This window comes from Ambystoma mexicanum, chromosome 14 (genome assembly GCF_040938575.1).
Source record: "Ambystoma mexicanum isolate Mex_15411 chromosome 14, UKY_AmexF1_1, whole genome shotgun sequence".
Lineage (NCBI taxonomy): Eukaryota > Metazoa > Chordata > Amphibia > Caudata > Ambystomatidae > Ambystoma > Ambystoma mexicanum.
In genome coordinates this window covers 557165372-557237460 of record NC_090940.1, presented here as the reverse complement: position 1 = coordinate 557237460, position 72089 = coordinate 557165372, and positions in this window count along the sequence as shown.

Below are 72089 nucleotides of genomic sequence, written 5' to 3'. Positions count from 1 at the left end.
CCACCAGGCCCCCGCTCATGTCTCCCATCACCCCCACCCCCCAGCAGTGCAGGGGCAGCCTCCACCAGGCCCCCACTCATGTCTCCCATCACCCCCACCCCCCAGCCACCAGGGGCAGCCTCCACCAGGCCCCCACTCATGTCTCCCTGCACCCCCACCCCCCAGCAGTGCAGGGGCAGCCTCCACCAGGCCCCCACGCATGTCCCCTATTACCCCCACCCCCCAGCAGTGCAGGGGCAGCCTCCACCAGGCCCCCACTCATGTCTCCCACCACCACCACCCCCCAGCCACCAGGGGCAGCCTCCACCAGGTCCCCACTCATGTCTCCCATCACCCCCACCCCCAACAGTGCAGGGGCAGCCTCCACCAGGCCCCCACTCATGTCCAACTCATGTCTCCCATCACCCCCACCCCCAGCAGTGCAGGGGCAGCCTCCACCAGGCCCCCACTCATGTCTCCCATCACCCCCACCCCCCAGCCACCAGGGGCAGCCTCCACCAGGCCCCCACCCATGTCTACCACCACCCCCACCCCCCAGCAGCACAGGGGCAGCCTCCACCAGGCCCCCACTCATGTCTCCCTGCACCCCCACCCCCCAGCAGTGCAGGGGCAGCCTCCACCAGGCCCCCACTGATGTCTCCCATCACCCCCACCCCCCAGGCACCAGGGGCAGCCTCCACCAGGCCCCAACTCATATCTCCCTGCACCCCCACCCCCCAGCAGTGCAGGGGCAGCCTCCACCAGGCCCCCACTCATGTCTCCCATCACCCGACCCCCCAGCAGTGCAGGGGCAGCCTCCACCAGGCCCCCACCCATGTCTACCACCACCCCCACCCACCAGCAGTGCAGGGGCAGCCTCCACCAGGCCCCCACCCATGTCTACCACCACCCCCACCCCCCAGCAGCGCAGGGGCAGCCATCACCAGGCCCCCACAAATGTCTCCCTGCACCACCACCCCCCAGCAGTGCTGGGGCAGCCTCCACCAGGCCCCCACTCATGTCGTCCACCACCCCCACCCCCCAGCCACCAGGGTCATCCTCCACCAGGTCCCCACTCATGTCTCCCATCACCCCCACCCCCCAGCAGTGCAGGGGCAGCCTCCACCAGGCGCCCACCCATGTCTACCACCACCCCCACCCCCCAGCAGTGCAGGGGCAGCCTCCACCAGGCCCCCACTCATGTCTCCCTGCACCCCCACCCCCCAGCCACCAGGGGCAGCCTCCACCAGGCCCCCACTCATGTCTCCCTGCACCCCCACCCCCCAGCAGTGCAGGGGCAGCCTCCACCAGGCCCCCACTCATGTATCCCACCACCCCCACCCCCCAGCCACCAGGGGCAGCCTCCACCAGGCCCCCACCCATGTCTACCACCACCCCCACCCCCCAGCAGTGCAGGGGCAGCCTCCACCAGGCCCCCACTCATGTCTCCCATCACCCCCACCCCCCAGCCACCAGGGGCAGCCTCCACCAGGCCCCCACTCAGGTCTCCCTGCACCCCCACCCTCCAGCAGTGCAGGGGCAGCCTCCACCAGGCCCCTACTCATGTCTCCCACCATCCCCACCCCCCAGCCACCAGGGGCAGCCTCCACCAGGCCCCCACTCATGTCTCCCTGCACCTCCACCCCCCAGCAGTGCGGGGGCAGCCTCCACCAGGCCCCCACTCATGTCTACCACCACCCCCACCCCCCAGCCACCAGGGGCAGCCTCCACCAGGCCCCCACTCATGTCTCCCATCACCCCCACCACCCAGCAGTGCAGGGGCAGCCTCCACCAGGCCCCCACTCATGTCCAACTCATGTCTCCCACCACCCCCACCCCCCAGCCACCAGGGGCAGCCTCCACCAGGCCCCCACCCATGTCTACCACCACCCCCACCCCCCAGCAGCACAGGGGCAGCCTCCACCAGGCCCCCACTCATGTCTCCCATCACCCCCACCCCCCAGCCACCAGGGGCAGCCTCCACCAGGCCCCCACCCATGTCTACCACCACCCCCACCCCCCAGCAGCACAGGGGCAGCCTCCACCAGGCCCCCACTCATGTCTCCCTGCACCCCCACCCCCCAGCAGTGCAGGGGCAGCCTCCACCAGGCCCCCACTGATGTCTCCCATCACCCCCACCCCCCAGGCACCAGGGGCAGCCTCCACCAGGCCCCAACTCATATCTCCCTGCACCCCCACCCCCCAGCAGTGCAGGGGCAGCCTCCACCAGGCCCCCACTCATGTCTCCCATCACCCGACCCCCCAGCAGTGCAGGGGCAGCCTCCACCAGGCCCCCACCCATGTCTACCACCACCCCCACCCACCAGCAGTGCAGGGGCAGCCTCCACTAGGCCCCCACTCATGTCTCCCACCACCCCCACCCCCAGCCACCAGGGGCAGCCTCCACCAGGCCCCCGCTCATGTCTCCCATCACCCCCACCCCCCAGCAGTGCAGGGGCAGCCTCCACCAGGCCCCCACTCATGTCTCCCATCACCCCCACCCCCCAGCCACCAGGGGCAGCCTCCACCAGGCCCCCACTCATGTCTCCCTGCACCCCCACCCCCCAGCAGTGCAGGGGCAGCCTCCACCAGGCCCCCACGCATGTCCCCTATTACCCCCACCCCCCAGCAGTGCAGGGGCAGCCTCCACCAGGCCCCCACTCATGTCTCCCACCACCACCACCCCCCAGCCACCAGGGGCAGCCTCCACCAGGTCCCCACTCATGTCTCCCATCACCCCCACCCCCAACAGTGCAGGGGCAGCCTCCACCAGGCCCCCACTCATGTCCAACTCATGTCTCCCATCACCCCCACCCCCAGCAGTGCAGGGGCAGCCTCCACCAGGCCCCCACTCATGTCTCCCATCACCCCCAGCCCCCAGCCACCAGGGGCAGCCTCCACCAGGCCCCCACCCATGTCTACCACCACCCCCACCCCCCAGCAGCACAGGGGCAGCCTCCACCAGGCCCCCACTCATGTCTCCCTGCACCCCCACCCCCCAGCAGTGCAGGGGCAGCCTCCACCAGGCCCCCACTGATGTCTCCCATCACCCCCACCCCCCAGGCACCAGGGGCAGCCTCCACCAGGCCCCAACTCATATCTCCCTGCACCCCCACCCCCCAGCAGTGCAGGGGCAGCCTCCACCAGGCCCCCACTCATGTCTCCCATCACCCGACCCCCCAGCAGTGCAGGGGCAGCCTCCACCAGGCCCCCACCCATGTCTACCACCACCCCCACCCACCAGCAGTGCAGGGGCAGCCTCCACCAGGCCCCCACCCATGTCTACCACCACCCCCACCCCCCAGCAGCGCAGGGGCAGCCATCACCAGGCCCCCACAAATGTCTCCCTGCACCACCACCCCCCAGCAGTGCTGGGGCAGCCTCCACCAGGCCCCCACTCATGTCGTCCACCACCCCCACCCCCCAGCCACCAGGGTCATCCTCCACCAGGTCCCCACTCATGTCTCCCATCACCCCCACCCCCCAGCAGTGCAGGGGCAGCCTCCACCAGGCGCCCACCCATGTCTACCACCACCCCCACCCCCCAGCAGTGCAGGGGCAGCCTCCACCAGGCCCCCACTCATGTCTCCCTGCACCCCCACCCCCCAGCCACCAGGGGCAGCCTCCACCAGGCCCCCACTCATGTCTCCCTGCACCCCCACCCCCCAGCAGTGCAGGGGCAGCCTCCACCAGGCCCCCACTCATGTATCCCACCACCCCCACCCCCCAGCCACCAGGGGCAGCCTCCACCAGGCCCCCACCCATGTCTACCACCGCCCCCACCCCCCAGCAGTGCAGGGGCAGCCTCCACCAGGCCCCCACTCATGTCTCCCATCACCCCCACCCCCCAGCCACCAGGGGCAGCCTCCACCAGGCCCCCACTCAGGTCTCCCTGCACCCCCACCCTCCAGCAGTGCAGGGGCAGCCTCCACCAGGCCCCTACTCATGTCTCCCACCATCCCCACCCCCCAGCCACCAGGGGCAGCCTCCACCAGGCCCCCACTCATGTCTCCCTGCACCTCCACCCCCCAGCAGTGCGGGGGCAGCCTCCACCAGGCCCCCACTCATGTCTACCACCACCCCCACCCCCCAGCCACCAGGGGCAGCCTCCACCAGGCCCCCACTCATGTCTCCCATCACCCCCACCACCCAGCAGTGCAGGGGCAGCCTCCACCAGGCCCCCACTCATGTCCAACTCATGTCTCCCACCACCCCCACCCCCCAGCCACCAGGGGCAGCCTCCACCAGGTCCCCACTCATGTCTCCCATCACCACCACCCTCCAGCAGTGCAGGGGCAGCCTCCACCAGGCCCCCACTCATGTCTCCCATCACCCCCAACCCCCAGCAGTGCAGGGGCAGCCTCCACCAGGCCCCCACCCATGTCTACCACCACCTCCACCCCCAAGCAGTGCAGGGGCAGCCTCCACCAGGCCCCCACCCATGTCTACCACCACCCCCAGCCCCAGCAGTGCAGGGGCAGCCTCCACCAGGTCCCCACTCGTGTCTCCCATCATCCCCAACCCCCAGCAGTGCAGGGGCAGCCTCCACCAGGCCCCCACCCATGTCTTCCACCACCCCCACCCCCCAGCAGTGCAGGGGCAGCCTCCACCAGGCCCCCACTCATGTCTCCCATCACCCCCACCCCCCAGCCACCAGGGGCAGCCCCCACCAGCCCCCCACTCATGTCTCCCATCACCCCCACCCCCCAGCCACCAGGGGCAGCCTCCACCAGGCCCCCACTCAGGTCTCCCTGCACCCCCACCCTCCAGCAGTGCAGGGGCAGCCTCCACCAGGCCCCTACTCATGTCTCCCACCATCCCCACCCCCCAGCCACCAGGGGCAGCCTCCACCAGGCCCCCACTCATGTCTCCCTGCACCCCCACCCCCAGCAGTGCGGGGGCAGCCTCCACCAGGCCCCCACTCATGTCTACCACCACCCCCACCCCCCAGCCACCAGGGGCAGCCTCCACCAGGCCCCCACTCATGTCTCCCATCACCCCCACCACCCAGCAGTGCAGGGGCAGCCTCCACCAGGCCCCCACTCATGTCCAACTCATGTCTCCCACCACCCCCACCCCCCAGCCACTAGGGGCAGCCTCCACCAGGTCCCCACTCATGTCTCCCATCACCCCCACCCTCCAGCAGTGCAGGGGCAGCCTCCACCAGGCCCCCACTCATGTCTCCCATCACCCCCAACCCCCAGCAGTGCAGGGCAGCCTCCACCAGGCCCCCACCCATGTCTACCACCACCCCCACCCCCAAGCAGTGCAGGGGCAGCCTCCACCAGGCCCCCACCCATGTCTACCACCACCCCCACCCCCAGCAGTGCAGGGGCAGCCTCCACCAGGTCCCCACTCGTGTCTCCCATCATCCCCAACCCCCAGCAGTGCAGGGGGCAGCCTCCACCAGGCCCCCACCCATGTCTTCCACCACCCCCACCCCCCAGCAGTGCAGGGGCAGCCTCCACCAGGCCCCCACTCATGTCTCCCATCACCCCCACCCCCCAGCCACCAGGGGCAGCCCCCACCAGCCCCCCACTCATGTCTCCCTGCATCCCATCCCCCAGCATGGCAGGGGCAGCCTCCACTAGGCCCCCACTCATGTCTCCCACCACCCCCCACCCCCAGCCACCAGGGGCAGCATCCACCAGGCCCCCACTCATGTCTCCCATCACCCCCACCCCCCAGCAGTGCAGGGGCAGCCTCCACCAGGCCCCCACTCATGTCTCCCATCACCCCCACCCCCCAGCCACCAGGGGCAGCCTCCACCAGGCCCCCACTCATGTCTCCCTGCACCTCCACCCCCCAGCAGTGCAGGGGCAGCCTCCACCAGGCCCCCACGCATTTCCCCTATTACCCCCACCCCCCAGCAGTGCAGGGGCAGCCTCCACCAGGCCCCCACTCATGTCTCCCACCACCACCACCCCCCAGCCACCAGGGGCAGCCTCCACCAGGTCCCCACTCATGTCTCCCATCACCCCCACCCCCAACAGTGCAGGGGCAGCCTCCACCAGGCCCCCACTCATGTCAACTCATGTCTCCCATCACCCCCACCCCCAGCAGTGCAGGGGCAGCCTCCACCAGGCCCCCACTCATGTCTCCCATCACCCCCACCCCCCAGCCACCAGGGGCAGCCTCCACCAGGCCCCCACTCATGTCTCCCTGCACCCCCACCCCCCAGCAGTGCAGGGGCAGCCTCCCACCAGGCCCCCACTCATGTCTCCCACCACCCCCAACCCCCAGCCACCAGGGGCAGCCTCCACCAGGCCCCCCACCCATGTCTACCACCGCCCCCACCCCCAGCAGTGCAGGGACAGCCTCCACCAGGCCCCCACTCATGTCCCCTATTACCCCCACCCCCCAGCAGTGCAGGGGCAGCCTCCACCAGGCCCCCACTCGTGTCTCCCACCACCCCCACCCCCAGCCACCAGGGGCAGCCTCCACCAGGCACCCACCCATGTCTACCCCCACCCCCCAGCAGTGCAGGGCAGCCTCCACCAGGCCCCCACCCATGTCTACCACCACCCCCACCCCCCAGCAGTGCAGGGGCAGCCTCCACCAGGCTCCCACTCATGTCTCCCATCACCCCCAGCCACCAGGGGCAGCCTCCACCAGGCCCCCACTCATGTCTCCCTGCACCCCACCCCCAGCAGTGCAGGGGCAACCTCCACCAGGCCCCCACTCATGTCTCCCACCACCCCCAACCCCAGCCACCAGGGGCAGCCTCCACCAGGCCCCCACTCATGTCTCCCTGCACCCCACCCCCCAGCAGTCCAGGGGCCGCCTCCACCAGGCCCCCACTCATGTCTCCCACCACCACCACCCCCCAGCCACCAGGGGCAGCCTCCAGCAGGCCCCACTCATGTCTCCCATCACTCCCACCCCCCCAGCAGTGCAGGGGCAGCCTCCACCAGGCCCCACTCATGTCGAATCCATGTCTCCCACCACCCCCACCCCCAGCCACCAGGGGCAGCCTCCACCAGGTCCCCACTCATGTCTCCCCATCACCCCCACCCCCCAGCAGTGCAGGGGCAGCCTCCACCAGGCCCCCACTCATGTCTCCCATCACCCCCACACCCCAGCAGTGCAGGTGCAGCCTCCACCAGGCCCCCACCCATGTCTACCACCACCCCCACACCCTCCAGCAGTGCAGGGGCAGCCTCCACCAGGCCCCACTCATGTCTCCCATCACCCCCAACCCCCAGCAGTGCAGGGGCAGCCTCCACCAGGCCCCCACCCATGTCTACCACCACCCCCACCCCCAAGCAGTGCAGGGGCAGCCTCCACCAGGCCCCCACCCATGTCTACCACCACCCCCACCCCCCAGCAGTGCAAGGGCAGCCTCCACCAGGTCCCCACTCGTGTCTCCATCATCCCAACCCCCAGCAGTGCAGGGGCAGCCTCCACCAGGCCCCCACCCATGTCTTCCACCACCCCCACCCCCCAGCAGTGCAGGGGCAGCCTCCACCAGGCCCCCACTCATGTCTCCCATCACCCCCACCCCCCAGCCACCAGGGGCAGCCCCCACCAGCCCCCCACTCATGTCTCCCTGCATCCCCATCCCCCAGCATGGCAGGGGCAGCCTCCACTAGGCCCCCACTCATGTCTCCCACCACCCCCACCCCCAGCCACCAGGGGCAGCCTCCACCAGGCCCCCACTCATGTCTCCCATCACCCCCACCCCCCAGCAGTGCAGGGGCAGCCTCCACCAGGCCCCCACTCATGTCTCCCATCACCCCCACCCCCCAGCCACCAGGGGCAGCCTCCACCAGGCCCCCACTCATGTCTCCCTGCACCTCCACCCCCCAGCAGTGCAGGGGCAGCCTCCACCAGGCCCCCACGCATTTCCCCTATTACCCCCACCCCCCAGCAGTGCAGGGGCAGCCTCCACCAGGCCCCCACTCATGTCTCCCACCACCACCAACCCAGGCCACCAGGGGGCAGCCTCCACCAGGTCCCCACTCATGTCTCCCATCACCCCCACCCCCAACAGTGCAGGGCAGCCTCCACCAGGCCCCCACTCATGTCCAACTCATGTCTCCCATCACCCCCACCCCCAGCAGTGCAGGGGCAGCCTCCACAGGCCCCACTCATGTCTCCCATCACCCCCACCCCCCAGCCACCAGGGGCAGCCTCCACCAGGCCCCCACTCATGTCTCCCTGCACCCCCACCCCCCAGCAGTGCAGGGGCAGCCTCCACCAGGCCCCCACTCATGTCTACCACCACCCCCAACCCCCAGGCCACCAGGGGCAGCCTCCACCAGGCCCCCACCCATGTCTACCACCGCCCCCACCCCCCAGCAGTGCAGGGACAGCCTCCACCAGGCCCCCACTCATGTCCCCTATTACCCCCACCCCCCAGCAGTGCAGGGGGCAGCCTCCACCAGGCCCCCACTCGTGTCTCCCACCACCCCCACCCCCAGCCACCAGGGGCAGCCTCCACCAGGCACCCACCCATGTCTACCCCCACCCCCCAGCAGTGCAGGGGCAAGCCTCCACCAGGCCCCCACCCATGTCTACCACCACCCCCACCCCCCAGCAGTGCAGGGGCAGCCTCCACCAGGCTCCCACTCATGTCTCCCATCACCCCCAGCCACCAGGGGCAGCCTCCACCAGGCCCCCACTCATGTTTCCCTGCACCCCCACCCCCCAGCAGTGCAGGGGCAACCTCCACCAGGCCCCCACTCATGTCTCCCACCACCCCCAACCCCAGCCACCAGGGGCAGCCTCCACCAGGCCCCCACTCATGTCTCCCTGCACCCCACCCCCCAGCAGTCCAGGGGCCGCCTCCACCAGGCCCCCACTCATGTCTCCCACCACCACCACCCCCCAGCCACCAGGGGCAGCCTCCAGCAGGCCCCCACTCATGTCTCCCATCACTCCCACCCCCCAGCAGTGCAGGGGCAGCCCTCCACCAGGCCCCCACTCATGTCGAACTCATGTCTCCCACCACCCCCACCCCCAGCCACCAGGGCAGCCTCCACCAGGTCCCCACTCATGTCTCCCATCACCCCCACCCCCCAGCAGTGCAGGGGCAGCCTCCACCAGGCCCCACTCATGTCTCCCATCACCCCCACACCCCAGCAGTGCAGGTGCAGCCTCCACCAGGCCCCCACCCATGTCTACCACCACCCCCACCCCCCAGCAGTGCAGGGGCAGCCTCCACCAGGCCCCACCCAGGGTCTCCCTGCACCCCCACCCCCCAGCAGTGCAGGGGCAGCCTCCACCAGGCCCCCACTCATGTCTCCCACCACCCCCACCCCCAGCCACCAGGGGCAGCCTCTACCAGGCCCCCACTCATGTCTCCCTGCACCCCCCACCCCCAGCAGTGCAGGGGCAGCCTCCACCAGCCCCCCACTCATGTCTCCCACCACCCCCACCCCCCAGCAGCACAGGGGCAGCCTCCACCAGGCCCCCACTCATTTCTCCCTGCACCCCCACCCCCACGCAGCAGTGCAGGGCAGCCTCACCAGGCCCCCACTCATGTCTCCCATCACCCCCACCCCCCAGCCACCAGGGGCAGCCTCCACCAGGCCCCCACTCATGTCTCCCTGCACCCCCACCCCCCAGCCACCAGGGGCAGCCTCCACCAGGCCCCCACTCATGTCTACCACCACCCCCACCCCCCAGCAGTGCAGGGGCAGCTTCCACCATGCCCCCACTCATGTCTCCCATCACCCCCACCCCCCAGCCACCAGGGCAGCCTCCACCAGGCCCCCACTCATGTCTCCCTGCACCCCCACCCCCCAGCAGTGCAGGGGCAGCCTCCACCAGGCCCCCACTCATGTCTCCCACGACCCCCACCCCCCAGCCACCAGGGCAGCCTCCACCAGGTCCCCACTCATGTCTCCCATCACCCCCACCCCCCAGCAGTGCAGGGCAGCCTCCATCAGGCCCCCACTCATGTCCAACTCATGTCTCCCATCACCCCCACCCCCCAGCAGTGCAGGGGCAGCCTCCACCAGGCCCCCACTCGTGTCTCCCACCACCCCACCCCCAGCCACCAGGGGCAGCCTCCACCAGGCACCCACCCATGTCTACCCCCACCCCCCAGCAGTGCAGGGGCAGCCTCCACCAGGCCCCCACCCATGTCTACCACCACCCCCACCCCCCAGCAGTGCAGGGGCAGCCTCCACCAGGCTCCCACTCATGTCTCCCATCACCCCCAGCCACCAGGGGCAGCCTCCACCAGGCCCCCACTCATGTTTCCCTGCACCCCCACCCCCCAGCAGTGCAGGGGCAACCTCCACCAGGCCCCCACTCATGTCTCCCACCACCCCCAACCCCAGCCACCAGGGGCAGCTCCACCAGGCCCCCACTCATGTCTCCCTGCACCCCACCCCCCAGCAGTCCAGGGGCCGCCTCTACCAGGCCCCCACTCATGTCTCCCACCACCACCACCCCCCAGCCACCAGGGGCAGCCTCCAGCAGGCCCCCACTCATGTCTCCCATCACTCCCACCCCCCAGCAGTGCAGGGGCAGCCTCCACCAGGCCCCCACTCATGTCGAACTCATGCTCCCACCACCACCCCCACCCAGCCACCAGGGGCAGCCTCCACCAGGTCCCCACTCATGTCTCCCATCACCCCCACCCCCCAGCAGTGCAGGGCAGCCTCCACCAGGCCCCACTCATGTCTCCCATCACCCCCACACCCCAGCAGTGCAGGTGCAGCCTCCACCAGGCCCCCACCCATGTCTACCACCACCCCCACACCCTCCAGCAGTGCAGGGGCAGCCTCCACCAGGCCCCCACTCATGTCTCCCATCACCCCCAACCCCCAGCAGTGCAGGGGCAGCCTCCACCAGGCCCCCACCCATGTCTACCACCACCCCCACCCCCAAGCAGTGCAGGGGCAGCCTCCACCAGGCCCCCACCCATGTCTACCACCACCCCCACCCCCCAGCAGTGCAGGGGCAGCCTCCACCAGGTCCCCACTCGTGTCTCCCATCATCCCCAACCCCCAGCAGTGCAGGGGCAGCCTCCACCAGGCCCCCACCCATGTCTTCCACCACCCCCACCCCCCAGCAGTGCAGGGGCAGCCTCCACCAGGCCCCCACTCATGTCTCCCATCACCCCCACCCCCCAGCCACCAGGGGCAGCCCCCACCAGCCCCCCACTCATGTCTCCCTGCATCCCCATCCCCCAGCATGGCAGGGGCAGCCTCCACTAGGCCCCCACTCATGTCTCCCACCACCCCCACCCCAGCCACCAGGGGCAGCCTCCACCAGGCCCCCACTCATGTCTCCCATCACCCCCACCCCCAGCAGTGCAGGGGCAGCCTCCACCAGGCCCCCACTCATGTCTCCCCATCACCCCCACCCCCAGCCACCAGGGGCAGCCTCCACCAGGCCCCCACTCATGTCTCCCTGCACCTCCACCCCCCAGCAGTGCAGGGGCAGCCTCCACCAGGCCCCCACGCATTTCCCCTATTACCCCCACCCCCCAGCAGTGCAGGGGCAGCCTCCACCAGGCCCCCACTCATGTCTCCCACCACCACCACCACCCAGCCACCAGGGGCAGCCTCCACCAGGTCCCCACTCATGTCTCCCATCACCCCCACCCCCAACAGTGCAGGGGCAGCCTCCACCAGGCCCCCACTCATGTCCAACTCATGCTCCCATCACCCCCACCCCAGCAGTGCAGGGGCAGCCTCCACCAGGCCCCACTCATGTCTCCCATCACCCCCACCCCCAGCCACCAGGGGCAGCCTCCACCAGGCCCCCACTCATGTCTCCCTGCACCCCCACCCCCCAGCAGTGCAGGGGCAGCCTCCACCAGGCCCCCACTCATGTCTCCCACCACCCCCAACCCCCAGCCACCAGGGGCAGCCTCCACCAGGCCCCCACCCATGTCTACCACCGCCCCCACCCCCCAGCAGTGCAGGGACAGCCTCCACCAGGCCCCCACTCATGTCCCCTATTACCCCCACCCCCCAGCAGTGCAGGGGCAGCCTCCACCAGGCCCCCACTCGTGTCTCCCACCACCCCCACCCCAGCCACCAGGGGCAGCCTCCACCAGGCACCCACCCATGTCTACCCCCACCCCCCAGCAGTGCAGGGGCAGCCTCCACCAGGCCCCCACCCATGTCTACCACCACCCCCACCCCCCAGCAGTGCAGGGGCAGCCTCCACCAGGCTCCCACTCATGTCTCCCATCACCCCCAGCCACCAGGGGCAGCCTCCACCAGGCCCCCACTCATGTTTCCCTGCACCCCCCACCCCCCAGCAGTGCAGGGGCAACCTCCACCAGGCCCCCACTCATGTCTCCCACCACCCCCAACCCCAGCCACCAGGGGCAGCCTCCACCAGGCCCCCACTCATGTCTCCCTGCACCCCACCCCCCAGCAGTCCAGGGCCGCCTCCACCAGGCCCCCACTCATGTCTCCCACCACCCCACCACCCCCCAGCCACCAGGGCAGCCTCCAGCAGGCCCCCACTCATGTCTCCCATCACTCCCACCCCCAGCAGTGCAGGGGCAGCCTCCACCAGGCCCCCACTCATGTCGAACTCATGTCTCCCACCACCCCCACCCCCAGCCACCAGGGCAGCCTCCACCAGGTCCCCACTCATGTCTCCCATCACCCCCCACCCCAGCAGTGCAGGGGCAGCCTCCACCAGCCCCCACTCATGTCTCCCATCACCCCCACACCCCAGCAGTGCAGGTGCAGCCTCCACCAGGCCCCCACCCATGTCTACCACCACCCCCACCCCCCAGCAGTGCAGGGGCAGCCTCCACCAGGCCCCCACCCCATGTCTCCCTGCACCCCCACCCCCCAGCAGTGCAGGGCAGCCTCCACCAGGCCCCCACTCATGTCTCCCACCACCCCCACCCCCAGCCACCAGGGGCAGCCTCTACCAGGCCCCCACTCATGTCTCCCTGCACCCCCACCCCCCAGCAGTGCAGGGGCAGCCTCCACCAGCCCCCCACTCATGTCTCCCACCACCCCCACCCCCCAGCAGCACAGGGGCAGCCTCCACCAGGCCCCCACTCATTTCTCCCTGCACCCCCACCCCCCAGCAGTGCAGGGGCAGCCTCCACCAGGCCCCCACTCATGTCTCCCATCACCCCCACCCCCCAGCCACCAGGGCAGCCTCCACCAGGCCCCCACTCATGTCTCCCTGCACCCCCACCCCCCAGCCACCAGGGGCAGCCTCCACCAGGCCCCCACTCATGTCTACCACCACCCCCACCCCCCAGCAGTGCAGGGGCAGCTTCCACCATGCCCCCACTCATGTCTCCCATCACCCCCCACCCCCAGCCACCAGGGGCAGCCTCCACCAGGCCCCACTCATGTCTCCCTGCACCCCCACCCCCCAGCAGTGCAGGGGCAGCCTCCACCAGGCCCCCACTCATGTCTCCCACGACCCCCACCCCCCAGCCACCAGGGGCAGCCTCCACCAGGTCCCCACTCATGTCTCCCATCACCCCCACCCCCCAGCAGTGCAGGGGCAGCCTCCATCAGGCCCCCACTCATGTCCAACTCATGTCTCCCATCACCCCCACCCCCAGCAGTGCAGGGGCAACCTCCACCAGGCCCCCACTCATGTCTCCCATCACCCCCACCCCCCAGCCACCAGGGGCAGCCTCCACCAGGCCCCCACTCATGTCTCCCTGCACCCCCACCCCCAGCAGTGCAGGGGCAGCCTCCACCAGGCCCCCACTCATGTCTCCCACCACCCCCACCCCCCAGCCACCAGGGGCAGCCTCCACCAGGTCCCCACTCATGTCTCCCATCACCCCACCCCCCAGCAGTGCAGGGGCAGCCTCCACCAGGCCCCCACCCATGTCTACCACCACTCCCACCCCCCAGCAGCGCAGGGGCAGCCTCCACCAGGCCCCCACTCATGTCTCCCATCACCTCCACCAGCCAGCCACCAGGGGTAGCCTCCACCAGGCCCCCACTCATGTCTCCCTGCACCCCCACCCCCCAGCAGTGCAGGGGCAACCTCCACCAGGCCCCCACTCATGTCTCCCACCACCCCCACCCCCAGCCACCAGGGGCAGCCTCCACCAGGCCCCCACTCATGTCTCCCTGCACCCCACCCCCCAGCAGTGCAGGGGCAGCCTCCACCAGGCCCCCACTCATGTCTCCCACCACCCCCACCCCCCAGCCACCAGGGGCAGCCTCCACCAGGTCCCCACTCATGTCTCCCATCACCCCCACCCCCCAGCAGTGCAGGGGCAGCCTCCACCAGGTCCCCACTCATGTCTCCCATCACCCCACCCCCCAGCAGTGCAGGGGCAGCCTCCACCAGGCCCCCACCCATGTCTACCACCACCCCCACCTCCCAGCAGTGCAGGCGCAGCCTCCACCAGGCCCCCACTCATGTCTCCCATCACCCCCACCAGCCAGCCACCAGGGGCAGCCTCCACCAGGCCCCCACTCATGTCTCCCTGCACCCCCACCCCCCAGCAGTGCAGGGGCAGCCTCCACCAGGCCCCCACTCATGTCTCCCACCACCCCCACCCCCAGCCACCAGGGGCAGCCTCCACCAGGCCCCCACTCATGTCTCCCTGCACCCCCACCCCTCAGCAGTGCAGGGGCAGCCTCCACCAGGCCCCCACTCATGTCTCCCACCACCCCCACCCCCCAGCCACCAGGGGCAGCCTCCACCAGGCCCCCACTCATGTCTACCACCACCCCCACCCCCCAGCAGTGCAGGGGCAGCCTCCACCAGGCCCCCACTCATGTCTCCCATCACCCCCTCCCCCAGCCACCAGGGGCAGCCTCCACCAGGCCCCCACCCATGTCTCCCTGCACCCCCACCCCCCAGCAGTGCAGGGGCAGCCTCCACCAGGCCCCCACTCATGTCTCCCACCACCCCCACCCCCCAGCCACCAGGGGCAGCCTCCACCAGGTCCCCACTCATGTCTCCCATCACCCCCACCCCCCCCCAGCAGTGCAGGGGCAGCCTCCACCAGGCCCCCACTCATGTCCAACTCATGTCTCCCATCACCCCCACCCCCAGCATTGCAGGGGCAACCTCCACCAGGCCCCCACTCATGTCTCCCATCACCCCCACCCCCCAGCCACCAGGGGCAGCCTCCACCAGGCCCCCACTCATGTCTCCCTGCACCCCCACCCCCCAGCAGTGCAGGGGCAGCCTCCACCAGGCCCCCACTCATGTCTCCCACCACCCCCACCCCCCAGCAGTGCAGGGGCAGCCTCCACCAGGCCCCCACTCATGTCTCCCATCACCCCCACCCCCCAGCCACCAGGGGCAGCCTCCACCAGGCCCCCACTCATGTCTCCCTGCACCCCCACCCCCCAGCAGTGCAGGTGCAGCCTCCACCAGGCCCCCACTCATGTCTCCCACCACCCCCACCCCCCCAGCCACCAGGGGCAGCCTCCACCAGGTCCCCACTCATGTCTCCCATCACCCCCACCCCCTAGCCACCAGGGGTAGCCTCCACCAGGCCCCCACTCATGTCTCCCTGCACCCCCACCCCCCAGCAGTGCAGGGGCAGCCTCCACCAGGCCCCCACTCATGTCTCCCACCACCCCCACCCCCAGCCACCAGGGGCAGCCTCCACCAGGCCCCCACTCATGTCTCCCTGCACCCCCACCCCCCAGCAGTGCAGGGGCAGCCTCCACCAGCCCCCCACTCATGTCTCCCACCACCCCCACCCCCCAGCCACCAGGGGCAGCCTCCACCAGGTCCCCACTCATGTCTCCCATCACCCCCACCCCCCAGCAGTGCAGGGGCAGCCTCCACCAGGTCCCCACTCATGTCTCCCATCACCCCACCCCCCAGCAGTGCAGGGGCAGCCTCCACCAGGCCCCCACCCATGTCTACCACCACCCCCACCCCCCAGCAGTGCAGGGGCAGCCTCCACCAGGCCCCCACTCATGTCTCCCATCACCCCCACCAGCCAGCCACCAGGGGCAGCCTCCACCAGGCCCCCACTCATGTCTCCCTGCACCCCCACCCCCCAGCAGTGCAGGGGCAGCCTCCACCAGGCCCCCACTCATGTCTCCCACCACCCCCACCCCCAGCCACCAGGGGCAGCCTCCACCAGGCCCCCACTCATGTCTCCCTGCACCCCCACCCCCCAGCAGTGCAGGGGCAGCCTCCACCAGGCCCCCACTCATGTCTCCCACCACCCCCACCCCCCAGCTACCAGGGGCAGCGTCCACCAGGCCCCCACTCATGTCTACCACCACCCCCACCCTCCAGCAGTGCAGGGGCAGCCTCCACCAGGCCCCCACTCATGTCTCCCATCACCCCCTCCCCCAGCCACCAGGGGCAGCCTCCACCAGGCCCCCACTCATGTCTCCCTGCACCCCCACCCCCCAGCAGTGCAGGGGCAGCCTCCACCAGGCCCCCACTCATGTCTCCCACCACCCCCACCCCCCAGCCACCAGGGGCAGCCTCCACCAGGTCCCCACTCATGTCTCCCATCACCCCCACCCCCCCAAGCAGTGCAGGGGCAGCCTCCACCAGGCCCCCACTCATGTCGAACTCATGTCTCCCATCACCCCCACCCCCAGCATTGCAGGGGCAACCTCCACCAGGCCCCCACTCATGTCTCCCATCACCCCCACCCCCCAGCCACCAGGGGAAGCCTCCACCAGGCCCCCACTCATGTCTCCCTGCACCCCCACCCCCCAGCAGTGCAGGGGCAGCCTCCACCAGGCCCCCACTCATGTCTCCCACCACCCCCACCCCCCAGCAGTGCAGGGGCAGCCTCCACCAGGCCCCCACTCATGTGTCCCATCACCCCCACCCCCCAGCCACCAGGGGCAGCCTCCACCAGGCCCCCACTCATGTCTCCCTGCACCCCCACCCCCCAGCAGTGCAGGTGCAGCCTCCACCAGGCCCCCACTCATGTCTCCCACCACCCCCACCCCCCCCAGCCACCAGGGGCAGCCTCCACCAGGTCCCCACTCATGTCTCCCATCACCCCCACCCCCCAGCAGTGCAGGGGCAGCCTCCACCAGGCCCCCACTCATGTCTCCCATCACCCCCACCCCCCAGCAGTGCAGGGGCAGCCTCCAACAGGCCCCCACTCATGTCTCCCATCACCCCCACCCCCCAGCAGTGCAGGGGCAGCCTCCACCAGGCCCCCACCCATGTCTACCACCACCCCCACTCCCCAGCAGTGCAGGGGCAGCCTCCACCAGGTCCCCACTCGTGTCTCCCAACATCCCCAACCCCCAGCAGTGCAGGGGCAGCCTCCACCAGGCCCCCACCCATGTCTACCACCACCCCCACCCCCCAGCAGTGCAGGGGCAGCCTCCAGCAGGCCCCCACTCATGTCTCCCATCACCCCACCCCCCAGCCACCAGGGGCAGCCCCCACCAGCCCCCCACTCATGTCTCCCTGCATCCCCATCCCCCAGCATGGCAGGGGCAGCCTCCACCAGGCCCCCACTCATGTCTCCCACCACCCCCACCCCCAGCCACCAGGGGCAGCCTCCTCCAGGCCCCCACTCATGTCTCCCATCACCCCCACCCCCTAGCAGTGCAGGGGCAGCCTCCACCAGGCCCCCACTCATGTCCAACTCATGTCTCCCATCACCCCCACCCCCAGCAGTGCAGGGGCAGCCTCCACCAGGCCCCCACTCATGTCTCCCATCACCCCCACCCCCCAGCCACCAGGGGCAGCCTCCACCAGGCCCCCACTCATGTCTCCCTGCACCCCCACCCCCCAGCAGTGCAGGGGAAGCCTCCACCAGGCCCCCACTCATGTCCCCTATTACCCCCACCCCCCAGCAGTGCAGGGGCAGCCTCCACCAGGCCCCCACTCATGTCTCCCACCACCCCCACCCCCCAGCCACCAGGGGCAGCCTCCACCAGGTCCCCACTCATGTCTCCCATCACCCCCACCCCCAACAGTGCAGGGTCAGCCTCCACCAGGCCCCCACTCAGTCCAACTCATGTCTCCCATCACCCCCACCCCCAGCAGTGCAGGGGCAGCCTCCACCAGGCCCCCACTCATGTCTCCTATCACCCCCACCCCCCAGCTACCAGGGGCAGCCTCCACCAGGCCCCCACTCATGTCTCCCTGCACCCCCACCCCCCAGCAGTGCAGGGGCAGCCTCCACCAGGCCCCCACTCATGTCCCCTATTACCCCCACCCCCCAGCAGTGCAGGGGCAGCCTCCACCAGGCCCCCACTCATGTCTCCCACCACCCCCACCCCCCAGCCACCAGGGGCAGCCTCCACCAGGCCCCCACCCATGTCTACCACCGCCCCCACCCCCCAGCAGTGCAGGGACAGCCTCCACCAGGCCCCCACTCATGTCCCCTATTACCCCCACCCCCCAGCAGTGCAGGGGCAGCCTCCACCAGGCCCCCACTCATGTCTCCCACCACCCCCACCCCCAGCCACCAGGGGCAGCCTCCACCAGGCACCCACCCGTGTCTACCACCACCCCACCCCCCAGCAGTGCAGGGGCAGCCTCCACCAGGCCCCCACCCATGTCTACCACCACCCCCACCCCCCAGCAGTGCAGGGGCAGCCTCCACCAGACCCCCACTCATGTCTCCCATCACCCCCAGCCACCAGGGGCAGCCTCCACCAGGCCCCCACTCATGTCTCCCTGCACCCCCACCCCCCAGCAGTGCAGGGGCAGCCTCCATCAGGCCCCCACTCATGTCTCCCTGCACCCCCACCCCGCAGCAGTGCAGGGGCCGCCTCCACCAGGCCCCCACTCATATCTCCCACCACCCCCACACCCCAGCCACCAGGGGCAGCCTCCACCAGGCCCCCACTCATGTCTCCCATCACCCCCACCCCCCAGCAGTGCAGGGGCAGCCTCCACCAGGCCCCCACTCATGTCTCCCATCACCCCCACACCCCAGCAGTGCAGGTGCAGCCTCCACCAGGCCCCCACCCATGTCTACCACCACCCCCACCCCCCAGCAGTGCAGGGGCAGCCTCCACCAGGCCCCCACCCATGTCTCCCTGCACCCCCACCCCCCAGCAGTGCAGGGGCAGCCTCCACCAGGCCCCCACCCATGTCTCCCTGCACCCCCACCCCCCAGCAGTGCAGGGGCAGCCTCCACCAGGCCCCCACTCATGTCTCCCACCACCCCCAACCCCAGCCACCAGGGGCAGCCTCCACCAGGCCCCCACTCATGTCTCCCTGCACCCCACCCCCCAGCAGTCCAGGGGCCGCCTCCACCAGGCCCCCACTCATGTCTCCCACCACCACCACCCCCCAGCCACCAGGGGCAGCCTCCAGCAGGCCCCCACTCATGTCTCCCATCACTCCCACCCCCCAGCAGTGCAGGGGCAGCCTCCACCAGGCCCCCACTCATGTCGAACTCATGTCTCCCACCACCCCCACCCCCAGCCACCAGGGGCAGCCTCCACCAGGTCCCCACTCATGTCTCCCATCACCCCCACCCCCCAGCAGTGCAGGGGCAGCCTCCACCAGGCCCCCACTCATGTCTCCCATCACCCCCACACCCCAGCAGTGCAGGTGCAGCCTCCACCAGGCCCCCACCCATGTCTACCACCACCCCCACCCCCCAGCAGTGCAGGGGCAGCCTCCACCAGGCCCCCACCCATGTCTCCCTGCACCCCCACCCCCCAGCAGTGCAGGGGCAGCCTCCACCAGGCCCCCACTCATGTCTCCCACCACCCCCACCCCCAGCCACCAGGGGCAGCCTCTACCAGGCCCCCACTCATGTCTCCCTGCACCCCCACCCCCCAGCAGTGCAGGGGCAGCCTCCACCAGCCCCCCACTCATGTCTCCCACCACCCCCACCCCCCAGCAGCACAGGGGCAGCCTCCACCAGGCCCCCACTCATTTCTCCCTGCACCCCCACCCCCCAGCAGTGCAGGGGCAGCCTCCACCAGGCCCCCACTCATGTCTCCCATCACCCCCACCCCCCAGCCACCAGGGGCAGCCTCCACCAGGCCCCCACTCATGTCTCCCTGCACCCCCACCCCCCAGCCACCAGGGGCAGCCTCCACCAGGCCCCCACTCATGTCTACCACCACCCCCACCCCCCAGCAGTGCAGGGGCAGCTTCCACCATGCCCCCACTCATGTCTCCCATCACCCCCACCCCCCAGCCACCAGGGGCAGCCTCCACCAGGCCCCCACTCATGTCTCCCTGCACCCCCACCCCCCAGCAGTGCAGGGGCAGCCTCCACCAGGCCCCCACTCATGTCTCCCACGACCCCCACCCCCCAGCCACCAGGGGCAGCCTCCACCAGGTCCCCACTCATGTCTCCCATCACCCCCACCCCCCAGCAGTGCAGGGGCAGCCTCCATCAGGCCCCCACTCATGTCCAACTCATGTCTCCCATCACCCCCACCCCCAGCAGTGCAGGGGCAACCTCCACCAGGCCCCCACTCATGTCTCCCATCACCCCCACCCCCCAGCCACCAGGGGCAGCCTCCACCAGGCCCCCACTCATGTCTCCCTGCACCCCCACCCCCAGCAGTGCAGGGGCAGCCTCCACCAGGCCCCCACTCATGTCTCCCACCACCCCCACCCCCCAGCCACCAGGGGCAGCCTCCACCAGGTCCCCACTCATGTCTCCCATCACCCCACCCCCCAGCAGTGCAGGGGCAGCCTCCACCAGGCCCCCACCCATGTCTACCACCACTCCCACCCCCCAGCAGCGCAGGGGCAGCCTCCACCAGGCCCCCACTAATGTCTCCCATCACCTCCACCAGCCAGCCACCAGGGGTAGCCTCCACCAGGCCCCCACTCATGTCTCCCTGCACCCCCACCCCCCAGCAGTGCAGGGGCAACCTCCACCAGGCCCCCACTCATGTCTCCCACCACCCCCACCCCCAGCCACCAGGGGCAGCCTCCACCAGGCCCCCACTCATGTCTCCCTGCACCCCCACCCCCCAGCAGTGCAGGGGCAGCCTCCACCAGGCCCCCACTCATGTCTCCCACCACCCCCACCCCCCAGCCACCAGGGGCAGCCTCCACCAGGTCCCCACTCATGTCTCCCATCACCCCCACCCCCCAGCAGTGCAGGGGCAGCCTCCACCAGGTCCCCACTCATGTCTCCCATCACCCCACCCCCCAGCAGTGCAGGGGCAGCCTCCACCAGGCCCCCACCCATGTCTACCACCACCCCCACCTCCCAGCAGTGCAGGCGCAGCCTCCACCAGGCCCCCACTCATGTCTCCCATCACCCCCACCAGCCAGCCACCAGGGGCAGCCTCCACCAGGCCCCCACTCATGTCTCCCAGCACCCCCACCCCCCAGCAGTGCAGGGGCAGCCTCCACCAGGCCCCCACTCATGTCTCCCACCACCCCCACCCCCAGCCACCAGGGGCAGCCTCCACCAGGCCCCCACTCATGTCTCCCTGCACCCCCACCCCTCAGCAGTGCAGGGGCAGCCTCCACCAGGCCCCCACTCATGTCTCCCACCACCCCCACCCCCCAGCCACCAGGGGCAGCCTCCACCAGGCCCCCACTCATGTCTACCACCACCCCCACCCCCCAGCAGTGCAGGGGCAGCCTCCACCAGGCCCCCACTCATGTCTCCCATCACCCCCTCCCCCAGCCACCAGGGGCAGCCTCCACCAGGCCCCCACCCATGTCTCCCTGCACCCCCACCCCCCAGCAGTGCAGGGGCAGCCTCCACCAGGCCCCCACTCATGTCTCCCACCACCCCCACCCCCCAGCCACCAGGGGCAGCCTCCACCAGGTCCCCACTCATGTCTCCCATCACCCCCACCCCCCCCCCAGCAGTGCAGGGGCAGCCTCCACCAGGCCCCCACTCATGTCCAACTCATGTCTCCCATCACCCCCACCCCCAGCATTGCAGGGGCAACCTCCACCAGGCCCCCACTCATGTCTCCCATCACCCCCACCCCCCAGCCACCAGGGGCAGCCTCCACCAGGCCCCCACTCATGTCTCCCTGCACCCCCACCCCCCAGCAGTGCAGGGGCAGCCTCCACCAGGCCCCCACTCATGTCTCCCACCACCCCCACCCCCCAGCAGTGCAGGGGCAGCCTCCACCAGGCCCCCACTCATGTCTCCCATCACCCCCACCCCCCAGCCACCAGGGGCAGCCTCCACCAGGCCCCCACTCATGTCTCCCTGCACCCCCACCCCCCAGCAGTGCAGGTGCAGCCTCCACCAGGCCCCCACTCATGTCTTCCACCACCCCCACCCCCCAGCCACCAGGGGCAGCCTCCACCAGGTCCCCACTCATGTCTCCCATCACCCCCACCCCCTAGCCACCAGGGGTAGCCTCCACCAGGCCCCCACTCATGTCTCCCTGCACCCCCACCCCCCAGCAGTGCAGGGGCAGCCTCCACCAGGCCCCCACTCATGTCTCCCACCACCCCCACCCCCAGCCACCAGGGGCAGCCTCCACCAGGCCCCCACTCATGTCTCCCTGCACCCCCACCCCCCAGCAGTGCAGGGGCAGCCTCCACCAGCCCCCCACTCATGTCTCCCACCACCCCCACCCCCCAGCCACCAGGGGCAGCCTCCAACAGGTCCCCACTCATGTCTCCCATCACCCCCACCCCCCAGCAGTGCAGGGGCAGCCTCCACCAGGTCCCCACTCATGTCTCCCATCACCCCACCCCCCAGCAGTGCAGGGGCAGCCTCCACCAGGCCCCCACCCATGTCTACCACCACCCCCACCCCCCAGCAGTGCAGGGGCAGCCTCCACCAGGCCCCCACTCATGTCTCCCATCACCCCCACCAGCCAGCCACCAGGGGCAGCCTCCACCAGGCCCCCACTCATGTCTCCCTGCACCCCCACCCCCCAGCAGTGCAGGGGCAGCCTCCACCAGGCCCCCACTCATGTCTCCCACCACCCCCACCCCCAGCCACCAGGGGCAGCCTCCACCAGGCCCCCACCCATGTCTACCACCGCCCCCACCCCCCAGCAGTGCAGGGACAGCCTCCACCAGGCCCCCACTCATGTCCCCTATTACCCCCACCCCCCAGCAGTGCAGGGGCAGCCTCCACCAGGCCCCCACTCATGTCTCCCACCACCCCCACCCCCAGCCACCAGGGGCAGCCTCCACCAGGCACCCACCCGTGTCTACCACCACCCCACCCCCCAGCAGTGCAGGGGCAGCCTCCACCAGGCCCCCACCCATGTCTACCACCACCCCCACCCCCCAGCAGTGCAGGGGCAGCCTCCACCAGACCCCCACTCATGTCTCCCATCACCCCCAGCCACCAGGGGCAGCCTCCACCAGGCCCCCACTCATGTCTCCCTGCACCCCCACCCCCCAGCAGTGCAGGGGCAGCCTCCATCAGGCCCCCACTCATGTCTCCCTGCACCCCCACCCCGCAGCAGTGCAGGGGCCGCCTCCACCAGGCCCCCACTCATATCTCCCACCACCCCCACACCCCAGCCACCAGGGGCAGCCTCCACCAGGCCCCCACTCATGTCTCCCATCACCCCCACCCCCCAGCAGTGCAGGGGCAGCCTCCACCAGGCCCCCACTCATGTCTCCCATCACCCCCACACCCCAGCAGTGCAGGTGCAGCCTCCACCAGGCCCCCACCCATGTCTACCACCACCCCCACCCCCCAGCAGTGCAGGGGCAGCCTCCACCAGGCCCCCACCCATGTCTCCCTGCACCCCCACCCCCCAGCAGTGCAGGGGCAGCCTCCACCAGGCCCCCACCCATGTCTCCCTGCACCCCCACCCCACAGCAGTGCAGGGGCAGCCTCCACCAGGCCCCCACTCATGTCTCCCACCACCCCCAACCCCAGCCACCAGGGGCAGCCTCCACCAGGCCCCCACTCATGTCTCCCTGCACCCCACCCCCCAGCAGTCCAGGGGCCGCCTCCACCAGGCCCCCACTCATGTCTCCCACCACCACCACCCCCCAGCCACCAGGGGCAGCCTCCAGCAGGCCCCCACTCATGTCTCCCATCACTCCCACCCCCCAGCAGTGCAGGGGCAGCCTCCACCAGGCCCCCACTCATGTCGAACTCATGTCTCCCACCACCCCCACCCCCAGCCACCAGGGGCAGCCTCCACCAGGTCCCCACTCATGTCTCCCATCACCCCCACCCCCCAGCAGTGCAGGGGCAGCCTCCACCAGGCCCCCACTCATGTCTCCCATCACCCCCACACCCCAGCAGTGCAGGTGCAGCCTCCACCAGGCCCCCACCCATGTCTACCACCACCCCCACCCCCCAGCAGTGCAGGGGCAGCCTCCACCAGGCCCCCACCCATGTCTCCCTGCACCCCCACCCCCCAGCAGTGCAGGGGCAGCCTCCACCAGGCCCCCACTCATGTCTCCCACCACCCCCACCCCCAGCCACCAGGGGCAGCCTCTACCAGGCCCCCACTCATGTCTCCCTGCACCCCCACCCCCCAGCAGTGCAGGGGCAGCCTCCACCAGCCCCCCACTCATGTCTCCCACCACCCCCACCCCCCAGCAGCACAGGGGCAGCCTCCACCAGGCCCCCACTCATTTCTCCCTGCACCCCCACCCCCCAGCAGTGCAGGGGCAGCCTCCACCAGGCCCCCACTCATGTCTCCCATCACCCCCACCCCCCAGCCACCAGGGGCAGCCTCCACCAGGCCCCCACTCATGTCTCCCTGCACCCCCACCCCCCAGCCACCAGGGGCAGCCTCCACCAGGCCCCCACTCATGTCTACCACCACCCCCACCCCCCAGCAGTGCAGGGGCAGCTTCCACCATGCCCCCACTCATGTCTCCCATCACCCCCACCCCCCAGCCACCAGGGGCAGCCTCCACCAGGCCCCCACTCATGTCTCCCTGCACCCCCACCCCCCAGCAGTGCAGGGGCAGCCTCCACCAGGCCCCCACTCATGTCTCCCACGACCCCCACCCCCCAGCCACCAGGGGCAGCCTCCACCAGGTCCCCACTCATGTCTCCCATCACCCCCACCCCCCAGCAGTGCAGGGGCAGCCTCCATCAGGCCCCCACTCATGTCCAACTCATGTCTCCCATCACCCCCACCCCCAGCAGTGCAGGGGCAACCTCCACCAGGCCCCCACTCATGTCTCCCATCACCCCCACCCCCCAGCCACCAGGGGCAGCCTCCACCAGGCCCCCACTCATGTCTCCCTGCACCCCCACCCCCAGCAGTGCAGGGGCAGCCTCCACCAGGCCCCCACTCATGTCTCCCACCACCCCCACCCCCCAGCCACCAGGGGCAGCCTCCACCAGGTCCCCACTCATGTCTCCCATCACCCCACCCCCCAGCAGTGCAGGGGCAGCCTCCACCAGGCCCCCACCCATGTCTACCACCACTCCCACCCCCCAGCAGCGCAGGGGCAGCCTCCACCAGGCCCCCACTAATGTCTCCCATCACCTCCACCAGCCAGCCACCAGGGGTAGCCTCCACCAGGCCCCCACTCATGTCTCCCTGCACCCCCACCCCCCAGCAGTGCAGGGGCAACCTCCACCAGGCCCCCACTCATGTCTCCCACCACCCCCACCCCCAGCCACCAGGGGCAGCCTCCACCAGGCCCCCACTCATGTCTCCCTGCACCCCCACCCCCCAGCAGTGCAGGGGCAGCCTCCACCAGGCCCCCACTCATGTCTCCCACCACCCCCACCCCCCAGCCACCAGGGGCAGCCTCCACCAGGTCCCCACTCATGTCTCCCATCACCCCCACCCCCCAGCAGTGCAGGGGCAGCCTCCACCAGGTCCCCACTCATGTCTCCCATCACCCCACCCCCCAGCAGTGCAGGGGCAGCCTCCACCAGGCCCCCACCCATGTCTACCACCACCCCCACCTCCCAGCAGTGCAGGCGCAGCCTCCACCAGGCCCCCACTCATGTCTCCCATCACCCCCACCAGCCAGCCACCAGGGGCAGCCTCCACCAGGCCCCCACTCATGTCTCCCAGCACCCCCACCCCCCAGCAGTGCAGGGGCAGCCTCCACCAGGCCCCCACTCATGTCTCCCACCACCCCCACCCCCAGCCACCAGGGGCAGCCTCCACCAGGCCCCCACTCATGTCTCCCTGCACCCCCACCCCTCAGCAGTGCAGGGGCAGCCTCCACCAGGCCCCCACTCATGTCTCCCACCACCCCCACCCCCCAGCCACCAGGGGCAGCCTCCACCAGGCCCCCACTCATGTCTACCACCACCCCCACCCCCCAGCAGTGCAGGGGCAGCCTCCACCAGGCCCCCACTCATGTCTCCCATCACCCCCTCCCCCAGCCACCAGGGGCAGCCTCCACCAGGCCCCCACCCATGTCTCCCTGCACCCCCACCCCCCAGCAGTGCAGGGGCAGCCTCCACCAGGCCCCCACTCATGTCTCCCACCACCCCCACCCCCCAGCCACCAGGGGCAGCCTCCACCAGGTCCCCACTCATGTCTCCCATCACCCCCACCCCCCCCCAGCAGTGCAGGGGCAGCCTCCACCAGGCCCCCACTCATGTCCAACTCATGTCTCCCATCACCCCCACCCCCAGCATTGCAGGGGCAACCTCCACCAGGCCCCCACTCATGTCTCCCATCACCCCCACCCCCCAGCCACCAGGGGCAGCCTCCACCAGGCCCCCACTCATGTCTCCCTGCACCCCCACCCCCCAGCAGTGCAGGGGCAGCCTCCACCAGGCCCCCACTCATGTCTCCCACCACCCCCACCCCCCAGCAGTGCAGGGGCAGCCTCCACCAGGCCCCCACTCATGTCTCCCATCACCCCCACCCCCCAGCCACCAGGGGCAGCCTCCACCAGGCCCCCACTCATGTCTCCCTGCACCCCCACCCCCCAGCAGTGCAGGTGCAGCCTCCACCAGGCCCCCACTCATGTCTTCCACCACCCCCACCCCCCCAGCCACCAGGGGCAGCCTCCACCAGGTCCCCACTCATGTCTCCCATCACCCCCACCCCCTAGCCACCAGGGGTAGCCTCCACCAGGCCCCCACTCATGTCTCCCTGCACCCCCACCCCCCAGCAGTGCAGGGGCAGCCTCCACCAGGCCCCCACTCATGTCTCCCACCACCCCCACCCCCAGCCACCAGGGGCAGCCTCCACCAGGCCCCCACTCATGTCTCCCTGCACCCCCACCCCCCAGCAGTGCAGGGGCAGCCTCCACCAGCCCCCCACTCATGTCTCCCACCACCCCCACCCCCCAGCCACCAGGGGCAGCCTCCAACAGGTCCCCACTCATGTCTCCCATCACCCCCACCCCCCAGCAGTGCAGGGGCAGCCTCCACCAGGTCCCCACTCATGTCTCCCATCACCCCACCCCCCAGCAGTGCAGGGGCAGCCTCCACCAGGCCCCCACCCATGTCTACCACCACCCCCACCCCCCAGCAGTGCAGGGGCAGCCTCCACCAGGCCCCCACTCATGTCTCCCATCACCCCCACCAGCCAGCCACCAGGGGCAGCCTCCACCAGGCCCCCACTCATGTCTCCCTGCACCCCCACCCCCCAGCAGTGCAGGGGCAGCCTCCACCAGGCCCCCACTCATGTCTCCCACCACCCCCACCCCCAGCCACCAGGGGCAGCCTCCACCAGGCCCCCACTCATGTCTCCCTGCACCCCCACCCCCCAGCAGTGCAGGGGCAGCCTCCACCAGGCCCCCACTCATGTCTCCCACCACCCCCACCCCCCAGCTACCAGGGGCAGCGTCCACCAGGCCCCCACTCATGTCTACCACCACCCCCACCCTCCAGCAGTGCAGGGGCAGCCTCCACCAGGCCCCCACTCATGTCTCCCATCACCCCCTCCCCCAGCCACCAGGGGCAGCCTCCACCAGGCCCCCACTCATGTCTCCCTGCACCCCCACCCCCCAGCAGTGCAGGGGCAGCCTCCACCAGGCCCCCACTCATGTCTCCCACCACCCCCACCCCCCAGCCACCAGGGGCAGCCTCCACCAGGTCCCCACTCATGTCTCCCATCACCCCCACCCCCCCCCAGCAGTGCAGGGGCAGCCTCCACCAGGCCCCCACTCATGTCCAACTCATGTCTCCCATCACCCCCACCCCCAGCATTGCAGGGGCAACCTCCACCAGGCCCCCACTCATGTCTCCCATCACCCCCACCCCCCAGCCACCAGGGGCAGCCTCCACCAGGCCCCCACTCATGTCTCCCTGCACCCCCACCCCCCAGCAGTGCAGGGGCAGCCTCCACCAGGCCCCCACTCATGTCTCCCACCACCCCCACCCCCCAGCAGTGCAGGGGCAGCCTCCACCAGGCCCCCACTCATGTGTCCCATCACCCCCACCCCCCAGCCACCAGGGGCAGCCTCCACCAGGCCCCCACTCATGTCTCCCTGCACCCCCACCCCCCAGCAGTGCAGGTGCAGCCTCCACCAGGCCCCCACTCATGTCTCCCACCACCCCCACCCCCCCAGCCACCAGGGGCAGCCTCCACCAGGTCCCCACTCATGTCTCCCATCACCCCCACCCCCCAGCAGTGCAGGGGCTGCCTCCACCAGGCCCCCACTCATGTCTCCCATCACCCCCACCCCCCAGCAGTGCAGGGGCAGCCTCCACCAGGTCCCCACTCGTGTCTCCCATCATCCCCAACCCCCAGCAGTGCAGGGGCAGCCTCCACCAGGCCCCCACCCATGTCTACCACCACCCCCACCCCCCAGCAGTGCAGGGGCAGCCTCCAGCAGGCCCCCACTCATGTCTCCCATCACCCCACCCCCCAGCCACCAGGGGCAGCCCCCACCAGCCCCCCACTCATGTCTCCCTGCATCCCCATCCCCCAGCATGGCAGGGGCAGCCTCCACCAGGCCCCCACTCATGTCTCCCACCACCCCCACCCCCAGCCACCAGGGGCAGCCTCCTCCAGGCCCCCACTCATGTCTCCCATCACCCCCACCCCCTAGCAGTGCAGGGGCAGCCTCCACCAGGCCCCCACTCATGTCCAACTCATGTCTCCCATCACCCCCACCCCCAGCAGTGCAGGGGCAGCCTCCACCAGGCCCCCACTCATGTCTCCCATCACCCCCACCCCCCAGCCACCAGGGGCAGCCTCCACCAGGCCCCCACTCATGTCTCCCTGCACCCCCACCCCCCAGCAGTGCAGGGGAAGCCTCCACCAGGCCCCCACTCATGTCCCCTATTACCCCCACCCCCCAGCAGTGCAGGGGCAGCCTCCACCAGGCCCCCACTCATGTCTCCCACCACCCCCACCCCCCAGCCACCAGGGGCAGCCTCCACCAGGTCCCCACTCATGTCTACCACCACCCCCACCCTCCAGCAGTGCAGGGGCAGCCTCCACCAGGCCCCCACCCATGTCTACCACCACCCCCACCCCCCAGCAGTGCAGGGGCAGCCTCCACCAGACCCCCACTCATGTCTCCCATCACCCCCAGCCACCAGGGGCAGCCTCCACCAGGCCCCCACTCATGTCTCCCTTCACCCCCACCCCCCAGCAGTGCAGGGGCAGCCTCCATCAGGCCCCCACTCATGTCTCCCTGCACCCCCACCCCCCAGCAGTGCAGGGGCCGCCTCCACCAGGCCCCCACTCATATCTCCCACCACCCCCACCCCCCAGCCACCAGGGGCAGCCTCCACCAGGCCCCCACTCATGTCTCCCATCACTCCCACCCCCCAGCAGTGCAGGGGCAGCCTCCACCAGGCCCCCACTCATGTCCAACTCATGTCTCCCACCACCCCCACCCCCAGCCACCAGGGGCAGCCTCCACCAGGTCCCCACTCATGTCTCCCATCCCCCCCACCCCCCAGCAGTGCAGGGGTAGCCTCCACCAGGCCCCCACTCATGTCTCCCATCACCCCCACCCCCCAGCAGTGCAGGTGCAGCCTCCACCAGGCCCCCACCCATGTCTACCACCACCCCCACCCCCCAGCAGTGCAGGGGCAGCCTCCACCAGGCCCCCACCCATGTCTACCACCACCCCCACCCCCCAGCAGCGCAGGGGCAGCCTCCACCAGGCCTCCACTCATGTCTCCCTGCACCCCCACCCCCCAGCAGTGCAGGGGCAGCTTCCGCCAGGCCCCCACTCATGTCTCCCACCACCCCCACCCCCAGCCACCAGGGGCAGCCTCTACCAGGCCCCCACTCATGTCTCCCTGCACCCCCACCCCCCAGCAGTGCAGGGGCAGCCTCCACCAGGCCCCCACTCATGTCTCCCATCACCCCCACCCCCCAGCCACCAGGGGCAGCCTCCACCAGGCCCCCACTCATGTCTCCCTGCACCCCCACCCCCAGCAGTGCAGGGGCAGCCTCCACCAGGCCCCCACTCATGTCTCCCACCACCCCCACCGCCCAGCCACCAGGGGCAGCCTCCACCAGGTCCCCACTCATGTCTCCCATCACCCCACCCCCCAGCAAAGCAGGGGCAGCCTCCACCAGGCCCCCACCCATGTCTACCACCACCCCCACCCCCCAGCAGTGCAGGGGCAGCCTCCACCAGGCCCCCACTCATGTCTCCCATCACCCCCACCAGCCAGCCACCAGGGGCAGCCTCCACCAGGCCCCCACTCATGTCTCCCTGCACCCCCACCCCCCAGCAGTGCAGGGGCAGCCTCCAGCAGGCCCCCACTCATGTCTCCCACCACCCCCACCCCCAGCCACCAGGGGCAGCCTCCACCAGGCCCCCACTCATGTCTCCCTGCACCCCCACCCCCCAGCAGAGCAGGGGCAGCCTCCACCAGGCCCCCACTCATGTCTACCACCACCCCCACCCCCCAGCAGTGCAGGGGCAGCCTCCACCAGGCCCCCACTCATGTCTCCCATCACCCCCTCCCCCAGCCACCAGGGGCAGCCTCCACCAGGCCCCTACTCATGTCTCCCTGCACCCCCACCCCCCAGCAGTGCAGGGGCAGCCTCCACCAGGCCCCCACTCATGTCTCCCACCACCCCCACCCCCCAGCCACCAGGGGCAGCCTCCACCAGGTCCCCACTCATGTCTCCCATCACCCCCACCCCCTCCCCAGCAGTGCAGGGGCAGCCTCCACCAGGCCCCCACTCATGTCCAACTCATGTCTCCCATCACCCCCACCCCCAGCATTGCAGGGGCAACCTCCACCAGGCCCCCACTCATGTCTCCCATCACCCCCACCCCCCAGCCACCAGGGGCAGCCTCCACCAGGCCCCCACTCATGTCTCCCTGAACCCTAACCCCCCAGCAGTGCAGGGGCAGCCTCCACCAGGCCCCCACTCATGTCTCCCACCGCCCCCACCCCCCAGCCACCAGGGGCAGCCTCCACCAGGTCCCCACTCATGTCTCCCATCACCCCACCCCCCAGAAGTGCAGGGGCAGCCTCCACCAGGCCCCCACCCATGTCTACCACCACCCCCACCCCCCAGCAGCGCAGGGGCAGCCTCCACCAGGCCCCCACTCATGTCTCCCATCACCCCCACCAGCCAGCCACCAGGGGCAGCCTCCACCAGGCCCCCACTCATGTCCCCCTGCACCCCCACCCCCAGCAGTGCAGGGGCAGCCTCCAACAGGCCCCCACTCATGTCTCCCACCACCCCCACCCCCAGCCACCAGGGGCAGCCTCCACCAGGCCCCCACTCATGTCTCCCTGCACCCCCACCCCCAGCAGTGCAGGGGCAGCCTCCACCAGGCCCCCACTCATGTCTCCCACCACCCCCAGCCACCAGGGGCAGCCTCCACCAGGCCCCCACTCATGTCTACCACCACCCCCACCCCCCAGCAGTGCAGGGGCAGCCTCCACCAGGCCCCCACTCATGTCTCCCATCACCTCCACCCCCCAGCCACCAGGGGCAGCCTCCACTAGGCCCCCACTCATGTCTCCCTGCACCCCCACCCCCCGGCAGTGCAGGGGCAGCCTCCACCAGTCCCCCACTCATGTCTCCCACCACCCCCAGCCCCCAGCCACCAGGGGCAGCCTCCACCAGGTCCCCACTCATGTCTCCCATCACCCCCACCCCCCAGCAGTGCAGGGGCAGCCTCCACCAGGCCCCCACTCATGTCCAACTCATGTCTCCCATCACCCCCACCCCCAGCAGTGCAGGGGTAACCTCCACCAGGCCCCCACTCATGTCTCCCATCACCCCCACCCCCCAGCCACCAGGGGCAGCCTCCACCAGGCCCCCACTCATGTCTCCCTGCACCCCCACCCCCCAGCAGTGCAGGGGCAGCCTCCACAAGGCCCCCACTCATGTCCCCTAAAACCCCCACCCCCCAGCAGTGCAGGGGCAGCCTCCACCAGGCCCCCACTCATGTCTCCCACCACCCCCACCCCCCAGCCACCATGGGCAGCCTCCACCAGGCCCCCACCCATGTCTACCACCACCCCTACCCCCCAGCAGTGCAGGGGCAGCCTCCACCAGGCCCCCACTCATGTCTCCCTGCACCCCCACCCCCCATCAGTGCAGGGGCAGCCTCCACCAGGCCCCCACTCATGTCCTCTATTACCCCCACCCCCCAGCAGTGCAGGGGCAGCCTCCACCAGGCCCCCACTCATGTCTCCCACCACCCCCACCCCCAGCCACCGAGGGCAGCTTCCACCAGGCCCCCACCCATGTCTAACACCACCCCCACCCCCCAGCAGTGCAGGGGCAGCCTCCACCAGGCCCCCACTCATGTCTCCCACCACCCCCACCCCCAGCCACCAGGGGCAGCCTCCACCAGGCCCCCACTCATGTCTCCCTGCACCCCCACCCCCAGCAGTGCAGGGGCAGCCTCCACCAGGCCCCCACTCATGTCTCCCACCACCCCCACCCCCCAGCCACCAGGGGCAGCCTCCACCAGGCCCCCACTCATTTCTACCACCACCCCCACCCCCCAGCAGTGCAGGGGCAGCCTCCACCAGGCCCCCACTCATGTCTCCCATCACCTCCACCCCCCAGCCACCAGGGGCAGCCTCCACCAGGCCCCCACTCATGTCTCCCTGCACCCCCACCCCCCGGCAGTGCAGGGGCAGCCTCCACCAGGCCCCCACTCATGTCTCCCACCACCCCAGCCCCCAGCCACCAGGGGCAGCCTCCACCAGGTCCCCACTCATGTCTCCCATCACCCCCACCCCCCAGCAGTGCAGGGGCAGCCTCCACCAGGCCCCCACTCATGTCCAACTCATGTCTCCCATCACCCCCACCCCCAGCAGTGCAGGGGTAACCTCCACCAGGCCCCCACTCATGTCTCCCATCACCCCCACCCCCCAGCCACCAGGGGCAGCCTCCACCAGGCCCCCACTCATGTCTCCCTGCACTCCCACCCCCCAGCAGTGCAGGGGCAGCCTCCACAAGGCCCCCACTCATGTCCCCTATAACCCCCACCCCCCAGCAGTGCAGGGGCAGCCTCCACCAGGCCCCCACTCATGTCTCCCACCACCCCCACCCCCCTGCCACCATGGGCAGCCTCCACCAGGCCCCCACCCATGTCTACCACCACCCCTACCCCCCAGCAGTGCAGGGGCAGCCTCCACCAGGCCCCCACTCATGTCTCCCTGCACCCCCACCCCCCAGCAGTGCAGGGGCAGCCTCCACCAGGCCCCCACTCATGTCCCCTATTACCCCCACCCCCCAGCAGTGCAGGGGCAGCCTCCACCAGGCCCCCACTCATGTCTCCCACCACCCCCACCCCCAGCCACCGAGGGCAGCCTCCACCAGGCCCCCACCCATGTCTAACACCACCCCCACCCCCCAGCAGTGCAGGGGCAGCTTCCACCCGGCCCCCACTCATGTCTCCCACCACCCCCACCCCCCAGCCACCAGGGGCAGCCTCCACCAGGCCCCCACTCATGTACCCCTGCACCCCCACCCCCCAGCCGTGCGATTTGCCTGGGTACGTGTACTTCGGGGTGCGCGGGAAGTTCCACACGCGATTGGCCTGTGTACGTGTACTACGGGGTGCGCGGGAAGTTCCACACGCGATTGGCCTGGGTAGGTGGGGGTGTGCGGGAAGTTCCACACGCGATTGGCCTGGGTACGTGTACTTTGGGGTGCGAGGGAAGTTCCACAAGCGATTGGCCTGGGTACGTGTACTTCGGGGTGCGCGGGAAGTCCCACACGCGATTAGCCTCGGTACGTGTACTTCGGGGTGCGCGGGAAGTCCCACACGCGATTGGCCTGGGTACGTGTACTTCGGGGTGCGCGTGAACTTCCACACGTGATTGGCCTGGGTACGTGCACTACGGGGTGCGCGTGAACTTCCACACGCGATTGGCCTGGGTACGTGTACTACGGGGTGCGCGTGAACTTCCACACGCGACTGGGCCTGTGAGAGTGTGGTACATGTATTCCAGGGGTGGACGGGAATATTTACCCGCGACTGGGCCTGGGAGAGCGTGCTACGTGTATTCCTGGGCTGGGCGGGAAGATTCACACGTTCGCCTACGACGTGCCGAAAAATAAATGGTCCAATCCTGAGACACGTACGCCAGCATGAAGCAGGCGTACGTCGACCCGCGCAGCATAAAAGTGCGCGCAAACAACAAACAAGCTCATACGCCAGGATGAATATACCATTCCTAGCAGCAGTAGCCGTGGGTTACCAAAGGAGGAGGAGGAGGATAGTGAGGGCCCGAATTTTCACTCCCAGAACCAGCCTTTTTGGGATGCCTGATGACCAGGTGTATGGGAGGTACAGGTTTCCCCCACACATAATATTGGACCTGGTCAGTGAGTAGGAGGATGACCTCACATCACCCACCCTGTGCTCCCAAGCACTCAGCCCCCTGGAGAAGGTCCTCAATGTACTGCACTTCTTGGCCACAGGATCATTTCAGCGAACAAGTGCCATAGTGGGTGGGGTGTCACAGGCCACGCAGTCACGCTGCCTACACCAAGTCGTGAACATCATCACTGCACGCCCATCAGTCCGTAGGCACATATACCTGCCCAGGACACCTGCAGAAAGGCAGGCTGCCACCCTCGATTTCTACGGTGTGGCACAATTCCCAAAAGTGCTAGGTGCCATTGACTGCACCCATGTGGCACTACGTCCCCCCAGGGCATCTGAGCACATCTATAGGAACCGCAAGCACTGGCATTCCATCAACGTGCAGGTAGTATGTAATGCTAAGGGAATCATCCCCTCAGTATATGCCAACTATCCAGGGTCCACCCACGACAGCTTCATTTACCGAATGTCTACCCTAAGCCGGGACCTAGAAGCTGGGCGGCATGGCGATACATGGCTGCTTAGTGAGTATGAATGCCACTGCACATGCATGCATGTCAGATGCAGAGTTATGTCACTACCCCACTAATGATACCCATCACCTCCTCACCAGGGGACAGTGCCTACCCTCTGAGCACCCACATGATGACGCCAATTCGGAACCCCATCACGCCTCCAGAGGTAAGATACAACACAGCCCATATTGCAACCCGGGGCATAGTGGAGCGCACATTCGGAGTGCTCAAGTCACGCTTTTGCTCCCTTGACCGTTCTGGCGGGCAGCTGTTGTATGCGCCCCCAGTAGTGTGCAGGATCATAGTGGCAGCATGTGTCCTGCACAATGTTGCAACACGCCGGGGCCTGACTGTGGATATGGTGGTGCCCCCACATCCCCAACCACATGCACGGCCGTTGCGCATGGGAGGGGAGAGGGCACGGGGTGAGGCAGCCCGTACGCAGCTGGTGGCTAATTACTTCACATAGAAATCACACCCCAGTGGAGTGCACACAAGCCTGGCACTTACCATCTGATAAGCAATGATGACTCGACCTGACAATTAAGACGAACAAAGGGACTGTCAACTGTCAGAACCATAGCAGCCTGAGATTGTTCATGTGGAAGTGTCACAATGTGTGCATCCCTACTTACACAAACACCACCAATGCAGTGTCATCAAAAGACACACTTCTATGCAGCAAAAATGAATACCCACTTGCTAAATACAACATGAGAACAGTGCCATGTCACCCACCCCCTCCCCGGCACGGCCACACAACACACCATGGCATGTCATGCAATGTGAGAGGGAAGAAATTAATCCCCACAACATGCCCCAAGTGTCAGCAGCTACAGTGTCCCTAATGGAAACATGTCCACACATGAAATGCTCACAGTAATGCAGGACCTACAACCCACATTACCAAATACTTACCAAGAATACCAATCACCTACACAACCTCCAACCTACCTTAAACATGACATTACAGACTTACAAATTAGCTAGCCTCACCACCTGATGATGACAGCCCTCCGAACACTTCCAAGTATACAGTGTTAGCGCCACGCAAGAGTGTAGGTGCACTGCTTACAACATGGACTCCAGTTCAAAGGTGGACCGCATTGTGAAGACATGAGGAATGTACCTGCAAATATGGAGGATGAGATGGATGCAGAAGCACATATCAATACACCATGCAGTGTACAATACAACAACAATATGCACTATGAATGTATACACAGTATTGACTACAGACTGCCCACACAGCTCATGGGAGTCCAATGTCACCATGTACGTCAATGTCACTTGGGCACACCCTTTGCAAGCCCATGGAAACGGGAAGCAGGAGGGGTGTGTGTGACAAAAACCCAAGCATCTGAACCAAATCCATGACAAGCCTGCATATGCCCAGCCACAATGCAGCGTATGCCCACGGGAGCCACACAAGGCAACACACTGTCCCAAAAAAAACAAAAAAACAAACAAAAATGGCCATTAATGGGTCCGGGGATGGAGGGGGAGGCCACCCAGGAGGTCCGAGGACAGGGTGCACACCAAAACCCACCTGTGTGGATCTTGCGAAAAAAAAACACCTCCATGGGCTCATGGCCTACACGGCTACCCTATTGTGGGAGTATCACTGCTGTCGCTATCCTCACCCTCTGCAGCTGCATCAGGAGGTGGTGGCACTATGGGAGGCAGCCCACGCAAAGCCCTAGTCTGTTCTTCCATGGCTGCAAGCATGCGGGTGTGGTAGGTCTTGTTCTGGAGGATAAGTGTGCGGAGCTCCCCATGCAACAACTCACGGGATGCCCGGACCTCTGCCCTAGTTGCCTGCATCTCAGCTGAGAGCGTACGGGTGAGACGCTCCAGCTGCTGTTCTGTCCTTCGGTTTGTTGAAGCCTCAAGCTCAACAAGAGTCGTCCTGAGGTGAAGGAGTTCCAGCCTCAGGGCTTCCCTGTGGCCCTGGGACTCTATGGAGATGGCTTCCTGCAGAGTCGCCAGTGCCGCCCGCCTGTCCCTGTCGGACGCCAACATGTCCTCCCTGTGTGACTGACAGATGGAGTCGGTTGCCTGCTGTAGTCGCTCCATCAGCCTTTCGGGGGGACAATGGAAGTGGCCACCCTATCCATGGCCTGAGCCATCATCTCTGATGATGCTGCCTGTTGGGTTGCCATACCGTAAATGGATTGCTCCCATGCGGTATTGCCAGGTGGCGTACGGCCACCACGTCGGCGGGCACCACACCTGTCTGGGGCAAGGCGAACTGCGCCTTGCTGTGCCGGCACTGCCTGAGGCTGCAGGACTGCATTCCTCCTCTGATCTGCTGGCCAAGGAACAGGATCAGATGTCGCGGAGAGTGACCCTGCATCCGTAACCACCAAAGGCGTACCTGCCAACACTGACATCCCCATTGAGGGTTCTAACCCTGGTGCAGGTTGGTCGGACAGAACAGAATCCCTCCCAGGAGCACTCACCTGCGACGGCAAGTAGGTCTCATCATCCGAATCGACACCTGAATACAGCTCGGGGGAGGTGCAGCCAGAGACACCCCTTGAGAGCATGACCTGCAGCAGTTGTGGGTTCTTACCCACCACCACACCACGTCCCTCACTGGTGGTCGGTCGGCCCTCAGACCCCTCCTGGGTCTGCACCATCTCCACAACCCCAGCAGTATCAAGTGCGTCTTCCCCTGCAAAGACATAAAAGAAAACAAATGGAAACAGGCATTAGCACTATGGCACACAATTAGGGCTGAGAGGCTACAGAAACAGTACTTGATTGACACATGTCCCATATGACTAAAACACTCCCATGCATGCAACGTCACTGCGTGTGATGGGGAGGCAGATGGCACACATTGATGACACCAAGATGGAAGATGAACACATTTGCTGCATGCTGCCTAGCAGTGGCATCACACATTGGCCAGTGATTGGCAGGTCAAATACACATGCCATCACACAGATGGCATGTACCCTAGCCATGAAGTGAAGAGGGAGAGGAGGTCACCAATTGTTCATTCAGTCCAGTTTGCTCATATAATTGATTATTTTTATTGTAATGGTTCAAATGTTTAACCTGTGGCTGCCAGTCAAAAATGGTCCTATAGCACAGGGACATGTCTAAACTAATCATGTCCACGAAACTGAGCCAGTCCACTGTACCATAGCCATGTCAGACATGTGACAATAGGACTGAGAAATCCCGAGTAAAAGTGGTGGTATGCAAACAATCTGCCTGAATAAACAGAAGTAAATAAGCAACAGTGTTTTGGCAAGATGACACTCCAAGGGCAACTGGGGTGGTGGTGGGCTGGATGTCTAATGTTGGCCGAAGGGATGCTGCTATACCAAAATGCTGGTGCCAAGAATGTATAGGAAGAGGCACATGGGTGAGCCGAACCACTCAGGCACACACACCCTCCCCTGGCACCCAGACAGAAGCCCTCCCACACACACCATGCACATGGATGACACACACATGCATGTGCACTCACCGGACTATGCCTCGTAATCTGCCATTTCTCCCATGCCTTGGATCTGTTCCTCCGTGACGTAGGTCCCAGCAACCTGCTCATGTGGAGTGAGTTCTATGTTGTCTGCTGGAGACCCACCTCCAGTCACTAGAGTTGCGGCATGACTTGAGGCCAGCTTATTCTTTGCCCTGCGCTTCAGGTCATTCCAGCGCTTGTAGCATTCATTAGCTGTGCGCCTCACGATTCCAAGGGCACTTATGATGTCCGCAATGGACTGCCAGTGTGCCTGACGTTGTGCAGGTGTGGTCTTGGATCCTGCGACAATCACCATTTTGCGGTCATGTGCGGACACATACTCTACAAGTGCATTCAGTTCGGCCTCATTGAAGCTGGGCTTCCTTGACGGGCCGGACTATGTAGCCGTGTCTGGGGCATCAGCCTCTACTGGACGAGCACTCTTCCTCTTCCGCTTGGAAGGTGGTGGGGATCCTGAGTGTCCTACGCCGCTCTGGACACTAGGGGCAGGAGCGTGGGATTGCACACTCAGCATGGGAGTTGGTGCAGGCATTACCTCAAGTGTGATGGTGTCAGGGGGAATGTCAGCATGATGGACTTGGACCGACACTGTCCTGGATGGGTGTGTGAGAGGTGGGGTGGATGGAGCCGCAGCTGCCCCTGCAGCCTCCCCAGCCTGCCTACGTGGGGCAGCAGATGACCTAGCTGCCCCTGATCCACGTGGCCTGATGACACCAACGTTCGCCGGCGCACGTAGCCTAGATCTGCTGACCTGGAAGTCAGCCATGGAGTCACCCTGTGCCAGGTCTGGTTCCACAGTGGGCTGGTCCAACAAGGGCTGAGCATGGATGGTGTCAGCCACAGTAACCTCAACCAGGGGGGGGGGGGCATGGGTGTCCCTGACTGCTCCTCCACACATGGGGGGCTAGGGGCACCCTGCAAGTCACGGCCACGTCCCCTACTGTATCCACCACGGCCACCACTTGGGGCTCGGCCACCTTTGCCACCCTTATGGCTTGGTCGCCTCCCAGCCATGGCACTGATGTTATTATGCATATGGGATTGTTGTGAACTATTGTCCTGGGAAATTGGGGGTCAAAGGGGTTGGGTACCAGATGGTAATCGTACCCTAGTGCTCTAGCAAGGCTGTATGTCACCCCTGGGGAAAAATGACAGGTCACGCAACGCACAGGCACCCCAAAAAAGCGAAGTAAGGTGCACACAACCCCTCCTAGATCCTGCGTGGAAAAATAAACCTGCACTACGCTGTGGCACCCAGAAACACAAGAATGAACGTATGCGTGTCACACGCAGCCTAGAATGACCTATGAAGGGGTACGCGACACACGGGGCAAGCACAGATGTTAAATACGTGCGCGACTCACTGTCTGCCAGGAACAAAAGCGTGAAAAATATGCGCGTGTGCGCGTTGGCAACACCCCCACCAAAAGAAGAATTGTACGCAGTCTGAGGAGACAGGACAACAGTAGAGGGAACGCTGTTTGAGGAAACAGGCCCAGGAAAAAGAGGAAAAGAGAAAAAGCTGTCAGAGGTAACAGGGAGTACGAACTGGAAACGCTGTGAAGTAAATCGCGTGTGATCCGACAATAAGTACAGGATTTACCCTCTCCACGAAAAGCACGTACAAGGAAATGGCGTTCTACACGTACCTTTTATACACACGTCACAGACGCGCATACGCGATGAGGCCATTTCCACCAATTACGCGCTTTGACACTCGGACGTGTATCTCTTCATTTTTACACGCGCCATTCTCTACGGCCATGCGCGTGACGTCACAGCTGCGCATGGTGGCCTTTGGGCCAATGAAATCGCATATGCGAGCACACATGGTAAAACTGCATGTCCGAGTGTCATCGCGTGTAATCGGAGGGAAGTGAGCGTACATGCGATTGGCCTGGGTATGTGTATTTCTGGGGTGCGCAGGAAGTTCCACACGCGATTGGTGGAAATCCACGTGTGCTCTGTCATCACGTGTAATGAGGGAAACACCCTCGCGCGTCACGTCACAGACGCGCTTACGCGCTAAGGGCCTTTGGTCCAATGAAATCGCATATGCGTGCTGACGTGCATACGCGCTAAGGCCCTTTCCTCGATTCACACGCATACGTGCAGGATTTTCACGTGCCAAATCACTCCGTATCAAGCTGGCCACGCGTAAGCACACGGAAGACCACACTCCTGCCCAGAAGGCCGAATTACTGCCCCCCCAGAGCCCCGAGCACGCTCCCACCTGCCATCTGCTGCTGCCTGACTGCCTGCTGCCCACGTTGCTGTTGCTGTGACCACCCCTGCTGGAACCGAAGACTCCCGACTGGGATTCCATCGCTCCACAGCCCAGCCCCAGGACCCAGTTGCCCAACCACTCCTGCCTCTGGGGTTGTCATGTCGGGCACTGCAACATCTGGCACCACTGACAACCCCCGGCCAGACAGGCAGAGGGGCACCAGCTTCAGTGCCAGGGAAGTTGGTGTCCTGGTGGAGCAAGTCCTGGGGCAGTATGATGCCCTCTACGGAAGTGTGCGCGCCGACAAGGAAGGACGGACTCGGATCTGGACAGACATCGTGACTGCCATCAACGCGGAGGGGGGTGGCAGTCCGCGACTTCCAACATGTCAAGAAGCGCTGGGAGGACTTCAGGTCCAGGACCCTGAACAAGGCCCGGCGCCTCTTGAAGGCAGCGGATGCTAAGGGGCGCCGGGGCCACTTGTCGGAAGATCAGATGAGGGTCCTGGAACGCATATCCCCAGCGCTCCACGTCCAGGTCCTTGAGAGGCAGACCCGTCTGGAGTCGAGCGGTAAGTGTACATGCATCATGATTGTAAACTGTGCATGTGGTGATGTGCCAGTAGTGTGCCGGTTGCACATCGGTTTGTATGGGGCCGAGTATGGGTGGGGGTGTACAGGGCTGTGAGGCTAACACATGCGAGGGCTGTCATGTGTGAGACATGGATGGTGCTTGTGTGTGTAGGCTTGCATGCCAAATGCAGTTGTGTGGGCACACATGTTTGGATGAATGTGTATGTAAGTGGGCATGTTCGTGATGTCACGCATGTATGTTGTTTTCAGCTGCATGTATCAGCACTGTGTACATGTGCATGTGTGTGTATTTGACAAGGGTGCAACAGTGATGCAACATGGATGCATGTGACAGTGGGATGTGGAAGCCTGATTGGCAGATGTGACATGGATGCCCATCGGAACACTGCGACAGTTGGCTGTGGTGTACACATGCATGCAAGTGTGGTGGTGTGCGTGCGTGTGTAGTGCACTCCCTGTGTTGCATGTGATGTCTGGCTCACCTTTGCCTGCTCATGCTGTTGTATGTGTATGGATGGTGCTGGCAGTTAGGATGTGGCTGTGGTATGGCTCATGTGTGCAAGTTGAAATGACATGTGTGTTGCCGATTGTGATGCCATGTCTGAGGTTTGACAATGCCACTCATGTGCAACTGTCATGTGTGTATGTGTCCATTGTACAGTGCCCTGATGCCTGTGTTTAATTTCTCCCTGTCTGCAGCGTCAACTGATGAAGAGGGCGGAGAAGGTGCTGTGGAGCACAGCGGCGGGGATCGCACCGCCAGCCGGAGACGCAAGGCCCGGCTCCCCTCCCATGTTGTGATCTCGTCGGGGAGAAGGAGTCCGGTGCCGCGTCCCAGTCCGCAGCTGCCGGGGGGAAGTCCAAGAGGCAGAGGTCGGAGTTGGACTCCTCGGCAGCAGAAGGGGCAGCTGGGACCCCACAGGGCCCAACGGGGGAAGATGGCACGGAGTCATCCAGGTTGGTGGGGGGTTTGGTTGAGGAGGAGGCCGTGCAAGCAACAGAGACGGGGTCTGGAGGTGGGGATTCCACTGGTGCTAGTGGTGCCGTGCAGGACCAGGGACAGGAGGCAGCACAGGTCGCCGCGGAGGTGCCTGTGTGCAATCCTGTCCCTGATCCTGTCACTGCATCATCTTGCACCAGCAGGGATGCCTACGTCCAGACCCGTTTTCAGGCAGGGGATGAGCTCACGACAACTGGCCTTCCTCTGCCTGCGGACGTGGCTATCCGGGTCCGGGTTGAGCCTGTCCTGACTGGTGTGGCGTTGCGTCAACGGGCCATGCGAGGTGACCTGCAGTCTTTTCATGAGGAGACTGCACGTCATCTCGAATGGCTCGTTGACCGCGTTGGCCTACTGGGACAGGTCACCCAGGCCGGATTCCTCCGTTTGATGGGGCTTGCTCAGACCCCCTCCTCAACTGAACCCCCTATGCGCCAGTCGTCCTCCGTGCCATCTTCCCACCCATCAGTCACCTGGGTAACCTGTGGCGCTGCCTCTGACGGTGCGGCCAGGCTGGTGGAGGAGGCATCCCTGCCACAGTCGGGAGTCGGACGTCCAGCAGGGGTGGCCACATCAACGACTGCACCCCAGCCAGCGGAGGATGTGCAGGCAGCAGGAGGCAGTGCACGGGCAGAGGCGCAGCAGCAGCAACGTGGTGGGAGCCATGATGGCTCGGGGCCTTCCACATCGGAGGGGCAGGCATCGGCCGGAGGGCAGGAGGACCCAGGATGGGAAGTGTCTTCCGTGTGGCAGCGGTTGGGCCACGCCATAGATGCGGAGCGGCAGCGGGCGGAAGAGGCACGGCTCACGATGGTCAGGGCGGAGAACTCCATGCAGAGGGCCCTGAGGAGTGCCGAGTGCCTCGAGGCAATCCGCATGGAGTTTGGGGGGAACATGTGGACGGCCCTGCGGACCCTCGGGCCATGGAGGAGGAGCGCCTCCGGGACATTGAACAGGAGTTCGATGATGCCCTGGCCCGGAACATCCCGAAGTGAGCCGTCGGACTAGCCCACTGCCCTTGTAAATAGTTATATAGTTAGTGTTAGGTTTCCTTTGGTTTGGCTTTATTTTTGGACCTTTTGGACAATGGGCCACATTTTTGTATAAAGTTATTTTTTTTAGGTAGTGTTATTAGATAGGTTTCATTTCTTCGTTTGGGATCATGGACCCTGGATAGTTATCTGTACATAGTTGACTTTTGGAATTTCAATTTTTATTATGATTTCGCCATGGAGCAATGGTTTTCGATTTTAATTTGTGACTTTGGACACCTTTCCTTTGCATTATGATTTGTGGTTTAGCATTTTTTCACAGACCTGCTGTTTTTTTTGTGTTAAATTTCTATTATTGTTTGTTTATTTTTGATTACATTCATGTTGATTTTAATACATATTTTTTCTTCAAAGTTCAATGTGTAGTATAGTATCATCTCATTGGTTTCATGCATATCATGATATGGGTTTTGACATTCACTGACACCCATTGGGTGTATGTGAGGGACATGTGTTCATTTCAAAACTTGCAATTGGGCTTCTGTCATGTTTTTGCCATTTCTAAGTGGGTGGATGCAATACTCGGGTGGGTGTTTGCCATTTGGAGGCTGACCATAAGGGCCAGGGATCTACATTGGGGTGACATGTTGGCTGGGAGACGTGAGTGGGGGCCTGGTGGAGGCTGCCCCTGGTGGCTGGGGGGTGGGGGTGCAGGGGGAAATGTGTGGGAGCCTGGTGGAGGCTGCCCCTGCACTGCTGGGGGGTGGGGGTGATAGGGGACATGAGTGGGGGCCTGGTGGAGGCTGCCCCTGGTGGCTGGGGGGTGGGGGTGATGGGAGACATGAGAGGGGGCCTGGTGGAGGCTGCCCTGCACTGCTGGGGGGTGGCGGTGGTGGTAGACATGGGTGGGGGCCTGGTGGAGGCTGCCCCTGGTGGCTGGGGGGTGGGGGTGGTGGGAGACATGGATGGGGGCCTGGTGGAGGCTGCCCCTGGTGGCTGGGGGGTGGGGGTGCAGGGGGACATGTGTGGGAGCCCGGTGGAGGCTGCCCCTGCACTACTGGAGGGTGGGGGTGATAGGGGACATGAGTGGGGGCCTGGTGGAGGCTGCCCCTGGTGGCTGGGGGGTGGGGGTGATGGGAGACATGAGTGGGGGCCTGGTGGAGGCTGCCCCTGCACAGCTGGGGGGTGGCGGTGGTGGTAGACATGGGTGGGGGCCTAGTGGAGGCTGCCCCTGGTGGCTGGGGGGTGGGGGTGGTGGGAGACATGGGTGGGGGCCTGGTGGAGGCTGCCCCTGGTGGCTGGGGGGTCGAGGTGCAGGGGGACATGTGTGGGAGCCTGGTGGAGGCTGCCCCTGCACGGCTGGGGGGTGGGGGTGGTGCTAGACATGAGTGGGGGCCTGGTGGAGGCTGCCCCTGGTGGCTGGGGGGTGGGGGTGCAGGGGGACATGTGTGGGAGCCTGGTGGAGGCTGCCCCTGGTGGCTGGGGAGTGGGGGTGATGGGAGACATGAGTGGGGGCCTGGTGGAGGCTGCCCCTGGTGGCTGGGGGGTGGGGGTGATGGGAGACATGAGTGGGGGCCTGGTGGAGGCTGCCCCTGCACTGCTGGGGGGTGGCAGTGGTGGTAGACATGGGTGGGGGCCTGGTGGAGGCTGTCCCTGGTGGCTGGGGGGTGGGGGTGGTGGGAGACATGGGTGGGGGCCTGGTGGAGGCTGCCCCTGCATTGCTGGGGGGTGGCGGTGGTGGTAGACATGGGTGGGGGCCTGGTGGAGGCTGCCCCTGGTGGCTGGGGGGTGGGGGTGGTGGGAGACATGGGTGGGGGCCTGGTGGAGGCTGCCCCTGGTGGCTGGGGGGTGGGGGTGCAGGGGGACATGTGTGGGAGCCCGGTGGAGGCTGCCCCTGCACTACTGGAGGGTGGGGGTGATAGGGGACATGAGTGGGGGCCTGGTGGAGGCTGCCCCTGGTGGCTGGGGGGTGGGGGTGATGGGAGACATGAGTGGGGGCCTGGTGGAGGCTGCCCCTGCACAGCTGGGGGGTGGCGGTGGTGGTAGACATGGGTGGGGGCCTAGTGGAGGCTGCCCCTGGTGGCTGGGGGGTGGGGGTGGTGGGAGACATGGGTGGGGGCCTGGTGGAGGCTGCCCCTGGTGGCTGGGGGGTCGAGGTGCAGGGGGACATGTGTGGGAGCCTGGTGGAGGCTGCCCCTGCAGGGCTGGGGGGTGGGGGTGGTGGTAGACATGAGTGGGGGCCTGGTGGAGGCTGCCCCTGGTGGCTGGGGGGTGGGGGTGCAGGGGGACATGTGTGGGAGCCTGGTGGAGGCTGCCCCTGGTGGCTGGGGGGTGGGGGTGATGGGAGACATGAGTGGGGGCCTGGTGGAGGCTGCCCCTGGTGGCTGGGGGGTGGGGGTGATGGGAGACATGAGTGGGGGCCTGGTGGAGGCTGCCCCTGCACTGCTGGGGGGTGGCAGTGGTGGTAGACATGGGTGGGGGCCTGGTGGAGGCTGCCCCTGGTGGCTGGGGGGTGGGGGTGGTGGGAGACATGGGTGGGGGCCTGGTGGAGGCTGCCCCTGCACTGCTGGGGGGTGGCGGTGGTGGTAGACATGGGTGGGGGCCTGGTGGAGGCTGCCCCTGGTGGCTGGGGGGTGGGGGTGGTGGGAGACATGGGTGGGGGCCTGGTGGAGGCTGCCCCTGGTGGCTGGGGGGTGGAGGTGCAGGGGGACATGTGTCGGAGCCCGGTGGAGGCTGCCCCTGCACTGCTGTGGGGGTGGGGGTGGTGGTAGACATGAGTGGGGGCCTGGTGGATGCTGCCCCTGGTGGCTGGGGGGTGGGGGTGCAGGGGGACATGTGTGGGAGCCTGGTGGAGGCTGCCCCTGGTGGCTGGGGGGTGGGGGTGATGGGAGACATGAGTGGGGGCCTGGTGGAGGCTGCCCCTGGTGGCTGGGGGGTGGAGGTGCAGGGGGACATGTGTCGGAGCCCGGTGGAGGCTGCCCCTGCACTGCTGTGGGGGTGGGGGTGGTGGTAGACATGAGTGGGGGCCTGGTGGAGGCTGCCCCTGGTGGCTGGGGGGTGGGGGTGCAGGGGGACATGTGTGGGAGCCTGGTGGAGGCTGCCCCTGGTGGCTGGTGGGTGGGGGTGATGGGAGACATGAGTGGGGGCCTGGTGGAGGCTGCCCCTGCACTGCTGGGGGGTGGGGTGATGGGAGACATGAGTGGGGGCCTGGTGGAGGCTGCCCCTGGTGGCTGGGGGTGGGGGTGCAGGGGGACATGTGTGGGGGCCTGGTGGAGGCTGCCCCTGCACTGCTGGGGGGTGGGGGTGCAGGGGGACATGGGTGGGGGCCTGGTGGAGGCTGCCCCTGCACTGCTGGGGGGTGGGGGTGGTGGTAGACATGGTGGGGGCCTGGTGGAGGCTGCCCCAGCACTGCGGGGGGGTGGGGGTGGTGGTAGACATGAGTGGGAGCCTGGTGGAGGCTGCCCCTGGTGGCTGGGGGGTGGGGATGCAGGGGGACATGTGTGGGAGCCTGGTGGAGGCTGCCCCTGCACTGCTGGGGGGTGGGGGTGATAGGGGACATGAGTGGGGGCCTGGTGGAGGCTGCCCCTGGTGGCTGGGGGGTGGGGGTGGTGGGAGACATGAGTGGGGGCCTGGTGGAGGCTGCCCCTGGTGGCTGGGGGGTGAGGGTGGTGGGAGACATAGGTGGGGGCCTGGTGGAGGCTGCCCCTGGTGGCTGGGGGGTGGAGGTGCAGGGGGACATGTGTGGGAGCCTGGTGGAGGCTGCCCCTGCACTGCTGGGGGGTGGGGGGGGGGGTGGTAGACATGAGTGGGGGCCTGATGGAGGCTGCCCCTGGTGGCTGGGGGGTTGGGGTGCAGGGGGACATGTGTGGGAGCCTGGTGGAGGCTGCCCCTAGTGGCTGGGAGGTGGGGATGATGGGAGACATGAGTGGGGGCCTGGTGGAGGCTGCCCCTGCACTGCTGGGGGGTGGGGTGATGGGAGACATGAGTGGGGGCCTGGTGGAGGCTGCCCCTGGTGGCTGGGGGGTGGGGATGCAGGGGGACATGTGTGGGAGCCTGGTGGAGGCTGCCCCTGCACTGCTGGGGGGTGGGGGTGATAGGGGACATGAGTGGGGGCCTGGTGGAGGCTGCCCCTGGTGGCTGGGGGGTGGGGGTGGTGGGAGACATGAGTGGGGGCCTGGTGGAGGCTGCCCCTGGTGGCTGGGGGGTGAGGGTGGTGGGAGACATAGGTGGGGGCCTGGTGGAGGCTGCCCCTGGTGGCTGGGGGGTGGAGGTGCAGGGGGACATGTGTGGGAGCCTGGTGGAGGCTGCCCCTGCACTGCTGGGGGGTGGGGGGGGGGTGGTAGACATGAGTGGGGGCCTGATGGAGGCTGCCCCTGGTGGCTGGGGGGTTGGGGTGCAGGGGGACATGTGTGGGAGCCTGGTGGAGGCTGCCCCTAGTGGCTGGGAGGTGGGGATGATGGGAGACATGAGTGGGGGCCTGGTGGAGGCTGCCCCTGCACTGCTGGGGGGTGGGGTGATGGGAGACATGAGTGGGGGCCTGGTGGAGGCTGCCCCTGCACTGCTGGGGGGTGGGGGTGATGGGAGACATGAGTGGGGGCCTGGTGGAGGCTGCCCCTGGTGGCTGGGGGGTGGGGGTGCAGGGGGACATGTGTGGGGGCCTGGTGGAGGCTGCCCCTGTACTGCTGGGGGGTGGGGGTGCAGGGGGATATGGGTGGGGGCCTGGTGGAGGCTGCCCCTGCACTGCTGGGGGGTGGGGGTGGTGGTAGACATGAGTGGGGGCCTGGTGGAGGCTGCCCCTGCACTGCTGGGGGGTGTGGGTGGTGGTAGACATGAGTGGGGGCCTGGTGGAGGCTGCCCCTGGTGGCTGGGGGGTGGGGGTGCAGGGGGACATGTGTGGGAGCCTGGTGGAGGCTGTCCCTGCACTGCTGGGGGGTGGTGGTGATAGGGGACATGAGTGGGGGCCTGGTGGAGGCTGCCCCTGGTGGCTGGGGGTGGGGGTGATGGGAGACATGAGTGGGGGCCTGGTGGAGGCTGCCCCTGCACTGCTGGGGGTGGCGGTGGTGGTAGACATGGGTGGGGGCCTGGTGGAGGCTGCCCCTGGTGGCTGGGGGGTGGGGGTGGTGGGAGACATGGGTGGGGGCCTGGTGGAGGCTGCCCCTGGTGGCTGGGGGGTGGAGATGCAGGGGGACATGTGTGGGAGCCCGGTGGAGGATGCACCTGCACTGCTGGGGGTTGGGGGTGGTGGTAGACATGAGTGGGGTCCTGGTGGAGGCTGCCCCTGGTGGGTGGGGGCGCAGGGGGACATGTGTGGGGGCCTGGTGGAGGCTGCCCCTGCACTGCTGGGGGGTGGGGATGATGGGAGACATGAGTGGGGGCCTGGTGGAGGCTGCCCCTGGTGGCTGGGGGGTGGGGGTGCAGGGGGACATGTGTGGGGGCCTGGTGGAGGCTGCCCCTGCACTGCTGGGGGGTGGGGGTGCAGGGGGACATGGGTGGGGGCCTGGTGGAGGCTGCCCCTGCACTGCTGGGGGGTGGGGGTGGTGGTAGACATGAGTGGGGGCCTGGTGGAGGCTTCCCCTGCACTGCTGGGGGGTGGGGGTGGTGGTAGACATGAGTGGGGGCCTGGTGGAGGCTGCCCCTGCACTGCTGGGGGGTGGGGGTGATGGGAGACATGAGTGGGGGCCTGGTGGAGGCTACCCCTGCACTGCTGGGGGTGGGGATGATGGGAGACATGAGTGGGGGCCTGGTGGAGGCTGCCCCTGGTGGCTGGGGGGTGGAGGTGCAGGGGGACATGTGTGGGAGCCTGGTGGAGGCTGCCCCTGCATTGCTGGGGGGGGTGGGGGTGGTGGTAGACATGAGTGGGGGCCTGGTGGAGGCTGCCCCTGGTGGCTGGGTGGTGGGGGTGCAGGGGGACATGTGTGGGAGCCTGGTGGAGGCTGCCCCTGGTGGCTGGGGGGTGGGGGTGGTGGTAGACATGGGTGGGGGCCTGGTGGAGTCTGCCCCTGCACTGCTGGGGGGTGGGGGTGGTGGTAGACATGAGTGGGGGGCCTGGTGGAGGCTGCCCCTGCACTGCTGGGGGTGATGGGAGACATGAGTGGGGGCCTGGTGGAGGCTGCCCCTGCACTGCTGGTGGGGGGTGATGGGAGACATGAGTAGGGGCCTGGTGGAGGCTGCCCCTGGTGGCTGGGGGTGCAGGGGGACATGCGTTGGTGGGCAGTAGTGCAAGGTGACATGTGGGTTGGCTGGGGGGCATGGCCATGGTGGATGGGGTGCCTGCAGGACATGTGCAGGGTAGGCCCCTGTGGTCTGGGCCACCTGCAGGGGCCGTGGAGGGTGTAGAGGGAACACCTGGGAGGCCCCATCGTGCAATTCACGTGTGGTGCTCCCCGCGCACCCCTGTAATACACGTACCCTGATGGAATTGCGTGTGATACTTCCCGTGCACCCCTGGAATACACGTACCCTGCTGTTTTTGCATGTGATACTTCCTGCGCACCCCTGGAATACACGTACCCTGATGGGATTGCGTGTGATACTTCCCGTGCACCCCTGGAATACACGTAACCTGCTGTTTTTGCGTTTGATAATTCCCTCGCACCCCTGGAATACACGTACCCTGATGGAATCGCGTGTGATACTTCCCGCGCACCCCTGAGATACACGTACCCTGCTGCTTTTGCGTGTGATACTTCCCGCGCACCCTTGAAATACACGTACCCTGCTGCTTTTGCGTGTGATACTTCCGCGCACCCCTGGAATACACGTACCCTGCTGCTTTTGCGTGTGTTACTTCCCACGCACCCCTGATGCACACGTACACAGGACAATCGCGTGTGGAACTTCCCGCGAACCACTGAAATACACGTTCCCCGCTTGGCGTTTGCTGTTTGCCAGCCCTGTGAACTGGTCCAGGGTTGGCGCAGCCCTTTGTGATTATTCGGGGAGTTGAAGGCTTTTCCTTGCGCGAGGGCGTTCTTGGGGGCGTAACTGGCGCTGCTGCAGGGTCGCTGCGCCACGCTGCGCCACGGCTGGTTTTGGATGCGAAAATCCATGAATACGCTGTGCGCGGAAATCGATTTTAGCGCACGCGGCTGGCGCAGACATTCGCACGGGCACGCTGTGCGCCAGCCGCGTGCGCCACTTTTGTGCGAATTTCTATGAATTACCCTGTTAAAGTCTTAGATTACTAGGGATACTAAATCCCTCTTTATGTAGCTCTTATCCTTTGTGTTTCTTTAGTTCTTTAAATGAATAAGGTATTTAACATCTTGTTCCTCCTCTGTTTCTATTTATTTCTCCTGGGGAGGATGTATATTGTAGACCCAACAGTTATTCTTATTATCTGGTCCAGTTCTTATATTTCTGAGACGAATAAGATAAGATTCATACTGTTTCTCACACTTCTTAGTTTCAGCCCACTCAGGCAAAGTGTACTTTTTGTCACCATCTTCCCTCCCGGGTTACCTGCCACCTTGTTTTCTATGGATTGGCATCACCGGTCCTGTTTGCGGGATACTTCCTTCGTAGTTAGGATAGCTTCTGTTCTTGCTCGACTCCTTCGGTTTCTTCTCTGCGGCACCTGTGCGCCAGCGATCTCGGCATTGTTGCAAGACTGAACAGTCCACCTTTCCTGGCACGCCACTGCTCTCGCTCTTTCTCCTGGGGTTTTTGCCCATCTCTCTGTGGCTTTCAGCATAGCCAGGAATTGTCCAACAAGTGGGGCCTGAAGCTAATGTAGTGGTGCCCACTGCGGTGACATCATCTGTAAGTACCCACACTGCACTGCAGAGTGGGCATTACAGATTTTGGGTGGGCCTGCTCAGGCCCGACCCTGTCTATGCCTCTGCTTCCTCTGTGCTTCTTGCCCACAGCACCTTGTGGTTTACCTGCTGATGTAGGATCTTCTGGTGTCACTCAGCACCCAGATGGTTTGAAATTCCAGGTTCCTCTTCTCATGGACAGTAGTCCATCTTCTCTTTTTATGATCAGCTGCTGGGTCTTCCTTAGCAGAGGATTATAGTCTGTTCTCTCTTTTAGTTGATCACTCTTAATTGTTTGTTCATTCTTCTTCATCACAGTAGTGTTAGTTTTCAACCATTGAGTAATCGATATTACTCGCTTAGCATTCTTCTTCACAGCAGTACGCTATATTGATCCCCAGTTTTGACCTAAGGTCTTCTGTCACAATATGTCTCTGGAGTTCTGTTGTTAATGTTGTTCTAGAAGAGGGCTCTAGGGAGTTCCTCTGCTGGAGTCTTTTCCCCCAGAGGGGAGTCCCTCCCAATTTTGTACTGGGCTCAACTCCCTGGTCTCACATTTGTCATAGAGGCTCTTGCTTATTCATAGTGGCCACATAACAATTAGGTTCAGACTGAGGACTGCTTAAATGCCACCGACGAGCCGGCTCGTCGGTAAAAAACGCTCCAGGTTGCCACCGACGAGCCGGCTCGTCTGTGGCACTTAAGGGGTTAATGACGGGGGAAATGTTGGGCGGGTTTTGTGGTGTTTACCGCGATTTAAAAAAAAACCCGTGGCACCTCAGGGGGGACAACAATGGCACTTAAAGGGTTAATTACAGCAGACAAGCACCCTTAGTTTAGTAGGGAAAGTTCCTCTTAGTGGTGACACAAGTTGAATAAGGTTTCTGTCCCTAATTATCCAGAATGCGTGAAATATGTAACTGATTTACAAGCTGCATTAGTGGTGGTCCTTAACTCACCCAGCAACCCAAACCTTAATAGTGGTCGAACACGGTATATATGTCACGTACTTTGCACACATTTTACTATTATGGTGAGTTTTCTGATAAGTAAAATGAGCACCATACCCAGGCTGCATTGCATGCTCAGAAGGAATACCTGCTTGAATTATTATCACACACATGCTTGATAAATTGGCTGTCGTTCTTATGTTCCCAAGATGCATTCTGTATGCAAAGCAGCCAGCATCAGACATTCATTGCACCAGACATATTCGCCACCTAGCTCTGCCCCTCACATTCACCCCCACCACTCTGGGAATCTGTGCCTCACCCTCCATCGCCCCAATGCGAAGGGCAGGGGGGGTTCCCCCAGTAACTTTTGTCCATTTCCAGCACTGCAAATAAGCAAGGCCGCCACGACTTCCTAACGCCAGCTGTTCCACAATGGGCTGCAGCACGTGGCGACATTTGCTTTGCTTTTTGATCTGCAAGGAGCTCATCATTCGTGCTCTCTGATCACTCCAGTTGAGATCAGGTCGAGGCAGAAATAGAAAGTAGATTTTGCTGGGTCTAGGAGCAGAAAACAGCCCCGCCTCGTCAAGCCTAACACCAACTTTATATTCAGCCGGAAGTGTTGTTTAGTCTCGTACTGCGCCACTGGCTAATCGCACTCTAGTAGACAAAATCTGCGGGTTTGCACGTGTTCTAATGCGCTGTGGGTCTGTTGGCTGTTTGTCAAATAAATAATGCTTCTCGCACATAAATAGCAGTCTGTTGCATGGGTGCCACACCACAGAGATATAAAACATGAAATATAAAGACACGCATTTAGAAATTGCTGCCTAGTTAAGTAGTACATGGCTTAAACGTGAGGGCGAGTAAACGCTTTAGACGGGCGAGTCTTCTAAGCCACTCACTGTCGAAATCGTTGACAAAGTAAATTACTTTGAAGTCATTTATTTGTTATTTTATTTATATGGCGCTCATCACAAGTGTTTCAGAGCGCGACAAGGCAAGGGAGGGGAACAGGGGAGAACAAAACAACGATCTTACTGGGCCCAGTGACATTGCGAACGTGCAAGTGCAGGGGAGAGGGAAGGGGGAAAGTGCATGGAAGGGGGAGAAGTGGAAAGTGCGAAGCAGAGGAGAAACAGATACATATGAATACATAAAATAAATAAATAAAGTGATAAACGGTGTTGGTGCAGCCAGCAAGTAGCAAGTGCGGGGTTTAGCCGACAGGGTATAACTGATAAGTGCAGAAGAAAAGCAGGGTGGGGGACTGTATGGTTACAGACACAGACCGTAGTGCAAGGGGTGGCCCGGAGGCAGTGCAGGAGGGTGGCAGGATGAGCAGGTACCTGGGCCCCAGGGACAGAGGGTGGGCAGGTGCACAGTGCAGAGAGAGAGAAAACAGATCAGCAGGGGCGAAGGGGGGCAAAGGCAGAAGCAAAGAGGAAGGTCTCGAGGTGCTTCCGGAACCGGAGAAATGACTTTGAATTACCTCGTGGGGAAGTAATTCTATCGATGTAATTAAGGGTTGTGGCGGGCAGCAGTAAAGGCAGAAGAGGGACATTACAAAAACTGAAGAAAAAAAATCAAAACAATTTCAACTAAGTAAATTGCAGCGGGGTAATTTACTTTGTTAAAATAAGGTAGAACGATTGAAATGAATAAAAAATAGTCGTAAGACGCACAATGCTTATTTTGACCCACATACAGTGTGCTGTTGTTTTCATTCTACCTGCCTGGCCTAGGAGTGGCCAGAGAGTGACAGTGTAATCTCTGCTGTGTCTTTGGCTGCTGGACCACAAGGGCCGAGGGTGGCCGCAGACTCTCGCTGACCCTCTTCCCTGCAGTCAACAGGTCTGTAACCTTCCGCTCTCCGGATATTATGGAACACAACTCCCATCAGCCCTAGCCAGCCTAGTCAATGGTGGGGGATTATAGGATTCGTAGTCCAAAATATCTGCAGTGCCCCAGGTAACTGGCCCTTGCACAGGGACCCTGATCGACTCCAGAGTCGCCCATAAATATTGCTCTGGCCTCAACTTTCAGGACATGGTCAGTGCCACAGCTGTGAGTGGCAGCATGCGGGCGATAATGACCCGACTGGCCATGAAGAGTCAATCGCTGAAGCATGGCAACCTTAGGGATTATAGCCGTGCTGCTTCTGGTGTGATCGCCACCCATTGACAGCGAGGCTCAGATGCCAGTAGAACGTAGGGGACCCACAACCTTAGCGGCAGGGGTGTTTTCCCAAATGCCCATGACCTCAGGCATCCCTGGGGGCATTGGCCAAATTTACTAGCGGCACAGCACAGTACATCATCAAACTAGATCACTAAACTAGCCCTCGCTGGCCTGTTGTGCAGTCATTGATGGTTTGTCCTATAGCTCTTTGAGCCTGTAGAGCACACATTCACAGCTGCACACTTTTGAACAGGTTTTAGTGATTAAGGATTGCCAGTTCTATCCCCTGAAGGGAGAGGCCTTTTGGAAACGTCACTCAAGCTACTGCCACAGGTTATGTTATGTTAAAGGTCCTGTTGACACATGCGTGCCTTGCGTTGGCCACTCCGGGCCCTGGTCTATGACTGTAGGGGGCAGCATGGAAGGAAAGCTAATGACACCATGCTGGCCGAGTTTTTATTTGAAAGCATCATAATTGTACTCCATGACCTCCAACACGCTGGACTCCGGTCCTCCGAGGGTGTTCCCACTAACAGTGCATTGAGACTACAATAATGGTAAAGTTGGCGCTATACAAATGACAGGTGCAATACAATACTCCACAAAAGCAATCTTATTCAAGCAGGAACACATTATAAGGGGCCACTGCTTCAGACAGATCACAGAGGGGCACCTTGCACAGCACCCACGAAGTCTTGAGAATGTGCCCCATCTCCGTTCAGTCGAATGTGGCACCCGGGTTTCTTCATGGGGCAGAGCCACTCATCTTTGCACCTATACTGTAGATTACAAAGCTGCCCGAATCCAGGGCCTGCCCCTTCCATCTTGGGCAGCAAGAAACAGAGCACAGGTTGCTGTTACTGTTGCATATTCATCGTTCACTGATCTCTGCAAAGCTACTCAGTAAAATTCCCATTTTTTGGGGGGATATTCCCCTTATTTCTACTTACACAGAAGATAGCTCAGCGGGTTAAGGGCTCATTGCTGTGATCTGTGCTTGATTGCAATCTCAATGGCAACTGGCCTAGTAAGATTGTTGTCTCTGTCCTCCCTCTGTCCCCCTCTTCCTGGATTCATCGTGCCTTGAAACACTTGTGTATAGGAGGCATTATAAATGCCATGTCATATTATGTTTATGTTTCTGTGTATTGAATTTAAATAGCGCTTTAAGCCAAAGCACTTTACAATAAAACAACAGCTACAAAAGTGAGAGAAGCATATTTACAAACATGAACAGGTCATAAGAACAATAAATAGAACCATTTCAAGAGGGGGGAGAGGGTGGGGAGAGGTTAGAGGAGGGGGGTAGGTGAAGGGAGATACGGTGTAGAATTTGAGGAAGGGAGGGGTAGGGGAACGGAAGGGGGATTGTTCTGGTGTCCTCATTGCCCTTAAGTAGTATTTGTTACCATTTTAAGGTCCGAGGGGAAGGAGAGAGGATGGGGGAGAGGAGGGGGAAGGGGAAGTTATATTATATCATATCTACAGCCAGGTCGCAGGTTCAAATCCCAACACGGTCGACTCCGCCTTTCATCGTTCTGAGGTTGACAAAGTGCGTACCAATCTCAATTGGGTAATAAAAATAATAATGTATGTAAATATGAGCTATGCACAGGTGATTTGGAAAAAAGTGCTATATAAATAAATTATTATTTTATGTCTCAGAAAAGTTACAAACCTGCATGTATGCTTCCTATTTAATATCTGTGATCGACCAATATCTTCGATCGATTAAGTGTACATAGGACACACCATGCCATGGGAGCAGTGATAAGTATGAATCTGACCAAAAGATACCAAAACATGGCACCAAAAAGAAGGTTAAGTGTGGCAAGAGCAGAGGTGATGTTAGATCAGCAGCAGGAAGGGTGGGAGGGGGGCGTATGCTTTGATATCCAGGGACTAGGGCCATGCAAGCTTTTCCATCTTTCCAGGAATCCTAAAGCACACTCTCCCTCAACCAGGAAAAACATAAGTATGAGTCAGTACTCGCAGCCACACAGAATTAATGCTGCATTGCGAGAGCTATTAATTCCCAGGTGGCTGAAACCCAGCCCATATTAACAGACCAAATGAAAGTGAGGTCCTTTTGCAAGATCTAATGAATGATACCACCTAATAATGGCCCAATGAGGGGAATTATTGCTATTAGAACCTTCCAACCAATAATAGTAGAATGTTATGTTTAAAACATGGGAAGACAAAGGAGATGTATTAGAATATTGGGACATAAAACTCATACCATCCATTACCACCCTGATGGATGTGCACAGCAAATCTGGTGAATGGGGGTTATGCTTGTTTGCGCACCAGAGGTCCCACTGTGCCACCTCTCCCTGATACCTACGCACAGCAGTGTTCCCCTTGCCACCCATACCATCAGCACCTGTGACAGCAAGATGCGGGTGACACAGACTTTTTAAAATGAACAAACAACAAAGAAGCATGCCTTAGTTATCCACCAAGCTTCTCCTGCCAGTGCAAATTACTTTTCAGTGTTTGTGACATCAGTTTAACCAACACTGAAAATGGATTTCCACAGAGAGAAGCAGGTATGCACATTACTATGATAAGTGTCTTATTTTTTCTTTTTTTCAATCCCTTATGGTAGATACCAGTTTTTACGTATTAGATTAAATTTAATCCCTTTGGGACAAGTCCAGCAGATACAGGCGCAAACCTCTGGGACATTGCATTATTTTACTTTATGTAGGGAAGAAAATTGTATACAAACCCTACAATGTTCATTAATAGAATGTACTGCATTACATACCATTTATTATTTATTTACCGAACATTTGTTTGGTGCTTACACATCAAAAAATGTTTTCAGGTGCCACAAGACGGGGGGGGGGGAGACAAAGGAGAAATTAACAGTAATGGTCCTACTAGGCCTTGTGACATTCGGATTGTGCAAGTGCAATAAACAGGATTTGCAGGGAGAGGGGAAGAGGGAGAAGTGCAGAGGGGGAGGGGACCAGGGGGCTGGGCAAGTGCAGGGGAGGCCCAGGAAGCAACTGCTCAGGGAAAAAGGGCTAGGGGTCAACTAGTGCGGGTGAGGGAGGGTGGACTAGACTCAGTAGGCTAGTCGAGGGAAGGGTGCCCAAGAGCAAGTGGTGGTAGGGGGCTAGGGGGACACTGGTTGCAGGAGGGCCTTGCCGCAGTAAGGCTCATGAGGGATACAGGCCACCAGACATAGAAGCAATGAAACTAGCAAGGGAGGGGGAGGGAGAAGAGGAGGAGAAAAGGAAGGTCTTGAGAAGCTTCCGGACTTTAAGGGGATCTCGCTCACGACAGAGAGGGACACGAAGGTCATTCCAGAGGGAGGCTCCTGCCGAAGAGATATATCTACCACCACTCTCTGCATGGAGAAGCGTCTGAGTTGCAGAGGGTTTGAGCTACAGGACCGAAGAGGGAGGTATTTAGGGAGAACGAGTTGGATGTAGTGAAGTCCCAGGCCCCAGAAAGCGTTGTGGAGTTTGCAGAGGGTTTTGAATTTGATCCTTGTTGCCACAGGGAGTCAATGATTTTAGGGCTGGAGAGATACGGTCTCTGCGCTTGAGGCCAAAGGAAAAGTCTTGCAGTCCTATTCTGGATTAGTTGAAGAGGGCAGAGGGAAGAAAGCAGCAGATTAAGGAGGAGACTGGTCCAGCCTAGCGAGAACCAGGGATCTGGAGACATTGAGATTCTGGGGAAGTTGAGGAAAGGGAGAATGCCTCGGAAGAGATGAAGCTGAAAGGGAGATTTCTTGACAAGGTCAGTGATGTGAGGTGAGGAGAGAGAGGAGTCAAAGATGACCGCCAGGTTTTTGGGCTCACAAGATGGTGAGGGGAGCGGGCCCAAAGAGGGCAGCCAGAGAGTAGGAGGGAAGGATGGGGCAGGAGTCCCAATGAGGGGTCTCTTGTTTGGGTGATTTTACATAATGGGGACTGGCTTTCATCACAAGAATTTGGGTTGAGATTATCAAATGGTAATGAACCAGTCCTGATTATGGCTGTTTTAAGATTTCTGGAACAATTAATTATGATTTGTGTTAAATAATGTTGTGATTATTTTTTACATAAATTCATATTGTGTGTGTATGGTGAAATATGTTTTTAAACATGGAGACTAATAATTTAATGATGTAGGGTGTATTTATGTTTTTAAAACTGAAATGTTTTTATATTTACTATTAATAAGGACTATGCCTGTTGCTTTCTGTTGTACTATGGGATTTTCTATTGTAATGTGTATGGCTAACTTAATACACATAATAAATACAAAAATTAAAGAAGCATCTTAGCACCCTCACCTTGCGATCGCCGGAACTAACAACATTATCTCCCACGGCACCGGGTCCACCGTGTTTCTAAGGGCACCGCCGCTCCTGTTAAGTGACCCCCTTTTTATTTAGGCGGCGGGCTATTACCGACAGGATCAGCCCACCGCTCTGGGTCCTAATGCCTCCATATTTCCCGCTGCAACGGAACTGGACATATTCCACTGTTCTAACATGGAAGTCATCTAGTCCCATGTTTCTAGCTGAATACAGGAAATAAAGGGAATGTTGTCATTGCAAATGCTAGAGCCAACAGTTTTGCAGAAGAGGATTAACCGTATGCAAATACATCTTGACCAACCCCGCCAAAAGAGAGCCGTCCAGCTCAAACTGATTGGTCATGTAACCCCATTGCCCCCCCCACCACCTATGCTCGGGGCCCATGTATTCCCATGCTTATGTTGGACTTGTTTGGCCTCATAAGTGAGGTGCAGCTTGACTCATGACTGTGAACGTATTATGTAATTCCTGGCAGAGTGCTATTTTACCCCCCCCCCCTCAATCACAGTGGGGCCATGGGGACAAAAGGATGAACCACCCCCAGTGCCCCCATCAATTGCCTGTGCCTAAGTCTTCCAGTTCCACTTACCTAGGCTCACTAATCCCTGTGTCAGGGCATCATAGCCACTGGGTGGCACAGTTCATTGTTTTAGTTAAGCTGTGCCCCTGCAGAAGGTGTCCTGGGCAGCCAGGATCCAGGGACTTCTGGGGTAGGAGGCAATCAGTGTGGGCAAGGGTTATGGCCAGTTGGGGGTGGATTGCAACTGTGAGAGAGCGATTGATGGAACGAGCCAGTTTGGGTGGCTGTGAGTCAGGGGTATTGCTAGGTCTGGAAAAGATCTGGGGCTACACTAATGCCGGGACTGTCGGGACTCGGGGCTAGCTATAGCCTTTTAGTTCTAGCTCCTGAGCTTCTATCCGGGGCTACAACCAAAGGACCCGGGGCTATAGCCTCCCTAGACTCCACTAGCAAGCCCTCTGCTGTGAGTGAATGCATGGTGGATAGATGCGAGTCTTGACGTGGGCATGAGGCCCAAACGAGCCCAGCTGCCCATAAGATTTCCTCTTGGTATGAGCATTCCCCGGCCACGCAAGACCCGATTTACGAACACATGTCTGCGATATGAATCGGAGACGAGTCGACAGCCTGGGATTTCACAGTTTATAAACAAGCGGAACTAAGGGAAATTGCTCAAATATTTAGTAGCTCTCTCAATCGATGGCAGCTGGTGACAGGAGAGGGTTCTTCACTCCACTGCCAAGGTTAAATATGAATAGATTACAATTATCATGCAAGGAACACTTTTATAATTGCGCTCTTATGGATTAAATTGTCCAAGGCAGTGAATTCTCAATGTCACATTTCCACTCAAGCCCGGTCCCCTTCATTGAACACACTGTCCCAATCTGAAAGTGCCCTTTTCCTGGCCTGGTACATACCACCAGGGCATTCTGTGTGTAACTGGGCACTACAGTGGATCCTACTCAGTGTGGCAGAATGTATGGAAAGACAGGGAGGGGGCAAGGAAGCCGGGTAAGCACCACCCATTGCCCCCAACATAGGATAGGCCGACATCAGCCAAACGTCATATCTCGATATTTTTTAGGCTAAATGGCGATATCCTATATATATCTCGATATTGTTTATGTGGGTTAGATGCTCAGATGTAAGCTGTCAGCTACATGTGAGATGTTACAAACACCTTTATTTATAAGACATTGATCAAGATAAAGTGCAAATACAAGGCTCCTTTTCCTGTTTGAGATTACACACAGCGGTGTAACTATCAAAATGTAAATCAGAAATGGTACTATATGTAATTATGTATATATATCTCGATGTTACTGATATTGTCTCATCCTATATCGATTTAGAAAATATATCGATATATGTGTACAATACTCGATAGATCGCCCAGCCCTACCCCAACATCATTAGTTGCTGGACTCACGCACGTACGTCGCTGGAGAATTACAAATAACCCATACTCCTTGACTCATTTATGTAACCTCTCGTTACCCTCGGACTCCTCAACTCAGCCTCACTTATCGTTGCCAGCCTCATGCACCGCCTCAGGTCCTCACTTAAATTCCATCTTGCTGGTCTCAGGTACCTAAATGGAACTTTAAATGTGTTCCCATTGCTGGCCATATAAACCTCAGCGGATCCTCACGCCTTCCTCTTAATGCTGGCCATCTATACCTCAATGGTGCCAAGAAGAGAGCCCTATCCAAGCCTGCATCTCGGCGGCATCTAACAATTCGGCTGAACTCTTTAAAATCTGCAAGGAACTGGCCAATCCTGCTGCAGTCTCTACATCTCCTGTCCCCTCCCAGGCCCTCTGCACGGCACTGGCCTCTCACTTCATTTCAAAAACTCAGGACATCCTGTCCTCACTCTCCTCCTATCACTTCCCTCCCTCTATTCCCTGCTCTTCCTCTGGCCCTTCTGCAGCCACCCCTCCTCCCTCCCTCTCTGCCTTTCCCCTTTTCTCTGCTGACGAGGTTTCCAGACAAGTCTGATCTATGAAAGTCTTGTCAAACCAGGTTCACCCCTTTTCCTCCAAAACTATCAAGGTCCACATCGACTCCCTGGCTCCTGCCCTGGCTGACTTCTGCAATCACTCCTTCACCCCTAGAGTCTTCCCATCCCCCCTTAAGCACTCCTTTGTGCACCCTCTTCTTAAGAAACCCTCTTCCGACCCCTCCTGCCCAGCTAACTATTGCCCAATCTCCATCACTCCATTCTTGGGCAAGCTCCTGGAGAAACTGGCCATCTCCCAGCTTAATCTCCATGCTGAATCTGTTGGTAATCTTCATGACCATCAGTCTGGCTTCAGAGCTGCCAGAAGCACGGACACTGCTCTCCTGAAAATCTGTGAAGACCTGCTCTCCAACCTTGACTCTAACACTCCGTGTGTTCTAATTTTGCTCGATTTCTCTTCTGCCTTTGATACTGTCAACCATGCCATCCTGCTCAACCGTCTCCGTGACAACGTGGGTATCACTGGTCAGGCTCTGGCGTGGCTGACCTCTTTCCTCTCCAATCGACCCTCCCAGGTCCAACTGGGTTCCTTCCTCTCTGACATCTTTTTCTCTACCTGTGGTGTCCCCCAGGGATCTAACCTCTCTCCCTGGCTGTTCAACCAGATCTGGCACTCCTTGCCCACCACATCGCCGCTCTCTGCCCCAACTTTTAGTGCTATGCGGATGATACCCAGCTCATTTTCAGGCTACCCTAGGCCTCCTCCTCTCCTTCCCTCATCTCTGACTGTCTGTCTGCTACCCAGGAATTGCCGTGCCACCAATGACCTCTGCCTTAATGCCAGTAAGACTGAGATTCTACTCATCGGCACACCCACTCCCTCCTTCCCTGCAGCTCTCTGGCCGGCCTCTTTTGGCCCCCTTCCTGCTCCTACCTGCAAGGCAAAAAACCTAGGGGTCATCTTCGACTCCACACTCTCCTTCTCTCCTCACATATCTGACGTCTCTAAGAAGTCACACTACCAGCTGCACCTCCTCAGAGGTATTCTTCCTTTCCTCTCCTTCCCCCAGAAGCTCACTGTCTCCAGAGCCCTGGTTCTCTCTAAGCTGGACTACTGTAACAGCCTCCATCTAAATCTGCCTGCCTCTACTCTCTGCAACTCATCCAGAACAGGACTGCGAGACTTGTCCTTGGCCTCAAGCCCAGGGACCGTATCTCTCCAGGACTGAAATCTCTGCACTGGCTCCCAGTGGCTGCGAGGGTTAAGTTCAAAACCCTCTGCATTGTCCACAAGGCCTTCTGGGGACTGGGGCCAAAATACCTTCAACTCTCTCTTCCTAAATACCTTGCTTCTCGAGCTCTTCGTTCTTCCGCCTCCAAATCCCTCAGGGTCAGCCGCTTCTCCAAGCAACGAGTTGGGAGTAGATCTCTCTCCGGGGCAGGGTCCTCCCTCTGGAACAGCCTTCCTGCTTCCCTGAAACTTGAGGAGAACCATCTCTGGTTCCGGAAGCACCTCAAAACCTTCCTCTTTGCTTCTGCTTTCTCTCCCCCTCTCCCCTGCTAAATACCTGACTTAAACTGCACTGAATTTGCAACTGGGCCACTCTCACCGATCTCGGTCCTCAGCCCAGCCACTCTCCCCTTGCACTGCCTCCCTGGCAACCCCTGCGGGACTGTCTCTGTATCCCTACATCCCCCCTTCCCAGCACTTGTCTGCACTTACCTTGCACTTGCCGCCAGCTGGCCCTTATTATTTATCTTGTTATTCTACTACCCCTGTACTGCACTTTCCCCTCTCCCTTTCCCCTTGCACTTTCCCTTCCCCTCTACCCATGCACTTGCGCAATCTGAATGACACCTGGCCTAGTAGGATCGTTGTCTGTCTTCCCTGTGCCCCCCTTCCCTGCCTCGTCGCGCCTTGAAACACTTGTGTATAGGCACGTTACAAATGCCATATCAGATCATATCGTAGTGCTCTTCACCAGTGGTATGGTCCCAATGCGCTGTAGTTTGAAAAGCGCTCGGGTGACCGATGTCCAGGTATGGGAAATTCATCGGAGAGGCGTAGAACGTATGTGTGCATTTTAGCCAATACGAAGGTGGATAGAGGTGGCCAAGTCCCTGCTAGCCACCCATGTTGAGCTGGCATGTGGATGTGTACAGAGAGGTAGTCTGGAGAGTATGCGAGAGCGGGAGAAGCATTACTTGTGCAACTAGGCCAAATTCAAGCTATTCCGTCCATGGTAGCAAATGTTATAAGCATCCCCAAATGGCCATTTTTATTTCTCAAATGTCAATCTGAGATAGCCACGGAGGCAAATATGTGGAAGCCTCTTGTGTCCGCTGACCTACCGCTGTGTCTGCAAATACTACAACCAAATTACACCATTTTGTTTCTTGAAAATGGCCAATTGCCCTTTGAGGGGCATGTCCTTGCCCTAACCACTTTGTGGATATATATTTCTTTTTTTGGGTCACCCCTTGCTGATTTCAAAGGCTGCATTTCACCATTGGCAAGAGGGGCAACGTGTGCTGGGGTATTGAGAGGAGAGGGGTACGTTGGTGGCAAGGAGACAGGGCGGCAACCTGTCGGGGGCCTTGGGAGCTGTGGGGACATTGAGAGAAGAGAGGTACTTTGGTGGCAAGGAGACAGGGCGGCAACCTGTCGGGGGCCTTGGGAGCTGTGGGGACATTGAGAGAAGAGAGGCACGTTGGTGGCAAGGAGACAGGGCGGCAACCTGTCGGGCGCCTTGGGAGCTGTGGGGACATTGAGAGAAGAGAGGTATCTCTGCGTCCAGGGAAACTAATGTCCAAGTATTGAGAGAACACATTCAAATTCATATTTGAACATAGTCTATTCAAAGTCCCAGAATCCATATGTCATTAAAATAACTCAGTATAATGCATGTGTGAAAATGAAGTCTAACAAAAGTCTACGAAGCATTGAGATAATAATACCTAAAACACTTTAGGAAACCAAGTGTTATCGAAGACTGTATTATTGACAGAACAGAGTCTAATGTATTGCAGGAAATGAAGCATAATAGAAGACTACGAATGACTGACACAACAGTCTTGTTCATGATGTGAAACAAAGTCTAAATCAAAGAATCACTGAGTCGGCAGAGTCTAATGTATGACGGGCAGCAAAGTCCAATCAAAGACTAGGAATCGTTGAGCGACCATTGTCTAATGAATTATGTGAACAAAGTCTAATGAGAGACTAAGAATCATTGAGGGAACAAAGTCTAATGCATGGTGGGAAATTAAGTCTTATCAAAGACTAAGAATCATCGCAGGAACAGTTCTATGCATGGTGGGAGATTAAGTGAAATCAAAGACTAAGAATCATTGCAGGAACCAAGTTCCATGCATGGTGGGAGATGAAGTCTAATCAACGACTAAGAATCATCGCAGGAACCGCATTCTATGCATGGAAAAATCATTGCTGGAAACAAGTTCTATGCATGGTGGGAAATTAAGTCTAACCAAATACTAAGAATCATCGCAGGAACAGAGTTCTATGCATGGTGGCAGATGAAGTCTAATCAACGACTAAGAATCGTTACAGGAACCGCGTTCTATGCATGGAAAAATCATTGCAGGAAACAAGTTCCATGCATGGTGGGCGATGAAGTTTAATCAAATACTAAGAATCATCGCACAAACCGCGTTCTATGCATGGAAAAATCATTGCTGGAAACAAGTTCTATGCATGGTGGGAGATGAAATCTAATCAACGACTAAGAATCACCGCACAAACAGAGTTCCATGCATGGTGGGAGATGAAGTCTAATCAAAGACTAAGAATCATTGCAGGAACAGATTTCTAAGCATGGTGGAGATGAAGTCTAATCAAAGACTAAGAATCATTGCAGGAACAGATTTCTAAGCATGGTGGGAAATGAAGTCTAACTAAGGTTTAATACACATTGAGGGAAGAGAGTCTTTGTCTGGTGGGAAACGAGGTCAAGTAAAAGATTAAGAATTTCTAAGCAAACAGAGATTTTTGCATGTTCTGAAACACAGTTCAATATCCCAATAAAAAGGCCACCAATCATTGAAATCGCTGGTTACAAAAGCCATGAAAGACTGAATGGGATTAATAAGAGAACGTACTGCGGGTCAGCCGCCAAAAGGCGAGAGAACAGTAGAACCATATTCCAGAGACATTAAGAAAGTACTTGAATCATTTATCGCAAGGACGTATATGATTGATATTAAAAGCTATTATTGTATTACTCACTGGGAACCGAAGTGTAAGATTCCTGTAAAGGCTAATCAAGGTGGTGTGTGTTCACCAGAACCGGTTTTCAGGTAATCGAAATAGAATCCAAATACGCAATACAAGGCCCGAATCCAAGGACTAAAATACAGAATAGTAGAAGCCTGGCACGGAGTGTGTTCTAGAAATGCAACAGCATTGGCAGGAGACCGGCGGAGTTGGACATGCCCTCTTGGATGCGACAGAAAGAGGTACGATTCTAGAGGACCGCTCCATTGTTGGTCCTTAAGCACCTCGGTGGGGACATGACACCAACCCTTTTACTCCCAATGTAGGCTGCAGCCCACTCAGTAAGTCTGTGTTGGGAGCACGCTGAAGTCTGTACTCGCGTGTGCCCAGATGCCTCCTGCATCTTTCCAGCTGCGTGCAAGGAGTTCAAACGCCCAGTTCCCATGTTCCTATGACAGCCAACAACGGCACACGCTCGAATGACCGATCGAACACCGAGCCCTTATCACCTAGAAATGAGACGCATGCTGAGGCCAACCCAAGCACATGCAACAGACATTGCACTGACAATAGCAGCATCAGTTGCCCCAACATAGCAGGACCCTGTTGATGAAAAGCACCACTTCACACTCCACCAACTGCTGCAGGAAGACGGCATATGTGTGTTCACTTCTCGCAAAGACAGCATCACTTGAAGTGCCAACACAAATCTCTCGAAGTACACAGAGCGATTTCCCTGGAGAGGAGCCTCCTGTTGGTTCCCGCCCAGACCCCCTGTGCTCGCGCCAGCCAGCCAGGCTGCTGCCTCTGCGCATGCCCGCAGATAGCGAGCTGGCTCGTCCCTGCGGAGCTGCACTGGGGATTTCGCCGCGCGCCTCTGTCGCTCCTGATTACGATAATGCGCTTTGCTCTCCAAACTGGATAAGGTCACAGTTCAGATAAGATCAGTTTCCTCCCGAGCCTGGGAGATGATCTGATCCCCGGGTTTTGACGGCGGCGTCTGAATTCACCTTGGACTCGCGCTCCCAGGCGGTGGCGAGGCGTGCATGCACGCTGCCCACAGGCTAAGACAAATAACCCCTTGCACGCTGGCCTCCGCGCAAAGACCGGCGCTGGATGGCTCAACGCTGCATCGGGCCATTCTGCCGGAAACCCTGGCAGTGGTAGTTGCGCATGCGCTGCGTTGGTGCATCCAGCCGGCTGCCACCTCCACTTCTCTGGTGGCATGGCGAGGCGGGAGAGTGTGGTGCTTGCAGGTAGCTTCTCTAGGCCGGCCTTTGCAGTTGGATGACACACAGGAAGGTCTAGGCTCTAGGGGCTAAAAAGCAAAAGAGCCTCCACATTCTGGAGAAGTTGAGAGGACAATTTAAAGTGTGCTACGAGTGATCAAACAAACGCCCACATTTGCTATTGCGCCCCATTCCCATGTATGACCATATATGCCAGAGAGATCTTTATTTATTTATTTATTTATTTGCATTTATAAAGCGTGCAAGCAGCCCAGAGGCATATTCTAAGGTTCATTCAAGAGGTATGCCAGGTGCAGCTTTGTCTGCCTGTGTTCAGTCTTACATTACAATATAGAGCATGCCAGAGCATCCTCATATGCCAGTACAACCTACACATAGGTCTGGCTTCCTGTGCATACACAAACACATACACTCTTCTGCATAGGTACAGCCTCATACGCCCATGCATACATTAATGCACACAATGGGCCTCATTACGAGTCCGGCGGTAATCGCGGCGGTAAAACCGCCTGGTTACCGCCGGACTCGTATTACCATTCCGCCTCCGTGATTCCCGGAATTACCGGGGCATTACAACCCCGGTTTTCCGGGAATCACGGAGGCGGAATGGTATAAATCCCCATTCCCATTGTGTCCTATGGGACTCAATGGGAATCGGGATCATGGAAACACCGGCAGCATCTTGTAATGCTGCCGGTGTTTCCTCGTCCGCCTGCATGCGGGAGGTGTTCAACCCGCCAGGTCAGACCTGGCGGGAACATCACCTCCCGCCTGCAGGGGTCGGGATCAGGCGGTCCGGAAACAACGGTGGCGGCGGGTTTACCGCCACCGTTATTTCCGGACCGCCAGGGTCGTAATGAGGCCCAATGTGTTAATATGCCCGAATGTTGCATTGCCTAGTTAAGCACACATTCAATTGACAATGTCTGCACTGCCCCCAGAAGACCTCCATGCCAGTTTCCACATTGCCACGCTAAGCGCAACAAAGACAGCCCTACCACTCACCAAACAGTTGCAGGAAGGGGGGAGGTGTAGCAGTGACAATGGCAATGAAAGATTCACTTCTACCCAGGGGTGGAAGTGAACGGGAACGGCTGGGATCCGTGTTCCACTACTTTATATTTTACTGTTAACAGCTCCACTACGTTTCAACCATTTTCACCACTCCGGAACTGTTCTTTATTAAGTTAAAGCACACATTTCCATTTTACCACCGGATAGTAGTTACAGCTAAACTGAAATCCGTTTTATCTCAATGGGCTGTCAACCAGCATGACTGCACCCCTTGAAAAATGTGTTGCACGTTGCTCCCTTCCTTCCTACTCTGTCCCCCGCCGGTGTCACAGTTGCACTACTTTTTTCGGTACCCTCTATCACTACTTCTATAGAGTACAGACCTTCCAGGATATTGCGGCAAGAAATGGCAAATTTTGGGGCATGAAATGGCAAATTTTGCAGCACAAATCTTTATGTATTGCAGCATTTTTGAAGCACATTTCGTATTGACTGGAGGGTGCACAATTGGCACATTGCAGGAAAGAGGCCGTGTGAAAGGCTACAAGAGAACCAGGCTGTCATTATTTGTACCTATTGTATCAATTAAATAGGAAGAGTCCCAGATGTCTGGCTTGGGAGAACAGTTTTTGTTTTGGCTACGTTTTGTGGTTTAATGTACATGCCTATTTAATATCATTAACGTTTTTGTTCATCATAAATTGCAATGCTGAAAATATTCCCCTTCTAAGTTCTCCAATCCCCCAAACACCCAAACACCTATCTCACCAACACACCTCTCACCAACACACAAGCATCACAAGTGCAAGGTTCCATCCTACAGACAGGCAGGAAGCAGTGCAATGTTCACTCTCACAGCTGCAAATATTTTACAGATGGAAAGGCATGGTCCCCTCCCACAAAATGCACAGAACAGGCAAAGCGCAAGTTGCAGCCGTGTAAGTGTGCCTGTACAAAGAGGGACAACACAAGTACCAGAGGATTTAACTTCCCACCGATAACCAGTACAGGCAGCAGCGGTTCAAGCATCCCTCCCACACTATAACAGTGCAGACAGCAGCAGGGCATGCTTGACCAGTGTCGGACTGGGGCATAACATTGTCTCGGGCACCAATGAAAAAGTGGCACTCAATTGAAAATGACCATTCATTCCTTTTGTGACACTGTTTGAATCGTACATGCAAATTGTGCATTTTAATGAATATTCAGCAACACTGGTCAAAACTACTGGCCGCATGATGATGCAATGCCCAATAGGACAGTCTGAGCCTGGGCTTGACATGCACGTACCCGGGAAGGCGAGTAGCAGTTCAAGCATTACTTCTACAGAGCAGGTTCACACTGTACAACCCAGACAGCAGCAGCGCAAGCTTCAACTGACAGAGCTGGTGCATCAAAGCATTTATCACAAAACTGGTACAACAAAGGTACCAGCAGCCCAAGCGTTCTTAAAGGAATAGTGCGCTCAGAAATATTATTGTCCCGAGGGTTCAGCCATGTGTTTTTAAGCATACTTTGATCGATCGTACAAACATTTCCTATGCGCCTTACCATAGTTTTGCTCTTTTGTATACATGCAAAATCAGGCCGCAGAGCGCGGCCATCTTGTGATAATCTGATCTGTTGCTGGAACCCCCAAAAAGGACTGGCCTGGCGGCACTAAATCATATCCTCCGCCCCTGAGGCTGAGATCACTACACGCTTACCACCCATTTCACAACACCAAAGCACGTCTCGTGTCAACATTCTCTGCACTTCAGCTAATAACGTGTCTCCATGGAAATGGCAGGATGCCTATTTCCTAAATAAGTATAAATGGACCACTTCGTTGCTTGTAGCCCATGCGAACAGATACCAGTACCATTACTACCCATTTTATTTTTTTTGCCCCATAATGGCAACAATACAGCCCTACCAGTACAAGCCGGAGTATTACGAGGCAGAATTACTTGAAAGAGAAAGATGCGCAAACGATGGGGCTTCGGACTACAGTTGGGAGGACGATTCAACCGATCAAGAGCCAGAGCCTAGTCGCATGGAAGACGCCTCCACCTGGTGTACCTGCAATTGGTGCACGCTAATGCCAACCGAGGAGGAGAACTGCTGCTGCTGAGAAAACTCTGGATATTTGTCCTACATAATGGATGATGAGACACGCCCGCAATGCGTTACCGAGCTGACAGACTTCAGGGCACCCTACCTCACACGGTCGTGTTGAGGATTATGATGGTACTTATGCACGAACTTCGCGCAACAGTTCACCCTCGCAATCCAAGCAACGAGTAAGTGCACTTTAGTTGTGATGTCACTTAGGCCACTACCATTTCATGATTGTCTCCTGTATTGTCGTAACTTTGATCTATCAATGCCAAATGAATGTACTGTTGCAATTCTATAGTAATAGTCGTATAATAGTCGTTCAATATTGTACAGTGTCTAGGTAGCATTTGTACTGGCAACAATGCCATTAGTTACAAGAATTGTCATTGGCAACTAAGGTTTAATACACTTATCTTGTTCATTTAAAAACAGTTTGTATCTTTCTCTTTCACAGGTGGTACAGGCTGGTGGCCTATCGTTCGTTTACATGGTGGCTTCATGGGAGGCTTGGACACCGCGTTCGACCAGTAATACCCGCCTGTGTCGTTGGTGCCATTAGAGAAACTTTCCCCAATGACAGCGGTCAGTACAGGGGATTTTCCCTCACTGTGCTGCAACCAGAACTTTACAATGTGTAGTACATTTGTGCCATCAAAATATGAAACAAAATAAAACACAACAAAACTATTCTCAATGGCTGTTTCAGTTTTTCAGTGAATCAAGTGTGCCTCCATTCAGCAGTTTATCCCGGGCCTTGTCTGTACACCTCAATCCCATCCATTCCCCTTCATTATCAAAGTCAGTTCGGACCAGTGGATGTGCGCTGCCAAGGGGTGCTGTCAGGGGAGGGAACGGCCAAGGTGCCAAACATCATGTACACTTCAAAGGTATTTTCCACACAGGGGCCATTGTACACATGGCCTCCCAGACCCAGTGTCTCCATACATGTTCCCCCGAAGCAAGCCACGCCCCTACAATACACATAAGTGTGTCTCCATTCAGCAGTTTTTCCCGGGCCTTGTCTGCACGCCTCAGTCCCATCCATCCCCCTTCATTATGAAAGTCAGTTCGCACAAGTGGATGCGCGCTGCCAGGGGATGCTGTCAGGGGTGTGAATGGCCAAGGTGCCAAACACCATGTACACTTCGAAGGTATCTTCTGCACGGGGGCCATTGTACACATGGCCTCCCCAGACCCAGTGTCTCCAGGCAGGATCCCCTTGAAGCAGGCTGCGCACCTGCTATCCACCTACGACCACGCCATATACACGTCATTCATTCACATACACACCCACTTTTCTAATTCTTTATAAACCACTTGATATTTATCATGAGAACGTCTTTGTGCACTGCAAATCAACTCGTGAACGTGCTGTGACCACTGCGAGTCTGCTTGTCGTCATGCTACCTGAGAACGTCTGTGACCACTGCGAGTCAGATCATTATTGTGCTACCTGTGAACATATCCCTGTTCTCCTGCCACTAACTACCTACTCTCCTGCCACTCACTACCCTGCTTGCAGAATCTAACTGTTTGTTGGACAATGTAAGGGCAGGTCACCTAATCATATCTCCTTGATCTCTAAATTTCTATCTATTTTGAACAAACGTACCCAATAGTGTTATGTTCATGTATCTCATTGCCATTGGCTTGATTTGAATTTGTTATGTTATCGATATATATCAACTGTCATCAGTGTCAATTGGGATCGAATTGCATCCTTCGCAGACCGTGTCTATAAGCATGTTTCCTTTTGATGCACGATAGTACATTCAAGTGATGAGTAACATGTTCTGATTTTCGTCAGATCAATAAATTATAATGCAGCCGGCCACGCTACACTGGTTTTGCTGCGGTGACCAAAACATAGCTTTTATAGAAGAAATGTATGGTATAATTCCTTCTTTCTCACGTTTTTATGCAAAGTAATTTTCGAATAATGTTTTTTTGCAGAATTTCCAACAATGCCTTCATGTATTGTTTTTGGTTGCCTTTCTAAGACCCATGACAAATCTGAAGGCACTACAATGCATGCATTCCTGAAGAATATAGATTGAATAAGAGAATGGGTCAGATATTGCAGATTTGCACCAGCAGAGCTTGAAAGTAGAGTCCAAAAAGTCTTTCTGGACTCGAGAGGGGATGGATTCCGCATCTGCAGCCTGCACTTTACCCCGAATATGTACGACCAATCCAAGTACACAAAGAATAATCGACTCAGAACGACTCGTACATTGCTCCCAAATGCAATTCTGACTCTATTCATGCACAGGCCGCCTCAGGTGAGTCACGGTTCCGGATTTAGCTGTAGCCCTTGGGGTAGCGAACAGGTAACTAAATGGACGGATTGGTGTTTTAGGTGTAAATGTCCCTTGTAATACTTTTCATATTTATAAGATTGTGCTGCTTTATAACTAAACCCCATTTTGCTAAACATCTGTCCTTGGTTTTAGGAGCATCATAGTGTCGAAATAGAAAGTATATCGTGCCTCCTATTGTAATAAATATATTAATATTGGCCTACGCCA